Source organism: Physcomitrium patens, chromosome 13 (assembly GCF_059467195.1).
Source record: "Physcomitrium patens ecotype Gransden chromosome 13, ASM5946719v1, whole genome shotgun sequence".
Taxonomy (NCBI): domain Eukaryota; kingdom Viridiplantae; phylum Streptophyta; class Bryopsida; order Funariales; family Funariaceae; genus Physcomitrium; species Physcomitrium patens.
The window spans coordinates 4,265,138-4,337,226 of record NC_143422.1 but is presented as its reverse complement, the minus strand read 5'-3'; the positions used below and the strand labels follow the sequence as shown (position 1 = coordinate 4,337,226).

At 36.0% G+C, this 72,089-nt stretch overlaps 5 protein-coding genes across 9 annotated transcripts; 1 reads left to right on the top strand and 4 right to left on the bottom strand.

Annotated features, from left to right (window-relative positions):
* Positions 1–5,325: 5,325 nt before the first annotated feature.
* Positions 5,326–10,527, bottom strand: LOC112290734 (uncharacterized). Of its 3 annotated transcripts, XM_024537357.3 has the most exons (9): positions 10,217–10,515; positions 9,864–9,912; positions 9,163–9,298; positions 8,684–8,965; positions 8,214–8,420; positions 7,846–7,950; positions 7,020–7,710; positions 6,342–6,622; positions 5,326–6,065 (listed from the first exon to the last, which is right to left on the bottom strand). In XM_024537357.3, the coding sequence occupies exons 3-9, from the start codon at positions 9,253–9,255 to the stop codon at positions 5,928–5,930; spliced, it is 1,797 nt and encodes a 598-aa protein (XP_024393125.1). In that variant the 5' UTR covers positions 9,256–9,298; positions 9,864–9,912; positions 10,217–10,515; the 3' UTR covers positions 5,326–5,927. The 3 variants fall into 3 exon arrangements, with proteins under 3 accessions (XP_024393125.1, XP_024393124.1, XP_024393126.1); XM_024537356.3 differs by lacking the exon at positions 9,864–9,912 and having other exon boundaries at positions 10,217–10,527; XM_024537358.3 differs by lacking the exon at positions 9,864–9,912 and having other exon boundaries at positions 10,359–10,493.
* An 18,086-nt stretch (positions 10,528–28,613) lies between these two features.
* LOC112290376 (uncharacterized) lies at positions 28,614–31,145 on the bottom strand. The gene is made up of 3 exons (XM_024536557.3): positions 30,717–31,145; positions 29,503–29,856; positions 28,614–29,236 (listed from the first exon to the last, which is right to left on the bottom strand). The coding sequence occupies exons 2-3, from the start codon at positions 29,824–29,826 to the stop codon at positions 28,988–28,990; spliced, it is 573 nt and encodes a 190-aa protein (XP_024392325.1). The 5' UTR covers positions 29,827–29,856; positions 30,717–31,145; the 3' UTR covers positions 28,614–28,987.
* Positions 31,146–43,362: 12,217 nt separating this feature from the next.
* On the bottom strand, positions 43,363–48,731 carry LOC112290204 (uncharacterized). Of its 2 annotated transcripts, none has more exons than XM_024536250.3 (5): positions 48,118–48,731; positions 45,433–47,522; positions 45,048–45,236; positions 44,636–44,828; positions 43,363–44,385 (listed from the first exon to the last, which is right to left on the bottom strand). In XM_024536250.3, the coding sequence occupies exons 1-5, from the start codon at positions 48,422–48,424 to the stop codon at positions 44,060–44,062; spliced, it is 3,105 nt and encodes a 1,034-aa protein (XP_024392018.1). In that variant the 5' UTR covers positions 48,425–48,731; the 3' UTR covers positions 43,363–44,059. The 2 variants fall into 2 exon arrangements, with proteins under 2 accessions (XP_024392018.1, XP_024392019.1); XM_024536251.3 differs by having other exon boundaries at positions 47,954–48,646.
* Positions 48,732–48,880: 149 nt separating this feature from the next.
* LOC112290203 (DExH-box ATP-dependent RNA helicase DExH15 chloroplastic) lies at positions 48,881–56,433 on the top strand. 2 transcript variants are annotated; one of them, XM_024536249.3, is made up of 18 exons: positions 48,881–49,336; positions 49,619–49,794; positions 49,896–50,009; positions 50,177–50,285; positions 50,699–50,785; positions 51,017–51,135; positions 51,304–51,511; positions 51,820–51,930; positions 52,015–52,259; positions 52,474–52,642; positions 53,009–53,296; positions 53,500–53,703; positions 53,894–54,286; positions 54,459–54,686; positions 54,839–55,059; positions 55,200–55,299; positions 55,597–55,743; positions 55,930–56,433. In XM_024536249.3, exons 1-18 carry the CDS (start codon positions 48,881–48,883, stop codon positions 56,026–56,028), a joined length of 3,474 nt encoding a protein of 1,157 aa, XP_024392017.1. In that variant the 3' UTR covers positions 56,029–56,433. The 2 variants fall into 2 exon arrangements, with proteins under 2 accessions (XP_024392017.1, XP_024392015.1); XM_024536247.3 differs by having other exon boundaries at positions 52,474–52,717.
* A 910-nt stretch (positions 56,434–57,343) lies between these two features.
* On the bottom strand, positions 57,344–60,192 carry LOC112290205 (dolichol-phosphate mannosyltransferase subunit 1). Its single transcript, XM_024536252.3, has 8 exons — positions 59,858–60,192; positions 59,367–59,466; positions 59,184–59,217; positions 58,844–58,920; positions 58,578–58,603; positions 58,199–58,363; positions 57,894–58,008; positions 57,344–57,687 (listed from the first exon to the last, which is right to left on the bottom strand). Exons 1-8 carry the CDS (start codon positions 59,974–59,976, stop codon positions 57,583–57,585), a joined length of 741 nt encoding a protein of 246 aa, XP_024392020.1. The 5' UTR covers positions 59,977–60,192; the 3' UTR covers positions 57,344–57,582.
* Between the last annotated feature and the right edge of the window lie 11,897 nt (positions 60,193–72,089).

The following is a 72,089-nucleotide window of genomic DNA, read 5'->3' as shown; positions in this document are numbered from 1 at the left end:
TAATTAAAAAAGATAAAATTCAAAATAAAGTTTCTTAAATCCACTTTCTTTAAATTAATCTATTAACCATTCTAACATACACCAAGACTTATAAATGTATTATATATTTTAACTAATTTTTATATATTATAAGCAATTATAGTACAATACCATATCAAGTATAGTAGAAGAACAATCTATGACTAAAAGCTTATTTTTAGGGATGACCTTTAAGAAGAAACAAATACACCATAAGCAACTAATATATATAGTGGTTCTAAATCTTAACTCAATTGTAGAAAAGATAGCCAAAGGAGTAGAACAAGCAAAGTAATTCTTATGTGAATATCAAGATGTCTTTTTGATTGACTTATCTAGTGGCCCGCCACCTGATGGATGTGCCTTCTTCCAAATAGAATTATTGCATAGAATCAAATCAACAAGTCGGCCAATTTATTGCCTAGTACCAAATAAATTTAAAGAGTTGCAAAAGATATTGGATGAACTCTTAAAGGATATGCCGGCTATAAGATAGTCATTGATGAAAAAAAAATTATCATCAATGATCTACAAGAATTACTATGCCGGCTATAAGATAGTCACTTTTATTGCAAGCAAATAAAGTGTGAACTATGGAAGTTAGATGTTACATTTTTGAGACATGTTGTGCACTCCAAAGGCATGTATATGGAGTATGATAAGGTGAAAGTAATAGAGGATTAGCCAACCTTCAAAGATGCTTTTGAAGTCCGGTCATTCTTAGGTCTTGCTGGATATTATCGCCGTTTTGTTCGCCAATTTGCACACATTACTACTTTAGTGAGAAGCTTATTAAAGAAGGGTGGCTCATTTAAATGGAAATTGGAGTAAAAAATAGCCTTTGATAAGTTGAAAGAGTCACTCATTACTACTCCAATATTGCAATTATAAAATCTCAATCTTCCTTGTATACTTGACATTGATGCTTCTGACTTTATTATTAATACAATCCTTCAATAAGACTTTAGTAGTGGCCTTCAATATGTAGCACGGGCAAAGCAAAATTACTTTGTATGTAATTGAAAACAACTAATAATTGTATATGCCACAAAGTTGTGGCAATGCAATTTATTAGAGAAGCCAATGACTATTTGGAGTAACCATCAATTTGTACTATACAATTTGCATTTAAAAAATATGAAATCACAACATTATTCTTGGAAAGAATAATTGTAGCTCTTTGACATTCAGCTTGAATATAAGTAAGGATGAAAACACATTGTGCTAGATACCTTATTGAATAGACCAAATTTAGAATTCAAATCAAAAGATAAGCCAAAAATTGCTACTATTAATAACATCATTTCAAACATAATCAAAGAAGCGGAATGGAAGGAAGCTATGCATTGGAATATTTATTTTAAGATGATTATCAATGGATTGAAGGTAGATGATGTATAATATCAAGATTATCGTCTTAGTGATGGCTTATTTTATTTTAAGAAATAAATTTATATAATTGATGATGCTATATTCTAGACATACATACTTTAAAAGTGACATGACATTCCAATATCTAGACATTTAAGATGTAAAAAGATTCTAAAAACAATCTCAAAGACATGATTTTAGATAGGTTTAGATTATGATGTTTCAACTTTTGTATATTCTTATAAGTCTTGTCAACCTAACAAAGCATGAAATTAGCATTTCTTAGATTATTGCAGCCAATTATACTATATATAGCACATTTGGAGTATGTCACTATGAATCTCATTATATGTTTGTTGCACATGCCTTACAATCACATTGTAGTTGATGTCTTTGTAGATGGACTCTTGAAGCAACTTCACTTGGCTATAATGCCCTTTGATATTAATGTCCTAATACTTATATAGATCTTCTTTGATACTATCTTTTGTTACCATAGATTACCTCATGTCATTATTTTAGATCAGGATCCATGCTTCACAAGAAGCTTCTAGCAAACTTTCTTCAAGCTATTGGATATACAGCTTGTCATGTCTATAGCCTCCCATCTCTAAACAAATGGACAAACAAAGCTTGCAAATTGGACCTTGGAAAATATGCTATGGGCATTTATAGTAATTCATCATAATGACTAAGATGAATATTTGAAACCTTTGGAATTTATTTACAATGATAGTATTTAAGTAAGTATTAGTCATTCACCATTCTTCTTTAATATTAGTCAATATTTAATTATGCCAGTAATTCTTTATTGCCCTATTAATACCAACAACCTGACAATAGAAGAATTTACACAATGGCTTATAACAACTTAGAAGAAGTACGGCACCACTTCTTTACCACATATAATCGATAGAAGTAATATGTTCATAACCACTGGTAACATAAGACCTTCCAAAAGGATGATGAGGTGTTACTTTCCAATGCCAACTTTCTACTTGCTACATCAATTCAAATTCGTAAGTTGATACCTTGATGGCTTGGACATTTTTGCATTTTTGTAGTAAAATCTAATATTTTATACTACCTTGAGCTTCTATCATATATTTGGATCCATTTGGTCTTCTATGTTTTGCAACTTAAAGAATTTCATACTAAACTAAGGTATTTTTTTGACCAATACCAACCACCACCACTACCACCAATTGTGATTGATGACCAACAAGGATATGAAATAGACAACATTTTGGAGCATTGCTACCTTTGCTATGGCAATGAATGTCCACAATTTTAATACAAAGCCTGTTGGAAAGGTTATCTCATACACAATGCAATATAGAAACCTACACAAAACCTCACCTATTGTCAAGAAACAATTTGGAAATACCATTAGGAGTAAAATGGAGACATTCTATACTAATCAAAGGGGACTAACTATAATGAGATTTAGATAATATATTTGTATTATTGATGCCTAAAGATAGATAATTAGAGCCATATTTGAAAAGTTTCTAAAATAGAGACTAACTTGGTGGTATATGTGGAACTCATTATGGAACATTTTAGAAAGTACATGGTGGCTTTTTAGATGGGATCCATCGTTAAGAACTTTCTAAAAAGTTCTAAGATGGTTGGACAAAGTATAAATAGAACTAGCTAAGACCATTTGGATATGTAGTTAGATATAGCTTTAGTTCCTTTTTCTTAATAAACTTTGGTTTTGTATTTTTTTGTTCAATTTTGTTCTATTCTTTGTTGCTCTATTATACCTTTCATATTCCACTCTGTTTAGATTTGTTCAGTTTTGTTATGGTCTATGGTATCCTACATTGTGATGAGTTTTATATTGCTATGGATTGGAAGGATCTTAGATCTTAGAGACAGTTCAGTTGTGTTTTATATATACTCACTATGAAGCATACTACAAAATCTAAGACCTATGATGAAAAAATTAAGCAAAAAAGATAGCAAGAAATAATTAAGCAAGAAAAAAAATTGATTTGAAAGAACAAGACTTGGAGACTAATTGACTTATTAAAAGAAAAAAGTCCAATCATGCACTATAGAACAAAACATATAAAAAGATCTTAGGATACATCAAGGATATTATGGAATATAGCAATCTTCTATCCCATTGATAATCAAAGAGATCTACTTATATTTATTGATGCAGATTGGACAAAAGTCATCAACTCACAAAAACCCACATTGGAAATTATGTACAAGTTTGAATCTTCTCCAATTTTGTAGTCAAGCAAGCTTCAATTAACCATAATACTTTCTTCCATAGATGCAAAGTACTACATCTTAGAAATTACTTGCAACATCACATATTTTTGAAAATTACTTAATGAGCTAAAAATGGATGACAAAGACCCAACATTGTTGTTGTGTGATAACATGAGCAGCATTCAACTTGTTAGAAACCCAGTCATGCATCAAAGAACAAAACATATAGAGTTGGACCACCATTTATATCTGGAAAAAACAACAGAATGACACTATCAATGTAACTTACATATCCACTTACAATCAACAAGCAGACATGTTCACAAAGCCATTGGGGCTTGTCAATTTTATCTAGTTCATAGTCTAGACCGATTGTATCAAAAAGGCCGCGTCTATGGTTGACGAGCTTTCCGAGCATTCAGGATTGACGAAAACAATGGCACTGCGATGGAGGGGGTGACAGCCGATCGTCGCAAGTTGTCTCAGTACAGGCGGTGGAAGAGCATCAACCATCATGTTGTTCACGAATCGCCTCTTCCCATGAGAAGATCGGTGGTTCAAGCCCAGGTTTGCAAGTGTTGGGGTGTAACGTGGTGGTCTCTCTCTAACGTTCAAGGTTGAATGCTTAATTTAAGTTCTTCTAGATCTAATTCCTTCCAGTAGTCCTCTGGAGGAAGATAGAGGAAGAATGTTTGAGGCATTCAAACTCCCGTTTCTTGTTTCCAATGTGTCGAAAAGTTCCCACATACGTCGTTGCGTAAATAATCAAAAGTTTCGGCATCAAGCGATGAAATATTCCGGGTCGAAGTGACCACTTATCTACGTGACGGTTTCGTCACAAATACAAGACGAGCACATGCTTTACGCTCGCTTGAACTGAATTAAAGACATGTTTTCATCATGCTGAATAGGGCATGGATAGGGCATGCGCAGATGTGCATTCATCGTTCATAGAAACATCCCTGTGGAGTAGGTCTGATAGTTGCAGAACTTGAAGAAGCAGGTCCTCATCTCTCTACCAGAATGACAGTTTGAGACGTTCTCAAAGCTTCCCGAGGAAGTGATTTGACACGCTCTGCATGTTGTCAAGGAAACCCTCCAAGAGAAGTTGAGAAGCACCAATAGCGGCGTGGCTGCCATTGGAATTGGAGAGCCCTGTCCAATCTTTGACCCTAACTTACCCGACGTGTATATCGACGCATCGGTGCGCGAGAGAGATAAGCATCAAACCAAGGTGGAATTGGACGTTGAAACACTTACCGCAGAGATCTGTCAGCATGATAAGAGCTGACGGGCAGGAATTGCAATGGGCTATGAAAGTCCACCTACCATGCAGAGTTGAACGTAACTGGATGGTAGCTTTTCTGTTCAGCTCCAGCCATGCTCGCTTGATTAAATGCTTGTGTCCTGGCAGTATAGGTGAAACTGTCCTAAAATTAGTGTTATGTTCGAGCTTAACATCCAGATATCTCCTCGCGAGGAATAAAAATGACTCGAGTTTGGAATGCAGCGCTAGTTCGTCAAGGTGCTTAGCGCCTCGCAATCAGAAGGAACTACTGATTCAATTGCAAGACAATTACCCATACTTTTCTCTGTAAACTAAAACCTAGAGTAAAAAACTGACAGGACGCAACTACGCGACATAGTTCTGCTTGCAATGGTCCTCTTGAGGTTTAACTCCTATGTATTCTCCCAACAAGTCTCCCGTTGACTAAGGCTTTGTAGTGCATCACTACATACATTATGATAGCCAAAGAAAATTCACACAAAAGGAAAATCTACACCACTCAGTATTCGGCTATTTTCATCGATATCATAGTTCCTTTCAAAATTCAGAGCATCAGGCACACCACTTGGCTCTTGTCACTACTATAAACAAAGATGTAAGAAAACAAAATATAATAAATACTAATTATCTCCTTGGACTACCAATAGCGAGAAGTAAATCTATTGATCATCTACAATAAAAGCCTAGTTATCCAGCGCCGTCAGAGTGCCCACTGCACCTGCATGCACTAGGAGACAACCTCTACAAGTATTTGATACCCCGAGAGTATGATTGTTTCTGTCGTGGGAAAACCACGGTTGATATTGGACCTATTAGCTACCAAATGCTTTTGAACATCTTAACCAAGCATCCTCAGGAATGCATTAGCATGTTCACTTCTGACGGATTCAAATGAACTTGGATTATAACAGTAATTTTTTTAACGATGCTGGACAGTGAAAAAGAAGTATCAGATAGTTGGTCCTCTATTGGTATAGCACCAAAGCTATTGGTGATACAAATCGAGATTCCACGATTTTCGCTACCTCCACTTTGTTGCAGATCTAGGCTCTCCTCCAAAAGACTTTCTTCTCTGAAGTGAGTGAGCACTGGAGTCAACAGGACTAAGAACCTCACCAGATTTTTCTTTGAAGAGTGCTCCCGGAAGACTAGTTCGTACCTGAGGATAGAATTTTAAGCAGAGTGTCAATGTCTGTCCACGTCCTAAGTTTTCATCTCATCTGGAGTACTGCAACACTAATGCCTTAGTAACCATTACAATAGCAACTTGTAACATTAAACATGTTTAAACATGTAACAATAAATTATTGATAGTTTATTCTGACTTGCCTCCTAAGTTACATTGTCTTATTCGTCCGAAGCCATATTACTTCTCACTTCAAACAGCATCTATGATAAAAACATCCACTTCAAAAGCATTAGGACAATATGAAACCTGAGAGATAGACTTAGATCGAGCTGCAGCAGTCAGATTCGGAGCCTTGGGTCTTGCAACTGGGGGGCTACCAAAAGAGAGTCGCTTCTGCAGTTTGGCAGGTGACTCTTCTCCCTCCACCCTAGTCTTGGGACTACTGCGTAATTTGGCTTTCGCAGAAACGGTGGGAGCCATGTACCGGTTCCTAGTTGACTTCTGACTTGTGGGAACACTGTTCTCTCCATTGTCTCCTTTCTCGGTGTTCGGTATATTGGTCAAATCAACGCCCGTCTTCAAACGGTCTGCACAAGGCATCAATTGGAATCCATTAAAATATGGACCCTACACGAAAGTATTTGTAAGGGTGGCTATTATAAAAATGACAAGAGAGATCGTGATACTTGAAACCCAGGTATATTTGTCTGGGCTAGTTTAATGCTTGCTAGTTCACAAACAGAAGCGAAAGATGTAATGATTTTGAATAAGCGGCACCTGCGGCCTTGTGACAGACATATTTACTTTCCTGGTGTGGATAGATAGCAAGGATGAACTAAAATATCAGCACTAATTTGACATCGGATTTCAACTAACTATCTAATGTCCTTGATCATATCCATACCAAAAACTTCCAAGTAAGACTGTTGAAACAGATCCAATAGCAACGTCCAGCAAAGCATTGGGTTCAAAATCGATGAATACCTAAGTTTGGCGAATCCTGAGGGTGGGCTTTCGTTAACGATTCTTCGTCATTTCCATGCTCAGATCCACAAGAACCACTGCAGCTGGGATCATGCTCCAGGGTCTCCTCAATTGACGTCGCGGTAGGACAGTCATTAAAGGATGGATGATCGGAAGTAAGTTGATGATGGAAAGAGGAACCGTCTGTTGGCGAGAGAGGACCAGCGTCGCTCTCATGACCTGCAGTTTCCAGGATCTCTTCGGAAGGCAAAGGGGGCGGACAGGTTGACTTAGGCATAGAAGGAAGTGCTGGCCTTTCAGGTGATAGAGCCTTTCTTTGAACGTCGGGCTTGGATAGCAAGGGCTCAGCAGGGGGAGGTGGAGATGGAAGAGGCAACGGAATATTTCCACTTACTCCATTTGTGCGACGACCTTTCTTAGGCTTGTCTTCTGATTTTTCCACTAGTGAAGTCACTTGGGGTGGAGGCCGAGCAGTCTTCGAACTGACGCCGTCCACTATTATATTCTTTGTCTTGGCCTCCAACAATTTGAGAGAGGGAATGCTTTGATGGCTCTCTTTTGTATGTTCAATATGACGATTTTCCCAAGGGCGGGCGGCCATCCATCGATCCATCCAGCTCCAACCCCAATGTGATTGATCTGGCTCGCTGTCTATAAATAGCATGTTACGCTTCGGAGCACTTCGTTTAAGCTGAAAAAGAGAATTCAAAACTCAGACATGTCAGAAGATGCTACAAGAATTCCAACAGAAAGTGAAAATAAAGCGCTACAATCTTACGTATGAAGGATTTCAGTTCAGAGCTTCGTTCGACCGCTCAGTATGTACCTGCTGTGAGAATGCATATGCCATTGCCCTTTCTCGCTTCTTGGCTGCCTTTTCCCGAATTTGCAATTTTTCTTTCGTATCCTTACCTGTGGTCCAGGTCCCCTCCTAAGCAAAAGAGGGCATAACGGCATTTTAAAACGAAGATTCAGGGTGATGCTGACACTAGGTTGATCAAAAATAATTTATTTTGAAATGCGTTATCAACATTGCTGCAGATAATCTATGGAAGAGTACTAGAAAAGTAAAAGTTTCCTTTTCACGTTTTCGTGAATTTATTTTCAGATGAGAAGGGGGGGGGGATCGATCAATCGGAATTTGACTTATCACAACGTTGGAATTAAATTTCAGCAGGTAGCAGTGCATCATACTGTGAGTTTGGGTCGAGCCAAGCCTTGACGCCGTTGAAGAATTTGTTGCTGTACAGCCTGTCCTTCCTCTGACATCCTCACTCGACGAGCACGAACACGGGCTTGCACACGAACAAGAGCCTCCATCGCCTTTAATGTTGTTGCAGCTTGCCTTCGCACAGTATGTCCTCGCACTAAGGCTTGGAGACGAACTAGTCCTCTCAAAGCCTTCAAAGAACCCAGTGAGCATTGATAGAAAATCAGCTGGTCTACAACTTTTAAAACATGTTTCGATGGCTAGCTACAGTACACAGGTCTGCATAGTCGAGAGACAGCTCCCTTCTGTTGCTCAGAAATGTAAGAAGCGTTTAACAAAATATAAAAAAAGCAAGTAATCCATATTCACATCTGTGTAGGAATGCATTCACTTCAGCAGGGCATCATGAAGGAAACCCCTCTATTATCGTAGTCTCGAACATGCGGAATCTTACCAAGTGGTTACGGAAAGCCCGTTGTATCTGGACAGCTGCCTGCTCCTCACGAAGCACTTCATCCTCTTTACTGGCCTCATTAGATGGTGAGGCCTTCAATTTCGTTTGCTCTGTGTATTCACTGCGCTCTGGTTCAGCAACAACCTCTTCAGTCGACAATCCATTATTGCGTTCTTGCTCAATTTCCTGATGCATTAATCTCGCAACAGATGGTAATGGGAGAGGAGTCGCCTTCGAATAGTCCAATGAAGTTCCTCGAGTGACCTTGAAGGATTTCTTTTGCTATTCAAAACCATTACGTCAGAAAGTATATGTCAGCATCCGCAAATCCACAATTCCACACAAGGAGAAATCAAGATTGCTATCCGCCTTCAGCACTTATCAATGACGTGTCCGACCATTCCTCAAATTTCAAAATTCGATGACAAAAATGAACTAAAAAGTAAGACATTCAGCACAGCTTCTGCCGACAAAGTTACCGTTTCATCTTTGTCAGAGATACTTTCCTTCGATGGAGACCTGAAGGCCTTCTTGACCGCCTTCAACCACTTGCTTGGATTGGCCTTGCCCATGGATCGGATGCTTGCCGCTAAACTCTAGCTCTCGTGGAAGCACCTGCAGACAATGACATTTGGACAAATAATGAGTCTCTATGCTGGTGATGACTCGAGAAGAATAGCATTGCTGCAGCGACCAGCATGACATGAGCTACGAGAAACTTCATCCGACACATGCACCTTCCAGTGAGAGAGTTTAAACGCTTATTTCTGAACTCTCGAAAGCATCGACACGGAGTGCGAAGGGCTTTCCTCCGTTCATAAGGATGATCTAGCTTAGGCATCGCAGTAGAAGGAATATCTACAGAACGATAAAATAAAATAAAAAAAAGGATTGTAGTAGCTGACTCTAATACCCGCTCATTTATCAGGCATTGAAATGCCAGCACGAAATACATCATCAGGTGAAAAAGCCATCTCAAAGTGCCTTAGAGCATACGAGCCTCTAATCAATACTACGTTCAACAAGTCGAAAACAAGTCGTTCTCGCGACTTGAAGCTCCTTGGCTACCACCTCAAAATCCAACCCGCCCACCACACTTTTTCAAGTCCAACTCTAAACCAACGACTAACCCAGCTCCGTCCTCTTCCACTTGCCGTCCACAGCTGTCCACTCAACTCACCATCAACAGCTGGCCCTGAGAATATCTACCGCTTCCACATGCAGTGCGCCTGATGGTCACCGTCCCACACTACCATTAAACCGCCGCACCCCCACGCTAACCAGCAAACAAAACAAAACAAAACAAAACAAAAACACAACACAACACAACACAACACAACATATCATTATCAACAATTCCTGCCTCGCCATAACTCTCCAAACTATACAACCCCCACGCAGAACAAAGAGAATGCTGACACAAGAGCCACCGGTCAACGACCACAGACGATACAGGCATCAGAAAAAAGCGCAAAGGGGTGCAACCACGGCATGGTGGACACGAAAGAGCAGTTTGCCAGAGCATCTGAAGACCTTTCAGTGACCGAAGACGGGCGGCATTGACGGTCGCACAACTCGCAGCACTATCACGCCGAGCTCACAGAGCGTGCAACCACCCCCAAAAAGCCACCAAATTTAGTCGCGGAAGCGGGCGCTGCGAAGCTGAAGGATCAACCTGTCAATGCTCCAACTCCTGCTGCATCGCCGCAAGCGTCTTTTCACCCCGAACCATACTCCACCGGAATCCTGCGAAACGCTGAAAGCGTACTCTTGTCCATGAGCTTTCTCAAAACAAGTCCCCCACCCCCACACCAAGCTCCAGTGACCACGAGAGCATGCAACAACAGGCTTCAGCTACCCACCACTCTGCTACCGACCGCTCTATCTACCCACCTAGCCCCGTACCACGCCAGCCTACTACACACTTGCCGACCGACCCCGGTGGATCCCACGAAGTTTCCTACCTCCATCTTCATTTTTGAAATCCCAATTATTGGATTTACAAGGGGCAGAATAGTGTGCACTGTGGTTCCAAATTGCAGAATCAAATGGGGCAAAACAGCAGTGGCACATTTCCATTGGTACATATTAACGGATATTTATTCTTTTAGGGTGCCGCTAGCCAAGCTATTGGGGGAAAATATATAGCAGTTACAACCATCTATATCTACATTGTGCTTTTTCGTTTTTTTAAATGATTCTCATGGTTCCCTACATCACCCCTTATGACTTGATTTGAAAGTGCAGGAAACTTGGTGACTACAAAAGGAGAGTAGTCCACATCATTGACAACAAATCTGGTGTCCCAAGCCCAAAACTCCAGTGAACACTTAGTAGGCATGGAAACAACAAAAGACAATGGAAATAATGTGCATGGGGCCATGAAGAAGAAGTCGACCCCACCATCACCACCACCACCACCACCATACTCCTCTTGTAGTGGCCACCAATGATTCCTATCCACTCCTCTAAAAATATTAATACTATTAGTGATCACAACACCCACACCCTCTCCTATTCAACATCATTCCAAAGGCTGGGGCATTCAATGATTCAATCCAGTGGGGTTTGACGAGTGGGGACAAAGCATTGGATAAGCTGAACACACATCAAAACTGAATGAATTGTGTGCATAAAAACTATGAAATAATAATAATAATGATAATAATAGGTGTAGTTGTAGGTCCAGGCATAATAAGCCTACTTGTGAAGGGGTCCTTGTGTAGAATTGTGGGTCACCACCAATGAAACCCTTCCCCTCTGCCCCCAAACCCACCAACGGTTCACACCCAATTGGGATTTTTTTTAGCCTTGTGTGGGAATTGTATTCATATGCCTTGCAAAGAGTTTCTCATTGAGTGATTGAAAGAACTACACATGTATGGACATGTTTTGAATAATGGGATTTGAAAAATGGGTTGTACTAAGTTTCTCACAAGCTTGCCTTTGGGGCATGAGCTTGCAAAAAAAATCTTTATTTGTTTGTTTCATATTTTGTGATTACGAAATTGTAATCCTTTGCATGTGGAGAGCCTCCAGATCAACTTTTTGTTGGCTAGAAGTTTCTTCTGAATAATGAAAGAGGTATCATTTATAAATTACTTAACGCTAAACCAAATTTTAATTTTGAAAGAAAATAGAATAAAAAAATGCTTGCAAATCTATCCACTGCATCCTGCAAAAATAAGAGTTGTTGTGGGATAATGGACTTAGGATGGAGAATACTGTGGGAGAGTATGGAGCAACAATCAACAGGTTTTATTCTTTAATTTTTAACAGAAGAGTTGCTTTAATGAGAATACTTTGGAATAATAGTGTTGTTGAATTTTGGAACTCTTGCATTAACTCAAATATTTTTCTTTTTGGTGGTTGCATGGTAGAATGAAGAGTATGTTTGATATATGAAAAGTGAAAAGGGTGAAAAGTTAATAGAAGGAGCTCTTACGAGTGTTGTCTTATTAGTTTATTTATTATTAATTTATTCTGTCTTTCTCGAAATAGTTTGCAAATTAAAACTGAACTAGTCAACTCAAAAACTGCACCCACCTCAATATTCAAATAATACCTGTCATGCAGTTTAAGGCCACAATACATAAGGTGGGGCCTACGTGGCATGTCTGGCTAACTAACATAAATTTGCTATTTATTGTTAACAACTTCAAGTGCTTGTCTCACGATGCAAATACATGGTGACAATTATCATTTTAAAAAATAAGAATGCTTGACTTCTGCATTGATCACGAAAAGAATGAATCATAAAATATTTTAAATAATAAAAATTTCCAAATATACACGTTAATTAACATGTAAACATTTTTATAACAAAATTTAACATTTTAAGATAGAGTTTTTTTCTTTTCTTTTTTTGTGAATGGAAAATTTAAAAAGCTCATGGTTATATCATGTCTCGAATTGAATAAGCATACTGTATTGGTTTGAATTTGATTACAACATGATTTGATTTCATCAAACATTTTGGTAAAACTTTCACTCACCTGGAAAATAATTGAGCTGATAAATGTACCAAATGTTCATTTAAAGTAATTATGTTTACAATAAGAAGATTGAAAAGGAAATTTACCCCTTTTTAATTCAAAGTATTACACATAGTTTGGTTTATACATATATATATACAAATAATTCCTCTCATTGGTTGTTGTTCGAGCACTTTTTTCTGATTTATATAGAATAAGGTTCTATAATTTTGTTTTTGTACCTAAAACATACAAATTCAAAATGCGTAATTTTAATGTTTTAGAATGATGAAAGAGTTTTTTTAAAAAAAAAAAATAGAATTTACTGCCTATAGAATAATAGATTTTGATATTTTTTCAACTTTATATGTTTGTATGGAAAATCATCCATAATACAAGCTCTTTCAAAATGAAACCGCTTTGATTTGTCAAGTGCTTACAATCATACAAGACAATCACAAGATGAATCACTTGATACTACTTTAGGTTTTCTTGGGGTTTTTTTTGTAATACTTTACTTCCAAATGTGACCACTTTGGAGTTACTTTCCTATTTTATCCTTTCCCTCACCAAAATTTGTGAATGAAGTATCAAATCTGAATACATGTATTGTTAATTTTCATCAATGGCACAAACATACTGGATACAAAAAAAATAAAGTACCACTAATACATATATATATATATATATATATATATATACACATATATTTATAATCAAACTTACTTAGTTGTAATGTACATGCTCTGAATCAATTTTTGAAAATAAGTAGATATATGATCATAAAACTTGTTACAGGAGTAATTGTAATATTCTTACACACATTAGTATCTCATGAAACATTTTTTATTATTATTATTTTCAAACCCTTGTAAAACCATTTTACAATCTTCAAATTCTACATTCTAATTGATATTTACAAGTATGCATTTGGTTATTGTAAGCACACTTATGATCATACTAAACCAATACATATTGTCATTGTCATTGTCATCATCATTCTTGTTGAACATATTGTTCACCCATCTCCTCTTCGCTTTTTCTAAGAAGAGAACAAAGTCCACATCATGCCACCAGTGATTCTCATCATGGTGAGAAGCTTGTTGTGTCCAATGAATTTTACAATTGTTTATTTTGTTTTGTTTTGATTTTAATTAATTAATATTACTATTTTGTCAGAGTTAGACTTATCATGAGCAGAGGCACAGTATGTCTTCCACATTTCTGACCAAATGGGTACCAAGACTGTGGCAGTGTCAAGGCTCTGATCACACTCTGCACCCAACTCTGTTACTAAAAACAAAATTTAGTAGGGATTTTGTGTACAAAACTACCATGATTTCAAAACAGTCATCTATTTGTGGGTTTCATTTGCTATATATATATATATATATATACATTTATTTATTTTCCATTTCTTTATTTTTTGATATAGATAATGACTTTTTTATTTTTTTATTTTTTTTACTATTGTTTTAGTTTGATATCATTAAAATTTTGAACTAAAAAAAATTAAAATCAAGGTTTTTTATAACAACTATGTTTGCTCAGATCATGTGTTGTCAAATAATGTAAAATCTTTGTTGCTGTTTCAACATTTTAAATCTTATTTTACTATTGTAAACACCATTCGATTATATATATATATATATATATATTATATAATTTTTAGATTAAATACTAACCAATAGAATTATTTGGTTTACATGTTACCACTTAAGATTTTTAACTCCAAAATTCATTTGTATGATTATTTTTTGTTAAATGTACTATTTATTCTAAATCTTGAGCATTAAATGTGTATCCTTTGACCTCAAATTTTTTTTGCATTCCTACCATTTAATACAATGTTGATTATTGTTTTCTTTGGCTTATTTATTTATTTATTTTTATATTCTTTTAGTTTTAAAAAATAAAAAATAAAAACTTACTTCTGATTTTAAAGGAATTTTTATTTTATTTTATTTTTTAAAAATCAATTATGTCAACAAATTGTCAAACTAGTGGAGACCTTTAATATAGTGTATAAGTGGCTGTCTTTCTTCTTTTGCAAAGGTCATATTCAAAATATTGCAATTATCTATGCTTTGGTTTAATTTTGATAAGTTAGTTTATATATATATATATATATATATATATATATAGATATATAAAACTTTAATTGTCATTTTTCCAATTAAAAAAATAAAAATTAGTTTATAATAAAAGTTAACATAACTTTAAAATAAAATAAAATAATTTTTCGAAACTAGATAATAATAAATAAAGATTAACATATACAAGCAATTCTTGTACAAGGAACGAAGTGGATTACAAGTGCATTGGCAACATTGCCAAGTACATTAAATGTTCTATACCAAACAAACTATTGCTGGTGTGTCATTGAACAGCACATTTTGATACTTATCAATGATGCATATAATTATTTTAAAACCTCATAAAATCTTGGACCAACTTTTTTTTGTCTTTTCACAGTTGATTACTTGTTTTCTATCAAATCACTAAAAAATCACTAACTTTTAATACATCTATATCAATACTCTTATTTAGTTAATTCTTTCTTTCTTTCTTTCTTTTCAACACTCTCTTTGTCATCTGCTGCCTCCTAGTGTTAACACCCTAGAATGGATCACGGTTATAGGATAAGTTCAATACATGAGAACGGTTATAGGACACCGTCCGCATTGGAGCACGGTGCGCGTCACCACCGAGGCCCACGGGTGAGGCCCCTCCAATGAGACCCGGCCCGCGGGGGACTGGACTGCCCGCGATTATGTACACCGCCAGTACCGAGAGCTGGCGTAGAATTTTGAACGTCTAGAGTGCGATCGACGGCAAATCGCTGATTCAGCGCGACTGGCAGGCATCGATGTAATCCCCGCGATCTCGCCTCCGTTTTTCCTCTTCGCCATCCGTGCACAATCAAGCACCTCCGTGGCCGTGCTCGAACCACCGTTGCTTAGGGAATGAGCTGCGCTGTCGCTGCAAAACCTTCGGTACATGCTCGGGACTGTCGCAGCGTAGCAAAAAAGAAAATCTTCTCTCTAGATCATTATCGACCAATTCTCGGATTGATCCGTTAACTGTGGGATGGTTATGTACCTCTTCAACTCCCCCTTTGCACTGCACCCGAGAAGAAGAATGATCGCCATGCACTCTACAACAAGTTATGTAGCAAAACCTAGTAGGTTTCTTACGAACTGTATATGTCAGAGCATTTATATTCTGTTGAATTCCTTGACGATTAGAAGGTGGAACACTCAAGGCACAGCTCGTTTCGATGGTGGTTCCAGAATTGCGGCGACTGACATGTGCGAGAACAGAACCGGCGTGGCTGCAACTGGAGTTGAGTTATTGTGCAGATGTGGAGACGTCTTATTGCGTCATAAAGACTTGCATTCAACGCGCTGGAGTAGAATTCGAATCCTGATGTTTGTAGCACCCCCCGCGCTCACACGTGGAATCGCGACGTCGAGACAACATATCCATGTGCTGCAGACCCTCAAGTGCTTGGACGCAGAATGTGCTAGCGCCTGCAGTAGTGTTGTGCTCGAACTGTGCCGTTAAATTAAGTCCCCTCGTCGAAGGCATTCTCATAAAATACCGTCTCTTATTACAAGCACGATCCTGGCCGTCCACGACTCTATTGAAGAAGTTCGAACTCTGTGCAACTGTCTGCCACTGACCACAATCACATGCGCTCAGAACTCATTTCGCATTTACGTCGACTAGTTCGGAACACTGAACCCGCCAGCAGCATCAAGGGACATTATGAGTCGTTTGGGGCATTGTCCAGCGATAGATTAAAAACAAAAAGTTTACTAGTGCAAGAATAATGACCTTAGGGGATGCAGGAGTTGTCCGGTACTACTTGCAGCGTGCGATGCCGGAGTAACGAACTGGAATCGATCCAGCTGAGCAAGCAATTGGCGGAACGTGGTGCCGAATCACAGGACTTTCGGCTCATTTGTGCGTCGAAGGGTGCGATCGAGGAGGTACAGCGGAAGGCTTAACGGCAGATCGGGAGGTGGAATTCGGTGGTCTCATGTTTGAGAGCAGAAGAGTGCAATCACTCAGTCTGCCATCACCAGCGTTCTCGTCGTGGCGCATTCACTTCAGTAATTTTTCTTTTGGTATCCTTAGCATTTGGATACAATACAAATTACAAAGAGGGCATGAAATTGCTCTTTTACTACAAGTTTATTTATTTCTTTTTTAGGCTTATATCTTCATTCCAACAATCATAAAAGTATAAAATATTAATTTATAATGGTTATTTTTAGATTTTTTAAAAAATAATAAATTCAACTAAAATTATAAGATTTTTTGTTATTTATGCCATGTAAGAAAAAATTGAATACTATCTTATTTTTTACTCTTACTCTATTTAGGTTAATTTTCTAAAAATATTAAGTTAATTAGAGTAAGGTGTCAAAGACATGAATTACAAACAATCCAAAAATTAATACACTCTTGTGTTATTAGAAAATGATAGATAGTCACTCTAAGTTAATATAATATTAAAACTAAAATGATTATTACAAAAGATAAAAAGATTAAAGACTTTGAAAACAAAACTAAAAATAAGAAATGAATCAACAAGAATGAAGAAGGCTTCATTCTTGCATCTATATATACTATTTGATTAAAAGCTATGTGACAACGTTCTATATGACTTCCAACACATGTCCAACTTGTATAACAATTTTCACATATGCTCCACATAGCAAACTTCTATTATAAATGGTCAACATGCACAATATGTGGCTAACTTGTTGGCAAAGTTTTTAATCTATTAATCACCAATAAACATGTATAAAGTCAAATTTGCATCTATAAAACTTTTAAGAATCTTGCTTACAAGATATTATTAAATTTACTTGTATATACTTATTTTTATCTAGTTCTTCTAAATCTAAGTAAAAATTTATGTCCATGACATTACTCCCCTTTTTAAGATAAATTCTACAAAGAATGATGATAGCATGTTGAAGAAGTCGAAGATGCAATGAATTATATTTGTCACATATTCTAGTCTTTGTTCTTTTTAAAGATAGTTGATAAGTTCTTTCAACTATAAAATATTGTCCCCATATCAAAGTGGGAAGATCAAACTAATACTTGATAATTGTTAAGATCTTCAAATAAAACATTTGGAACACTATTAGAGGTGGTTCTTACTTTTAATAATATTACTTGACATTGAAAGTTTCTTCCAAGATTGTGATATCAAATGCATTATATCTTATCATCTATTTATAAAAAAACATGTCATTTTTGAGGATTTTTATTTTTATTACGTTGTCTTGAAGGCTATAATAATTTCAATAGTTTATTTGATAACTCATTAAATGATATTTTTTAAGTTAGATCTATTTTTTTTTGTTAATTATCTATTTCTTTAGCAGCACAAATATGCAAAAATTACAAACAAACATAAGAAATAGAATGTATTCTTTATTGAACTTAGTATACTTTATAGCAAATAAGTGTTTGATTCTTAATCTTGATTTTAATGGATGTTGTTAATGAAAAGCATCAAACTCCTTTATATCATTTGCAAGATTCTTGAATGGCTTCTATGAGAATTTATTCATATCATATCCATGCTAATTTACAAGATATTTTAACCTATTTTGGTATCGCCTCAATGCTAAGACTAGTTTGATATAAAATTCTTGATTATTGTATACTTCTATAGGCAAATGTTGCATTTTTATTCTTCATAATAAATCTATTATTTTTTATGGCTCAAGAAAATATACATATAATATAAGATGAATTTTTATAGATTCTAATAGGTGCAATCAATATGCAACTGAAATGATTTGTTCAAAAATAGGAATTGATCATAGTTTATAATAATCCAACTTGTCTCAATGAAAAATAGTCTTAATATTAGGGCAAAATAACCATACCTTGTTGCCAATGTAGAATTGATGTTATTCCATGTAATAAGCATATGCATTGATTTTTTTGTTATTGTTGAGTTTTTCAAAAATTACATCTTTATTGTTGCATATAGCTCTAATAAAAAAATTGCCAAATCTTTGATTACAAGATTATCATCTTATAAAAAATCAGAAGTATCAAGTTATAGATGATAATCATAATTAACATCACAAGATCTTTGTGGAGTAAAAGATATATTCTATAATTATAAGCAAAATCTACCAATGACAAAAGAATTGTCTAATCATCTTTATGGTAGTTGATAATACATCTCAAATAATTGTCCAAAACTTGATTCATTTTTTTTTGTTTCTTTATCAATTTGAGAATAAAGATCCAAAGGTAATTTTAGATCTATCTTTAATATCTTAAAAAAGATTTTACAAAATCTTCACACAAAATGAATTCTTTTATTCAATACAATATTCTTTGGCAATCTATGATAGCAATGAATATTGTCAAAAATATTTTTGTTGTTTCTTCATATTTGATAGTTTTTATACATTTTACAAAATAAAAAAATCAATTTTTATTAATATAGACTTATAAAAAATTAAAACTAAAATATTTATAATAAAATCTATAGAAATAAAAATCATAATTATTTTGGTATAAGTAATTATTAAAGAAGTTGATAAAATCAATGATAAGGAATTTTTAATTTTTAAGAAATATCACATCATTGTATAAAGTCTTTAACTACCTTCATGTTATTCAAATTTTTGGAATTACCAACAAGCACCAGATAAGATTTTGTGAGATTAGACTCAATACTCACGATTCAAAAAGAAACAAGGCCCACTTTATTACTTAGTCAAAGTTGCATGACTTCTAGCTAAATACTAATCAACTTGTGGTGCTATTATCTACAATATGCTACATACTATATTAATTCTTAATTGTATGTTGTGTATCTCCAACCCTTAAATATTCCTCTACTTGATTATGTCATTTTTAATTTTGATGGCCTTATAATAATAACTTATTTTCTTGTTTATTGATGAAATAAGTTATTATTATAAGGCCATTAAAATTAAATACCATGAGATTTAAAAGAATTATATATAATATTATAAACAAAAGATCTAAAGTCATACTTATTTGAACTTCCTTAAAAAACATTGAATCAATAGTCAATGGTGATTCTAAAGTTCAAAGATGAAATTGAACTTATTTTAAAAAAATTATTTCTTATTTATCAAAAGTTGCATCTTCTTCTTCTAGTATTATATAAGAATGTTTAGAAAGTATATTGGATAAACCTTGTTGTTGTTGTTATTTTTTTATTTTTTATTTTTAATATCAATAAGAGATTTTAAATTTAACATCTCTACAAAGATACGTTTTAACAAGGTTGGTGAATTCAAAATACAAGTTGACATAAAATACTTGAAGTTATATATATATATATATATATATATATATTTACTAGACTAGAAGAGCCTTCCAAACAATAGTACCATTTTTAGAATAAATTCTTAATAACAAGTTTTTTAAAGTAGATCTTGTAATTAGTCTAGATTATTGAAATTTTTTGTGCATTTAAAATGATGTATCTTAAGAAGTAAACTTGAATTCTATGAAATATATAATTTTCCATCTTAGCATAAAATCTTGCATATCTAAGTTTTTGTTATATAAAATTTATGTACTTCCATATTCTTAGAATAGATTGAAATATTTTTTAGATAAAAAACAAAAAAAATTATCTAAACATCTCTAAAAATAATGATTCATTACATATTAAAATAAAATTGATGCATTTAAAAATCTAAAACATATAATAATATATTAAAAATATCAATACCTAAATCAAAATATATATTTTTATTTATCTCTTTTTTTTGATGTATATTAAATTATATGCTCTTTATATATCTAATTTTATATAGATCTTTGTTCACTTCAATTGATCAAGAAGTCTTAATATCAAAAATAGAAGATACTTATTTTTGTTGTAATATTATTGAGTTTTCAATAATGTACATAAATTTACAATGATTTGTCATATTTTTTCACATACAAGATAAGAGTTCATGCTAGAGTTTTTAAATGGCATATGAAGTTCTTGGAAAGATTTTCATCAATGTATTCCTTGAATGCAACCAATTCATTTTGTGATAAGCTATAAATTGGTCTCAATAATAATTGAGTTCTTTCTTGAAGGTCAATTAAGAAATCATAAGGACAATGCTTTAAAAGAATATCAATATTTTTCTTTTAAAAAACTTCTTTATAATTCTTATATTGGCTTGGAATTCTACTTAAAATCTTTCCACTATAAAAAAAATGGGTGTGACATAAATAACAAAAGATCATCTTTCTTTTGTAGTATGCATGAAAGCTCTTGCTCCTATCAATAAAGATTTTAGTTGTATTAGACTTATGAATTTCTACTTAGATAACAAAATTTTGTATTACTCTATGAAAAATATTAAGATTACAAGAAATCTAGTCTATTTAAGGAATATACTTCTCTAACTACAATAAACCTAAAATAATTAGATTTGAAGGAGATTTAATAATATTAAATATTATTAAGCTATTATAATTATTAGTTTTTATATCTAAAGGAATAGATTTATATGTAATATTTCTAAGAAAAAAAAATAACCATCTATGACTTCTATATGTACAAAGTTAGTTTTCTTTGTTAACAATATTTTTTGATTTTAAACAAAGTTTTTGTCTATAAAAGAAGTTGATGCTCTTGAATATAATAAGGAAAAGACTTTGTAATTTTTTGGTCCTAAAAAAAAACTATTGTAAATTAAAAGATAGATCTAAGCAAAGAATATTTTTTTATTAGATGTTATATAAGATTCCAACTACATATTTTTTTTTATTATAGCTAGAAAAACTTATTTTCTAATACAACATCAATTTTAGATACCATGCTTCTCATTTTGTAATTGTGATGTTTTTTTACATAATATAGAGTAGTATACTTAGATTCTTTAAAATATATATACATTTCTTTTTAACAAAATTAAATCTTTTTTTTACTCAATAAGAGATTTAAAATATTTTGAATTAATTTGCATAGAATCCAACCTTGATGAATAAGTTTCTAAGAATTTAGGAAATATTGTCATCAATTGATTCGTTTTTTTTCATCCATATCTTTGTTCTTGGATTCTTTCAAAAAATCAATTCTTGTCTACAATAATTTGAATGAATTATTTTAATAAACATATTTTTGACATTATTATTCATAAATATTTTTTATTATTTTTTAATCTATATCAAAATTGATTGACAAGGCTTTGTTATTCTTATCCATGATGCAATTAAGATTTTGAAATTTAAGAATATATGTAGTAGTTGATTGAAATCCTTGTTGTAAAGATATGAGTTTTTTTCTTTATTACCTTCTTTCAATTACTTTCTCCAAAATGTCCATGAACAATTCCAATAATGAATTTAGATCATATAGGAATTATAACTCTTTTTTAATTAAAAATAAAAACAAACAAAGATCACTTATATATCCAACTTGAGTAAATCCATCAAGACATTGGGAAGGATATAACCTTAGATAGAACTTAATTTTTCATAAAAAAACTTAAGAAATTTTGATCTGTTTTTTATTAAACTTCTTTGTTATATCAATTTTTTTTGTTTTTTGTTTGTTTTGTTTTGTTTTTTGTTTTTTGTTTTTGTGGTAGCACGACTTTTTGAATTCAATTGTGAGGTTAATATACTTACTTCTCTCAAGTGCACAACTTCTTTGCATAGACCTTAAACCTTTTTATTGATTTCGTCCATAGGTGTTGGAATAGTATGTTTATGATTGACATTAATAATATGAGAAATTTCACCTTAAGAATATACACAAAGCTTGTAATGATTTGCAATAGTTACAAATCTAATCTTACTTTTGTTGAGTGTAGCATTTATAATTTTTTTTCTTCTATTTCTATAATAGATTATTTTAACAAATCCGTAAGTTAAATTAAAGAAAGGTATCCCACAACCTCTAATATCAAATAAAAATTTCAATAAAAGAAAGATAGTCTATTCTCTTTAAAGATTGAATCAACATTAAAGATAATAAAAATATCAATTTAAAGGTAGATAGTCCATAATCTTCAAAATATAACAAAAAAAGTAGAATAATCCCTATACTTCTAAAATAAAAATAAAAGAATAGTAAATATTAGTGGCAAACATGTGTGACATGTGATCAATTTATTGGCCAAGTTGTCAATCTATCAATTCCCTATAGACATGTCTAAAGTCAAATCGGTATTTATAAAGCTATTGAGAAGCTTTTCTAAAAGATAGCCTCAAATTTATTTATATCTACTTACTTCTATGTGACTTATCTAAATCTGGATAAGTAAGTATGTCAATGACATAAGACTTCTTAATTTCTATCAATCAAAGGATTTAAATGTTATGTCTTATTACCTTGTGTCTTGAGTATAAAAATAACCGTAATGTTATTTTACATTCTTTTAGTGCATTCCATTATTACTAATAATTTTAATTTACCTCAAATTTATTATAAAAAATATATAATATTTTTATTATAATATTTAATTAATTTTTTAAAAATAATTATATATATATATATATATATATATAATAAAACCAAAATAAAAATAAAATATATATACATGAATATGTTGATAGAAAAAAAAATATAGCTTCATAATAAAATCAAAGAAATTTCGGATATTAATTTTTTAATAATAAACTAAATTAAAATTTTAAATAATATATATCTTTTAAAAATGGCCTTGTTATAAAAAATATATCTATTCAATAAGTTATAAATAAATATTGAGACATAAAAGAAATTAATAAGAATTATGGTTATAAAATAATATATTTTAAAAAAAACTACTTTTATAAGAACTTGAATATTAAGAAATATTCTTTAATAACTTTAAAAGCAAATTTTACCAATGCATAAGAAAAATTATTAAAATAAAATTAATAATTTTTTTAATAATAAATTAAAAAATAATATATAAAAAATCGTAGCTAAAAAAAATAATTTTAATATAAATAAGTAGATGGTGAATAAATCTAATTTATGTTGATGTTCATTCTACAAGTGCTCTCAAATGTAACTTAAGGATGTTAATTGTACATAGTTATTTATCAAAAACTAAAAAATGATTTTATATAAGTATTAGTAGGATTCCTTATCATTAAACATAGAAAGCTATAAAAGCTTCTAGAAACAATCTATTCTAGAATACTAGGCTTTTCAAAGCTTCCATTTAAAAATTCTGGTACTCTTGCATTTCTATGTTTTCTAGTTTCTTTGCATTTTCTTCTTCACAATTAATAAGTAGGCCACTTTGTTTCTTTGTCTTATATCCAAGCTATTTTATATAATAAATAATTAAAAAAATTAGCTAATATCAAATATATTACAACATGGAAGAAAATCAAATAGTTTTATTATTAATCAAAAGATAAAATTAATTAAAAACTCAAAGTATTTTTTAAAAAGGATTTATATGATAATTAAATTTAATAATTATAATTTATAATTTTAATTTTAATCAATAAAAACTAATAAAATACTAAATTTTAATTTTTTTTATTTAAATATAATGCGTGTATATAAATTTATGTTGAAAAAAACCCTTTCTTTCTTCACAACTTTTTGTGAAAAATAAATCATTTGAATTTTTAAATAAACCTAAAGTTTTATACTACATCCAATTTTTTCATTTATTTATTCATTAAGATATAAATAAATTGATTTTATTATGTAATTTAATCATAAAAAATAATTAATTAAAAAATTATCAATCTCATAAAAAAATCCACATATTTTAAAGAAATATGTTCAAAAAAGATATAAAAATATCACAATGTGTTTTTAAGTAATAAATAATTGATTATATTTTTTTATGAGTTTTTATTTTATTTTGTCACTTTTTTGTCAATTATTTAAAAAATTAGGAAAGAGTCTTTTAAAAGTAATAGATAATTGAATCACTCTACCTTCATCTTAAATCAACCTATTACATGATTTTGTGGTTTAAAATTGCTTCGAAGCACCTCTTGGCCAACTTTATTTCCTTTATAGCAAAGAGTTTTTCAACTTAAGTAATATTTTGATTGTCAATTCAAGCAGAACATTTTGGACATACTCTTGTTGGGAGAGCGCCAATATCCAAATACTTGAAATTGTAACTTAATCAAAACACCACAATTTTACAACAATAATAACTAGCTTTGGTATGTCATAGCATTCAAATATTTTTGGTGGATCAATTTAAAATTTAGGTGGGTTGATTTAATAGTCTCCTAAAACTATAATACAAATCTAATAAAAATCATAATTTAATTAAAATATTATAATACGTATAAATGGTTGTGTCAAAATAATTACATCAACATCTATATATATATATATATATATATATATATATTTTAAATCAAAAATTCTTAACCTTGTATTTATTTAAAATATCAATATTATATAATTGTTAAAACTATTAAATTTTAATATATTTTTTCATATATTTTTTTTAAAGTAATTATATTTTAATAATTAAACTCAATAACTAATTTAAAAAAATTTATTAGAAAAAAATCATTTAAAAAAACTATAATTATTTTTTAGAAAAGCCACAAATATAAATTACATAATATTTATTTTTTAAAATTTCGTCAAAACTAAGCTTTAAGATGGATGTATGCTATAACAAAAAGATTCAAAACTTTCAAATGATTTGATGTATTAAAATAATTAGCTTACACTTTCATATCCTAAATGCCAAAAATAAGATCTTTTAGATATATAAACTAAAAATTATAGATTAAAATAATAAAAATTAGACATAAATAATAAAAAGATAAAACATAATAAATCTTTTAGAATATGTATATAATGCTTATTTATTTCAAAGAATATATAATAAAACAGTCCATTATTACTTTAAAGATCAACTTATTTTTTAAAAAATATCTCATTCTCAAAAATGATTAATCTTAAGAATAGTTTCTCTTAAAAAATATTTTGAACCATTTAGAAAGATAATAGATTTTCTATTTTTTTAGTATACATATTTTTTTAACACCAATTTATAACTTTTAAAAATTTTAAGAATAAAAAATGTTGAAAATATTAAATCATATCTTTCTCTTGAGAATCAACATGTGTATATATATATATATATATATATATATATATATTTCTATTTATATAAAAGATAAAAATACATTATCTTCAACCTATTTTCATTCATAATAAATATTTAAATTTAACTATAACAAAGTTTCTTATATGTTCTACAATTATCAAGTTTAAAATGTTTTTATGTGTGTATGTGTATATATATACAATACTTGTATATATTGAGCCTTCTAGAACTTGATATGATCACCAGAAAAAGATTGTCTGGAGTATTGGATTATGATACAATAGTAATGTAGTGTATAATATTCTTTGCCTAGACCACTAGCACCACTATTACTACTAATTCTTGTCTACATGATAGTAGATGGTTGGCTGTAATTAACATTTTTAGCTCAATGAATCATTAAAACTGTTTCACTTACCAAGTAATAGAGATATTGAGTTACAACCATATAACAAATTTGGTGGGAAAAAAAATATCAAGCAATAGAGGTTATTGAATATTGTACAAAAGGCTAAGTTATTAATGGATTATTGTATATGGAATCTTATATGTTTACATTTTAGTGAATGAAGGTTGTAGATTTTCTTATAGATTTTTACTAAATTAAAATACAAATAGTTGCAAAAAGTTGTGCCCAAATAATTTTATATAATTTTTGCAAATTCTACTTGACTTCTTGCTTTAGAGAGACCTTCAATTCCAAACACACGTTTTGCAAATCCCAATCAAGGTCTTATTTCAGCAATCTTTGTATCTTATCAGCTCCAATTCATGTCTTGCTCTGAATTTCTTTTCAATCATCTCCCACAACCTCCGGTTAATTCATATGCCCAGCATGTGAAACCTATGGTGAGTGTTTCTCGGATAGAATCGTAGCCACTTCGAAAAGAGGGTTCCCTTCTTAAACACCGGCAGTTTCGGTGCAGTTTGGTGTAATTTGGTGCTGCTTTGCAACTACTTTACGTCCTGCCTAGTGAATCCCCTGTGTGTCGTGGTTCAAATATAGGAGGTTTGATTAAAATTCTTGAAAACTTTAAACTATGAGAATTTTCAGACTCAGAACACTTCATTCTAGAAAAGAGAGTGCCTGAATTGGTTCTTACCTTCCACCTGAGAGACCTGTCGAAAAGGCTATCTGCAAATAAAGCCAGCTCAAAATGACTATTGTTACAGGAGCTCAAAGATGCGTTTACTTCTACGCTTCAAAAATTGTTCTTCAAATTTCTTGTATTAAAGTGAAAAACTAAGAGCACAACCTGAGGTAGCATGGAGCACAACCAGGAGGTGAGCGTACCTTGTTCAACTTCTCTTTACTCGTGAAACCTTCCATGTTCTTGGACGACAAATGTGAAGGTAATCGGAATCCCCACCAGACGTTTTCAATGTCAACAGCAACGGATGTGAATATGAAAAGATTTGATTGTGAAAACCATGGCTTATTAGCCCGCCTGCTCTTGCACGGACGTTATGGTGACATCCTTGTCGTTGAAATCTTATTCTAGCAAACAATAGAGTCGATCTCAACTAAACATCTGCTTTAGCGCATTATATCGACTGCAACGAAGCGAAGAGATAGGAATATGTGAAGGTTATGATTCAATTAGGGATCGTCACGCTTCCTTAAGGTCGCAAAGCGCAGCTCTCACCAAATGCATTTCTTGTCGCAAATCCTTCAAATTAGAACTTACGTTAAGAAGCAAAAAAGCTAACGCTTGGCCCTGTCATAGCTACCTCCTCCATGGTGCAAGCAGCACTGGAAGACAGAACCTGCTCTTCCAAAGGTGCTACTAGTTTGCGATTCAGCTATCTAAAAAACAAAACTGGCGCCTCCTACGTATTATCAGGATCTCTGTTCAGCCCTTCTGGAAAATTTCTGTTTAGACGTGACCTGAATCGGAAAGATTTAGCCAGATTGTGGGTACACAAGCATTCAGCGTCAATCATGAATAATTTGCATATAGTAATTTTGCATTAATGTGAGATGGCATCCATATTGACCTGAAACAATGGATTCTCGGTGCGTTGAAGTGTCGCATAACATCGTCAGGATGCGTCAGCTTATGATGTGCGACGGAGGCCAACAGCATTGGCATGGCGATCTTGGTCCCACTTTTAGACGTCACGTCTGTGTTGCTCACGTCCACAAGAATCCGAGGTACCAGCCTATACACCTCCAGGAAATCGATTAGATCCAGACGGCACTGTGATTTCCATGCCTGATTACAGTGCATGCTCTCCCAGAGAAACTTCATCCTCACTGCCGAATTCAATATAGTAAACAAATGCCCTAGTCGGCAGCCTGCGCTTGAACAGCAATTTATACTCGTCTACATTCACTAATTCCGACAATATCGCTGATTCCGTATTCGATCCGAACCTTGAAATCTTTCCGTCTGTCAAATCAACCTCCAGATGATTGCATTAGTGTCTCTTGAATCCGATTCTAAGCAAAGTGATTTCTATGACGAGATCTTCTGTTGCGCATATTTGAGCTTGAACTTCCTACACCCCTGGATCACTGGATTTCTTCTTCGTGTTACGAGGATGAATAAGAACTCGAAATCATGCATAACAGAAACTCATTCGACATGAATAAAGACTTTGCATCCAGAATCACTCGGTAAGACAGTCGATGTCTCGCACTCACCATGATTTGCCAGACGAAATAAAGTATCTCTCCGCACTTGACAACATCATGCAGCTATCATCAACGTGATGCATGCTGCATTAAACCAAATTTGACCATTCTAACTCCAGAATTATGCTAGACCCAACTCACTAAAGATTTTAAAAAATAGATCAATCAAAGAGCAACATCAGCCAATTCAGTATCAATTGACTTGAACATCTAGTATACTTTGAGATATCTTAGAAATGAACGCATGCACATTCGAATCAACTTCGTCTCGGACACAAATGGCATTCAAAATCTCTTGTAGCAAACATACTTGGTTACCATTCTTGTACGATGATGTCTGAAATCCTGGAGTTCTGTTTACGAAGGAAATCTAATATTGTCAAAATCCTCAACAGCTACTACTGGGTTCCGAGACTCAACCTTGGAAGCTTTCAAAGGCCCAGCTCACTCTAAGCAGAGGGTCTTGTGCCCTACCCTTCCAAATTCTCAGAACTCCCCGCTTTATCTACTTGTTGTTTTCATTTTCTTAGATACTATCAAAAATAGGACTGAAGCTTGAACTACAATCGCGTCGCATTAGCAAGCGTGTCACATATGCTAGTTTTTCGACAGTGATCAATGCAAGTCACTGAGTGGAAGAAGGGCTCCAAGGAGTAGCTTGCTGCCTCTGCTTCTTCTTAAGTCGCACTTGACCTATGCAATTCACAACCGGAGAGGTGGGCTCCTTGAGTAGATGACTATTGTTAGATTGGTGCTGATGATCACTAGCCTCGTCCATGAAAGTAACTGTACAATGTGCAGCACCGCTTGTGCATAGCGTTGCCGCATGCCCAATTCTTGGCAGTACTGTACTAGGTACTAATTCCGGCAGTGTCTGCTCCAATTGCATACAAGATGATCGACAATCAATTCAGCTACATTACACTCTCGCCACATCATATCTATTATTGCAGCACTCAGAAATAAAAAAGAGGGTTAGGACAGTGCACCGCTTTGAACGAAATGACTGAAAAACTATGACTCTCATCATCACTCAGATTTGCCCTACCTCTGAGCACTGAATTAAGCAATGCTTTGAACAAATATTTCGAGTGCTAGTATTTTACGGAAGGATTTCGCAGCATGTGGAGAATGGCATACCAGGTTAAGACTTCTGTGCCGAAAGCACCAGAAGATACCGCGACCTGCACGATGTGGCTTGCATGGCCTTTGCTGCATTAATTTTGACTTATGTGGGCTTTCAAATCCTGCGTAAGGCGACAAGGGGATCGTTGCTTGCCTCGTTGTTGAGGAGCTACCTGATCCCCACCCGTCACTCAGCTCGGTCTCCCTTAGCCAGAATCGGAGGCTTGTTGAGGACTCTTCTCTGCCCATTAGTTGTGCCAAGCTGAAGAACTTGGATATCGTCCTAGCTTCTGTTTCCACCAGTGTTATCTCGCTAGATTCTAGCTTTTCTAGCTCCATTGTCGCAAATCATTCAACATACATCGACTCCTGCGAACCAGAGAAAATGGGCACACTCATGTGATTCTTTGGAATCTGCTTATTGGAGTTCCTCAAGATCTCTCTCATTTTCACGTAAGTAAAGCCCTTACGGACTCTCAGAATTGAGCATTGACATCATTCCTCTTAGATGAAGTAATTTCTGATTTGAATCGTAGAAAGAACGTCTGTACATAAGCTACCGTGAGCAGATGCAGCTTAAAACCTAAACGTAGACTTGCCATTATGCGACATAATTGTAACGAAACAAAGTGTGACAACATTGTTCACAAAATGCCTCCGATGAAGACACACTGCCATAGCTAGCCAAATAGACGTGTCATAGCAACCCCTACTCGCTCTTTCTATTGACAAAATTCCCAGTCACGGTCAGAGATGAAATTGGCCTTCTGCAACTCGTTCTTTCTAATATTTTTAGCATATATCTTTGGTTTTGTCAAGGAACAGATCACCCATGCCGCATGAGATGGATCGCTGGAGGACACAGGGTTGTAACTAAAAATTATAAAAATAAAACTAATAAAATAAAACAGGAGACACCATTCCTCAGAAATGTGCACATCCATTCCAAAGACCAGCAATGCAAGAGGTCCTACAAAGGATCCATAAAGGGTCGTCCGACAGAGCTAGACAAAATCTGTATCGATTGGTTGGCAGTTCAAGCTCCTCTTCAAATGGTATTATCCATGACTCTGAATACGTTCAACTCTGATTTAGTTCACGAAGCAATTCATCTCATGACAAACACCAATTCCTAAGCATCTCAAGCACCATTGTACCATGAGCGGCTCTGCCATCCCAACTTTCTTCACGACGAGAGAAACAACACTAAATTAAGGGTAGTGTCCCACCTCTTCACAATCATCGCTTCATGAATCCACTCAGTCTATGCTCTTAAATCTAAATGCCAAAGCTAGCAAAAAGTTCTCTACGAGCGCCAGATTGCGGAGTGGAAATCCATGTGTCTGGCCGTTATCTGACCCCAGTAACACATCCCGTGGGACAGATACACTGCGGATCCAGCAATCGCCGCATCGTCACCACGACGCCTCCGCAGACCCCTGTTCTGTCGAGATCGACACATGTATTCCGCGACGCCGTGACGCTGATCAAGCTTAACGCCGACGCCATGAACTTAAATCCTTCCGAAACTCGACGAGTCCTATCTCGCTGGGGGTGAATGCAGGGCACAGATATCTAGATCATCACTCCACGACAGCAGCAGTCATGCGCTTGTTGCGCACTCTGGTAGGCCGATGGAATCCCTGTTGTAAAACACAGCGGTCACGGATTTCCACGTGCAATCCTTGACGTTGTTGGGTAGCATCGATCGGGTCTTTGTTTCCGTTGAAGTGACGCTTTTCCAGCTTTGACTGGAAATCTGATGCCATGTGACGGGATGTGACGCTGGCTGCTGCCGCTGGTTGACCACGGTAGACTCACGGTTGGACATGCCGCCGCTCCGTCTCAATCGGGGTTCATTTGCACCGACGTCCTTCGTCTTGTGCCTCTTCGGTATTTCTTCTTGTTCAACTTTAGAACTTTCTTCAGTGGTTCTGCTATAGGGGACGAGAGGGGGAACTAGGGGGGGGGGGGCTTAAAGTTTTAGAATAATAGTTGTTACAGCCTCGTTGTTCTTCAACACTATTATTTATTCATTAATTTATTTTTCTAGTACAAGATTGTGAATTACTCAAAAAAAAGAATTAATATTATTTACTTGTTTGTTTTATGGGTGTAAAAAAGGAAAAGATAAAACTCATGAACTAAGATTTCGTATATTATTAAACTTAGACAAAGGCAAAGAGTTAGAAGTCTATTTAACAAAAAAATAAAATAAAAATCTATATTGACTATGATAACCAACCAAATAGATATTTTTTTCTTTTTTGAAATTAATAGAAAATTAAGATTTGTTTTCTTGTTGCAATTTTTTTAAAAAAATTAAAAATATGTACAACAAAGAAATAATTTAAGACAAACTTGCAAAATATAACCAACGATTAGACACTTTGTGTTGTGTCTTAGCAATTTATGGACATTCAAAAACATTGAATCTTAATTTGTAGATGAAAAAGATACTAAGATCAATTATGAGAGTTTTACTATAGTATAAAACAAAAGAGAAATAGTCAAAAAGAAATTAAAAGACTTAGTTTTAGAATTCAACTTATTAGATATATTGTGTATTTTAAACCTCATCCAACTTCATCTTATGCTATAGACATTCATCAAATTCATAACAAATCTATATGATTCTATGTCTTTAGATAAAGTAGGCAACTTATGGTTTAAACTTATTGTTGGCTTCAAATGACAAAAAGTATCAATAGATTATTAGACCATAAGACCTTTACAATAAAAAGATGTTGTCACCTTTGAATTAACAAAACTTAAATAGTTTTTAAAAAAGTGCAACATTAGGCACCAATGTAAGGATACAAAATTATCATAGATGTATCTTTTATATGACACAAGGTTTGCTTCTTCCTAAACTTATTGTTTATATAATTCATTTTATTTTCTTCTTATATACATGGATTGAATAATCAATGTAATATTCTTAACTTACAACTTTTAAAATATTATTTAAATATAATGTATTATTCTAAAATATGATATTTTATTGATTTAATAATAAAATTTATAAAATTAAAGATTTTAAGAATTTAATAATATATTATAATCTAATTTTAATTTTTATCAACTCATAGAAACCCATGGCTATATAAATAATTTACATAGAATAGAATCTAGAAAACTTTATATTCTAATTTTTTTAGTATGTTAAGCACTTAATATTTAAATAGATTTTTCTTGTAAATAATAGAAATTTATATGTGGTTTTAAGGGAATTTAAGTAATTCTATTAGTCCAACCAAAAATTATGCTTCCAAAAAATTCCATAAATAAAAGAATTTTTGGTTGGATTTTTTAAAAATACTACCAAAAATCCTATAAAAGAAAAGATATTTTATTTGATGATCTTGGAAGTGCTTTATCTAATATGTTTGGTTTGATTCATTTGATATACTTCTAAGTGGTATATAACAAAGAGTAGATAAAAATAAAAAAATAAAAAAATAAAATGAAAAGAAAGAAACAAGAAGAAGAAAGAGGAGAGAAATTAAAATTAAAATTTTTATTATTCTTCTTTTTTTAAAAAATTCCTAACTTAAAATAAACAAAAAATATGAAATATCTTTAAATTTTAATTTCTTCTAAAAATAATTTGTAATTATAAAAACTAGCTTAAATATTCTTAGAATAATAGGAAAGATGGACTGAAAATTTTGGCAAGACTACATAGATTCTACATTAAAAAAACTACTCTATTAAAAATAAATAAATAAATAAAAATAATATAATATAATTTAATGTGATATCAGCTTTATCAAATCATTTTCTAATTAATTTTGGTATGAAGTTACAAAACTTTGTGGATTGGTGTTGCAATATATATATATATATATATATATATATATTCTAAATAATTTATAAGTTCATAAAGAAGTAAAAGAAATATAATAAAAATTAAGTTGATAAGATATGAAATAGAATTTTAACAACTAACCGAAGAAGCTCATAAAAAAATTTGATATTTAAGCAAATTTTTATATTTAAATAAGAATCAAATAATTTTAGAATTAGAAGCTCAAATATTATACGACTTAGTTATACATTAGACAAAGAATCTTTAGAATTAAAATTAAAAGAGAATCCAATAACTTTAGTAAAGAATGATACTATTGACTATAAACTATAGAACTTCTAAACCAATAAAGAATCAAGATAAATAATCCTATAGATTTAAACGAGATGTATTACAAACTATATATATATATATATATATATATATATATATATATATAAAACCATTGATTAGAAAGATATTGGAAGCCTTAATAACTATATTTAATAATATATTATTTTTTAATTAACATGAGCTATGAGGTCATCTCCTTCTTCCATCTTTACTGTCAAGAATTTCTTCCTTATCCAAAGGATAATGGTAAGGTTTCTACTCTTATAGATATTACAAAGAGTTTTCCATGCTTCCGCTAGTCTATTGCAAGCTATAACATGTGAAAAATTGGCATCATCCCAAAAGCCTTCCTTTCACGACGTTTGTACTCCTTCACTTTGATATCAACATTGTCAGTTGGAGGGTCTTCACTTTCATTAACAATGACCCAAAGGTCCAATTAAACCAACAAAAGCTCCATTTTCTTCTTCCAATGGTAAAATTTGTCACCCCTAAACTTCTCAATCAATCTCAAGCTCTCACCCTCACTTGAAGCCATGTCTAAGAAAGGGATGTGTGAAAGAAAATCAAAAAAAGAAGATATAGAACTCTCAAAATCAACAAGAAGGAGTTGCTGCCTTAGAAACCCAAAATGCCCTCTTTGTAAGTAAACAAGTGATTTCACTCTTGTATCACTCTCAACTTCACATATAAGACTTCTCACAAGTCTTTGTCAAGGACAAGAACTCGATGAAAAAAGCAATTCAGACAAGTGAGTCTTCACTCAAAGAAAGATAACAAAATATAAATAAACAAGTATGTATATTGAAAGAGAAACTGGAATGGCTATTGCCAAAAGACAAGAAAACTAGAGATCCTTGAAACTAGACTGGAAGCAAGAAAGGAGTTGACAAGAGTGAAGAAGGCTTCACTCTTGTCTCTATATATACTATCTAACTAGGAGCTACGTGGCGACGTTCTATAGGACCTCCAATAAGTGTTGACTTTGTAGAACACATGCCTTGACTTACAAGGCAAGTTTTTCTATGTGTGGGCCACATAATTAACTTTATCATCAAGCTAACAACATGTGTGGCTGTCACGGCCATAATCATGTAAGCTAATAATTACATATAGAAATAGGTAGAAGTAAGTAAAAGTAGATAAAAGTAAGTTATTTCTATATAGAAGCTTCCTAGAAACTTCCTAGATGCTGCTTTGACTTCATAGGTGTCTTTAATTGACTTTTTGGATTAGAAACGTGGTCAACAAGTTGGCCATGTGCCACACATATTGTTAGCTTGAAGATCAAGCTAACTATGTGGCCCACACGTAGAAAAACTTGCCTTGTAAGTCAAGGCATGTGTCCTACAAAGTCAACACATATTAGAGGTCCTATAGAACGTTGCCACGTAGCCCCTAGTTAGATAGTATATATAGAGACAAGAGTGAAGGCTTCTTCACTCTTGTCAACTCCTTTCTTGCTTCTAGTCCAGGTTCAAGAGTCTTTAGTTTCTTGTCTTGTGGCAATAGCCATTCCAATTTCCTTTTAATATACCTACTTGTTTATATTTTGACTTATTATATCAAGATAGCCTTTTTGTGTATATTTTCCCTCATCGAGTCTTTGACCTTGACAGATTGACAAGAGTACACTTACAATATCAAAGCTTTGTTTTTCTTGAGTGAGAGTGGATTACCCCTTTCTCTTGACAAGACATAAGCGTATTAGAAGTTTGCGTATTACCCAATTCTAAACTGATATTGTTCTTAGTATCTTCTTTATCAAGTCTTTTCTTTTTCTTTTGTCTTGAGCAATATCAGACAAATTTTTCTTCTTAGTATCATTATGGCAGAGCTTGTTGAAATGAAGAGTGCAATGGCACAAATGCAAGAGCAAATGAGGGAGTTAATGCTTGCGATGCATCAACTCAATTCACCAACACATGAAAGAACAAGAATAGCAGAAAGTGGGGATATAGAGATGATCGGAGCTGCTTCAACATCTACAACAAATCACGTTCCTTCTCCAATTGTACAACACCTTGTAAGCATTAGAGAACCAAGAATTGCCTTACCCGAGAAATTTGATGGTACGAGATCTAAATTTTGAGGGTTCATCAATCAAGTACAATTGGCAATTGAACTTCAACCGCAAAGCTATCCAACTCCAGGATCACAAGTCAGGTTTATTGGCACTCTACTTTCTGGTTCTGCATTATCATGGTTTTCGTCTTTTTTTGAACAACGAAATCCAATATTGGACAATTTGGAAGCTTTTTTGGCGGAGTTTCGATCTATGTATGGTGAACACGATGTAACTCGTGTTGCAACAAATAAGATCCGAATTCTGCGACAAGAAAACCGCTCAGTAACAATGTATGCTTCACAATTTTGACAACTTGCAATTGACATCAAGTGGAATGATGCTGCACTCATCAGTCAATTTCTTTATGGATTGCAATACGAAGTAAAGAAATTGATGCTCAACTTACCTGATCCTCAAACTTTGAGTCAAGCAATCGATTTTGCGGTAAAATGTGATAATCGACTTTTTGAATTTCAATTCGAGAGTCTTACATGGGAACCTCAACGTTATTACTCAATGGCAACATCAACATCTTCGCCAAACGTACATTCGGAAGTAGAAGACATGCAAATTGACGTGGTACGTTTTAAACCCCTAACTGAGCAAGAAAAGATTTGTCGTCGTTAAGAAGGATTATGTTTATACTGCGGAGAACCTAAGCACACTGCTCAACATTGTCTAAAGAAGCGACGCAACTATAAAATGAGGGGTACGGCGGTCAAAGAAAACAACATGTCAGAAAACGGATTCGTCCAGCTACAATAGGGACCATGCAGCTGGAATCTTGTACAATTCCTAATGAAGGTCCTATCCTCTCCTCAGAATCCTCTCCTTGTTTTATAATAGACTTATATTTAGGACCTAAGAATTATAAAGCCTTTGCTTTATTAGATTCGAGAGCCTCAGCATGTTTTTTAGATGAACAATTTGTTAAAAGTCGTAAAATACCTTTTGTACAGAAACCTAAACCAGTACATGTAGAAGTCATAGATGGTCGTCCCTTGTCTTCTGGAGATGTCACTCATGAAACTCATCCTATAAAAGTAACAATAGACGGTCATGATAGCTACATAGCTTTTAACATAATTAAATCCCCGTCCAATCCAGTTATTTTAGGTTTATCCTGGCTAGAAAAATATAACCCTCGAATAGATTGGAATTCGCGTAAACTTGACTTTTCCAAAAGCGTTATTAATAGTTCTACGAACCAAGTAAAAATTATAAATCTAGTACAGTAAAACCCGTACTGATAGGTGCAAAAGCATTTATACACGCAGCAAAAGAAGGATCAACTTTTGCTATTTATGCTGCACCTATTTCTGAAAACGTAAAGACTTCAAGTGGCATTCCAAGTCAATATCAGGATTATCAAGACGTTTTTGAGAAAAAGAATGCAGATATTCTTCCTAAGCATCGTCCATATGATTGTTCAATCGACCTCAAGGAAGGAACTCAGCCATCATTTGGACCAATTTACAGTTTATCGCAAGATGAGTTGGCTGAACTCAAGACATATATTGACGAGAATTTAGCGAAGAATTTCATACGCCATTCAAAATTTCCAGCAGGAGCTCCAATTCTATTCATAAAGAAAAAAGATGGAACTTTGCGAATGTGTGTTGACTATCGAGGACTCAACAAGATCACAATCAAGAACAAGTATCCATTACCTTTGATATCAGGACTCCTTGACCAATTGAATCAAGCTAAGATTTATACAAAAATAGATCTAAGAGGAGCATATGATCTAGTATAAATCAAGGAAGGAGATGAATGGAAGACTGCATTTCGAACTAAGTACGGACATTTTGAATATAATGTCATGCCTTTTGGACTCATGAATGCACCAGCTGCTTTTCAACATCTCATGAATGATGTATTTTGTGAATTCTTAGACAATTTTGTCATCTGCTACCTAGACGATATCCTGATCTATTCTAACAATGTCGAAGAGTATGAAATACATGTTCGTCAAGTATTACAAAAACTTAGAGATGCAGGATTGTACTCCAAGATGGAAAAGTGTGTATTTCACACTACTCAAGTTGACTTTTTAGGATACATCATTTCAAATGATGGTCTCATGATGGATTCTAAGAAAGTCCAGACAATCATGGATTGGAAGATTCCAAGGACAGTAAGAGATGTCCAATGTTTCTTGGGATTTGCCAATTACTATCGGATCTTCATCAAAGACTTTTCACGAGTTGCAGCTCCACTTACAAGCTTGACTAGTAAAGACAAATTCCAATGGAATCAAGAAACAGAAGCAGCATTTGAAGCCTTGAAGACATCGTTTGTATCTGCACCAGTCTTATATCGTGTTGACTTTTCCAAGGCATTTTTTATGAAAACAGACGCATCGGATTTTGCCTTGGCTGCAGTTTTGTCACAAATGGGAACAGATGACAAACTTCATCCGATAGCTTTTCATTCAAGAAAATTCTCAGCAGCCGAGATCAATTATGAGATCCACGATAAAGAACTACTTGCAATCGTGGATTCCTTTCAAGAATGGCGTCATTATCTAGAAGGCGCTTCTAGTCCAGTCACTGTGTATACAGATCACAAGAACCTTGAGTATTTCATATCAGCACGCGTGTTGAATCGTCGTCAAGCTTGTTGGAGTATGTCTTTGTCAAGATTCGAGTTCATTATCACTTATCGGCCAGAAAAACAACAAGGTTTGTCCGATGCATTGTCTAGACGTTCTTATTTTGCACCAAAAGAAGGAGATGCAGCTTTTGAGCAACAAAGAACGGTCCTCTTGAAACTGGAGTAATTTCATCTCCGAGCAATGAAATCAACATTGACTGTTGATTCAACTTTTCTCAAGCAAATCCAGTCCATTTTGTCCTCAAACCCTCTTGTTCATGATATTGAAAATAATTCTTCCAAGTCTCATGATTCTTCTAAGTTCGAGTTCAAGAATAATCTATTATATTTTGAAGGACGCCTATATGTTCCTGAAGGAGAAGCACATTTACGTGTTCTTCAAGCACGTCATGATTTTCTAGCAGCAGGACACTTTGGATATAATAAGACTTTGGAACTCATATCAAGAGATTTTTGGTGGCCACAAATGTGGAAGTCAGTCAAAGACTTTGTACAATCATGTAATATTTGTTCAAGATCAAAAATTCCTCATCATCGACCTTACGGACTTCTTCAGCCATTACCTATACCAGAACAACCATGGTCTTCTGTTTTTATGGATTTCATCACAGATCTTCTAAGCTCAAGATCTTATGATTCTATATTTGTGATAGTAGATCGTTTCACCAAGATGGCACATTTTGTGCCATATACAAAATCTTTCACAGGTGAAGAAACAGCTAAGCTTTTCATTGATAATATCTATCGCTATCATGGATTACCTAAAGATATCATATCGGATAGGGGAACTCAATTTGTGTCGAGATTCTAGAGGACCCTTTTCAAGATTTTAAAAGTGGACATAAAGCTATCTTCGGCTTTCCATCCTCAAACTGATGGACAAACAGAGCGCGTAAACTAAGTCTTGGAGCAGTATTTAAGGTGTACCATCAACTACCAACAAGATGATTGGATAACCCTTCTGCCATTGGCAGAGTTTGCTTATAATAATACGGTACATTCCTCCACGCAACAAACACCTTTCTTTGCCAATTATGGCTATCATCCACGACTTGATGCTCTTGATTTTTCAAAAGTTGATAATCCTACAACAGAAGATATGGCAAATCGGTTGTCAGAGTTACATGCAATAATGAAGGCGCAATTGAAGGAAGCTCAAGAACGACAAAAGATAAATGCAGATGTATATCGTAAGGAGCAACCACAACTCAACGTGGGTGATAAGGTATGGCTACTTCGTCGTAATATCAAGACCACTCGTCCTTGCGATAAGTTGGACTATCGAAGGCTGGGACCATTTTCTATTTCTGCACAAATCAATCCAGTTGCATATCGTTTACATCTACCGAAGACAATGAAAATCCATCTAGTATTCCACGTGTGTCTTCTTGAACCATACAAGACAATGGACATACCAAGAAGACGACAAGCTCCACCTCCTCCTATAGAAGTGGACAATAATTAAGAGTTTGAAGTAGAAGAAGTCTTAGATTCAAGGCGGCGTCGAAATAAAATAGAATATCTTGTCCATTGGCGTGGATATGATATTAATAAACGCACATGGGAGCCAATGAAGAATCTTACAAATGCAGCAAAGGTGGTGGAGGCTTTTCATCGACGACATCCATCAAAATCAAGATGAAAACGTTCTTTATAAAAGAAACAACATCTAGGCAAGATAACATTCTACTTTCAATTCTTGTTCGTAGCTTTGTTGTAGTAGTGGCGCTCAGGAGATGGAGAACCAACAACCAATGGATTTAACTCAAGAGCCTTCATTTGCTGACCTGCCGGATGAGACATTACGATTGTCACAACCTTGAAGACGACGCAATCGAGATGAAGATCTTCAAGAACGACATGTTCTTCCTCGAATAGATGGTGAGATACAACGCATTTGGTATCACGATTTGGGAAGGGACTCCCGATGTTTGATGATTTTGCTAGAGGTAGGAACAACTCCTGATGGTGTTCCAAATATTCTATTCGAAGGAAGTTACGAAGGCCTCAACAATGATCAAATAACTGGGTGGTCTTCCCGCCCTGATATGGGACACTACCGATGGTTGAGAGGCCCTATCAATCATCTTCGAAGAGAACAGAGATCAGAGTATGTGGCGAATACAGTTCGTCACATCATAGATTTCCTCAACATATGATGACCGCTCCTCGTGGAACTCGTCCCTAGAAGGGGGGGTAATGTCACGGCCATAATCATGTAAGCTAATAATTACATATAGAAATAGGTAAAAATAAGTAAAAGTAGGTAAAAGTAAGTTAATTCTATAATATTTAATATAAAAGCTTCTTAGAAATTTCCTAGACGCTGCTTTGACTTCATAGGTGTCTTTAATTGACTTTTTGGATTAGAAACGTGGTCAACAAGTTGGCCATGTGCCACACATGTTGTTAGCTTGAAGATTAAGCTAACTATGTGGTCCACACGTAGAAAAACTTGCCTTGTAAGTCAAGGCATGTGCCCTACAAAGTCAACACATATTGGAGGTCCTATAGAACGTCGCCACGTAGCCCCTAGTTAGAGAGTATATATAGAGACAAGAGTGAAGGCTTCTTCACTCTTGTCAACTCCTTTCTTGCTTCTAGTCTGTTTCAAGGATCTCTAGTTTTCTTGTCTTTTGGCAATAGCCATTCCAGTTTCTCTTTCAATATATATACTGTTTATATATTTTTTGTTACCTCTCTTTGAGTGAATGCTCACTTGTTTGAATTGTTTTTTCATCGAGTTCTTGTCCTTGACAAGTTGCTGCCCTAAAAGACAACTTCCACTCTTTGACTTTTACAGACATGGCCCTAAGATCCTTTTGGCATCTCACGAGTCCCAAGAGTATCCTATGTCGAATACTAATTACTCTTACGTCTTACACACATGTTCTTAGGATCCTTTGGCATCTCACAAACTTCGAGGGTATCCTATGACACTTACTAATGACTCATACTTAGTCTTTGGATATTCCCTTGTTAATACTTTATCCTTTTGACTTTGACTCTTGGTCCATGACTTCGTCTTATATCCATTGGATGCCCTTACCATATACCAAGAGTCAAACCTTTGACTATTAGCAACTTACTTAAGGTAATATCCTATACAAGGTAATATTTTCTACTTTTACTTTAAAATTAATAAATAATTTTTTTTGAATATAATATAAGAATTTATTTTATCTTTTTTGGATTTTATATATATATATATATATATATATATAATTATTTGTATGATTTCATGACTAGTTAAATTTTTACATCAATTATAATGTTAAATCTAATAAAATATATTTAACTTGTATACCATGCCAGTACACAACGTCAACAATCTTATAGATATAGATAAAAGATATTTCAAGTAGAGGGTTCCAAGATCCACTCAACCAAACAACCATAATGTGAAGTGACCGTAAGAGAAAGAAACAAAGAATTAAATCAAACATGTACTAAATCCACTAATATATTACATTTGTACATCAATGCCAATTGACCATTGCAAATATATAAAATTTGCAATGTTTATTTAATTCAAAAATTTACTAACTACATCAAAAAAATGCACTGACAAACATCAAATCATGTAGAAAACCCTCACATCCATGGCAGAGCAATTAAGACATCATGAATTAATACCGATTGATGTTCCCATTCAGATTAAAATAATAATAATAAAAAATTATAACAACGGATTAATTTATTAATTATAACAGTTTTCCACAGTCTCAGAAACCATAAACTTCTAAAACCCAAGGTTAGACTTTCACAACACAAAGTGCATGTCACCCATCAAATATCACAATCAAGTTGTACAACATGGCAGCAAATAAAATTAACTTTCAGGGTTGAAGTTAAAACAATGGCTCATGCTTGAGTAATACCCCCGGGATGTCATTAATTTTATTTTATTTTTGAATTCTGAATTTATGAATATTTGTTTTTAAGGAGGGATGGGACCCCTGGACAATGATAACAACTCCAGGGAGACCCTCTCTCCTGCTTTTCTTTCTGCTTCTGGAAGCTCTGGTTCAAGTCCCAAAGCCTGAAAGCCTCAAGTCCCAAAGCCTGAAAGCCTCAAGTCCCAAAGCCTAAAAGCCTCAAGTCCCAAAGCCTGAAAGTCTCACATCCCAAAGCCTAAAAGCCTAGAGTCCTTCCACGGCTCTTGGGATGAGGAGCCCCCATCACTTCCCCCATGATCCCAATGCCGACTCTCTGGCTTGTCATCTACGCACTGTGTTGTGGATCACACATCCCATGTGCTTTTGCTTACACCTTTCTAAAAGGGGATAATAGCCATTTGGGGTTTAGCTTCTATTGTGGTGATTTGAGGTACCCATCTCAGAGATTATGCATCTATTGATGTGTATGTAAATACATGTATGGATTATTTTTTTTGTACAATGCACACGGCATCAAAATGTTGTGTGCATGAGAGAATAGAAGTCTAAAAAAACGAAATAAAAAATGTTTGTATTTGTGAAGTCTTTGTGGATAATATCTGGTTTCTGATATGTAAGTTTGAATTCGGGATTGGTGTGCCTGGAATGGTAATGAATGTATCATGTGTGACAATCCTGAGATTTGTACGTTGTTTGATTATTCTTCATACTTTAGTGCGAAATAAAGTGTTTGTAGCATCAAACACAAGAAGTATGAGTCCACAAAACAATGCTCTCACTCTGTAGGCGCTTAATCCTCAGTGTACATGAAAATGCATCAAACTAGCATTGACTTGGAGAGGAGCAAATATCAATTATCATCACATTTATCTCTATTACTGATTTTAGAAACTATGGGTTTGTGCTTGAAGCTGCAGTTGAAGAATGTGCGGAAAAGGTCTCAATCCAGAGATACGTAACTTTTTCTGACACTCTAAAGGTTATTACTCACTTGACTTCACAGACACTTGTAGATAGTTTAACTTCGTCTTATATGACAGAGCGAGGCTTTGTATATATACAAATGAAACTTTGTCTGTCGGATTCAAGAAAGTGCAATAGTGAAGCTACCGGTCGAGTATCCCAAAACCGACAAGGTACATTTCCAATTGTTTAGATGTCTGAACTGCAAAATTGCTTGGATTTGAGATCGAGCGAGGAGATCGATAAAGATCATGATATCGGCTTACCAGCTGACAGAGCATCATAGAATCGTCTACTGTTGATACTCGTCTGGAGCCGTATCATATGAACTAAGAGGAAGAAGAGATTGTTCCTGCTGCAAAAGAGCCTATAACGATCCAAGTAAAAGATTGAACAGTACTAGTCAGATATACTACACAAATCATCAATTGGGACACACCGGTCCCTTGCGACAGTCTCGGTTCTTTCACCTCTCAAATTAGAGCCTCTACAATATTGCTACATCGAATTCACATCATGCAAACAGCCAGTGATGCATGATTTCAGTCTACTGTCATACATTATCTTCGATGATCTGCACTTCTTTGTAACAACCACATCTAAGCATGAGATCTGGTACCTCCTCTTGATGCAGCTAGTGCACCTTATAGTAACAACAACAACAAATTAACTTACACACGGCAACTTTCTAGGCAAAAGAAGCATCCGAGACGGTCCTACTTCGCACAATATTCACAACCCTGCTTCAATCTTAGGTAAGGGAGGAAACTCTGTAAATCTTCCTTGTGTAGATGCTCGGGTGTGAGTATGCGCAGAGTGTTACACTAATAGTGCATGCCCTGCATACTGGGGAGAAATACTGGAGAGGACATGTTTTCTTAACTAGAGTTCTATATTTGGGGCCACCTCCTTCAGCATTTTAACGACCTCACGCATTGATGGACGCTGCATGGGAAGCTTGCTTGTACACAAAATACCCACTCCCAGAAAGGAATCCATGTTGTAGGGAGCAGGGGATCCAACACGAGGATCAAGGATACTGTTGATGCCTTCTTTACTTTGTAGGCCTATGTTCACCCATTTCACAAGGTCCACTCCTTCACTGAAAGAAGGGTCCGTTGGTTGCTTACCAGTAATAAGCTCAAGAAGAACGATGCCAAAGCTGTAAACATCACCTTTTTGACCAACTTTCAACGTGTAGGCATACTCTGGAAGTCGGCAAAATCATTGACAATCCAGAAACAGAGCAAATCATTATTATAAAGTTGTAAAACTAACGATATATAGACAAAATGATCAATTCTTACAGATAATTGACAAATTTTTTTTTGTGCTAACATCAATAGCGTATTCGTGAATCGTGCAGACAATCTACGTAATATCTTGAATATCAGGGCATTAAGGGCGAAAGATGGTGAGAAATTAAAAGAAGATGAGTTACAAAGTTATGAGGATTACCTGGCGCAATGTATCCATGCGAACCAGCAATATGTGACATGGATTCAAGATCCCCAGTTGCATATTCAAGCACTTTAGCTAGGCCAAAATCAGCAACATGAGCCTGGTAATCACAGTCAAGTAGAATGTTGTTGGATTTGATATCTCTGTGCGTAATCGGAGGATCACAGTCATGGTGTAAATATTCCAATCCCTGCAAATCCAAAATCACATGAGGTTACTTGCATCCAACGGTCTGCTGAATTGGATTTCTCATTTAAGTACCCAGTCCATGTCTCTAGCTGTTGTTGAAAATAAAATAAACGATACAACAACAGAATTAATGGGAGAGATCAGCCAAATCTTCCACTATTCTTGAGGCCGATTCATCCATTTGACACTACTGTCAATCATTCGGCTTAAATTTCAATACCTGGGCGGTGCCAAGGGCGATTCTCAAACGCAAGCTCCAGTCTAGAGTACCTCCTTTCGTACTATGCAAAATGTCACCTACACTGCCATTTGTCATGAATTCGTAGACTAGCAGGTTTGAATTGCTGTTAGAACAGCAACACAGAAGCTTGACAATATTTCGGTGGCGTATGTTACCCAGTGTCTCCACCTACACAGTATTTGAATAAAAAAAATCAGAAAATCGTCCTTAACTTCTAGTCAAATACAAGGTGACACTTCAAGTACATGAGCGTTCTAACTGCGGCTTAAATCCAAGTTTCACGAGTGAAGAATTACAACCTGACAATCTTAGCTCAGTCTTTGAGCCAAGAAAAAAAACCGCGATGCTTATACATAGAGCTCACCTCAGCTTTAAATCCGCTATCCAATTGATATCCTTCCTTGCGTAAACTTATAAGTTTCTTTACAGCAACAGTTTGTCCATTCCCCAAAAGAATTTTGTATACCTTGCCAGATCCACCCATTCCAATCACATCGTCTTCATTCAAGTCTGAAAATTCATCTTCTTGAATCAACATCCTGTGGAATGACGTTATGTGCCATGAATCAGAGCCAAGTTGCTTCTGCCTCCATGGCCGTGAAAATAGCTTGTACTTCCTGCAAATGCAACATGATCCCAAGACAAAAATGATCACCGCCGCAGTGAAGGTTCCCACCACAGCCCAAATCATTCTGCTATTGTCAATCAGACGTCGATCAGCTGGAGTACTGGCCACTGGGCACTTATCCTTTGAGATACATAAATTTGCATTACCGGCGATGCTTGCCACTTGTTGCAGATCTGTCGGCACAATACCGGAAAGGTTGTTGTAAGATACGTTTAAGTTTGTGAAGCGAAGGCTGGAGAGCTCTGAGGGCAGGTTCCCCGACAAGTGGTTGTGCGACACATCTAGCACATTAAGATCGACAAGAAGACCCAGCTCCGCGGGAATGACGCCCTCAAGCTCATTCCTTGAAAGGTTTAGCTGAATCAAGTTACTACATTTTCCCAGCTCAGATGGTATTGATCCATTGAACGAGTTTCCAGCGAGATTGAGCGTATCCAGGTTATTCAAACGGCTCAATTCTGGAGGAATAACACCGTGGAAATTGTTCCCTGATGCGTCGATTCTATGAATCGATGTAATGTTCCCTAGGTCAGGAGGAAGACGACCACTGAGCTTGTTGTTCTGGATTTTGAGTTCGCCCAGATTAAGTGCAGCTCCGATACTGCTGGACATAATGCCTTCCAAGTTGTTTTCTTGTATTGAAATTATCTCCACCAAGGGAAGGCCCCATAAACCCTCTGGAACTGTTCCTGACAGCTTGTTGCCTTCGAATCGCACCCTTTCCAAGCTTTGACAGTTCCCATAAGCAGCAGGTACTGGACCTGTGAAGTTGTTGTTGAAAAAGATCAATTCTCTCAAGGCTTGTCCGCTGCAAAGGTTGGGGGGTACATTCCCGGAGAGACTGTTAGTTGAGACATCAAACCGCTCAAGGATGCAATTTGTGCCGAGTTCTTGAGGAACCTCGCCCGTGAATTGATTTGCGAAGACCACAAATTCTGTGAGGCCTGTAATGACAGCGATCCCAGGGGGGATCTGTCCCTCGAAATTATTATCATAGAGATGTAGCCTGATGAGATTGGTTAAATTTGAAACAGACGCAGGTATCGCACCGCTCAAGTTATTCATAGCGACGTCAATTTGGGCTAGACGCTTCAGGTTACCCAAATCTGCAGGTAGCTCTCCTGAAAGAGTGTTTGAATAAAGCTGTATGGTATTCAAATTAGTTGCTGACGTCAGAGACTTGGGAATACTTCCTATGAGATTATTCTCCGACAGATCGAGTGATGAAAGGCGAGTCAGGTTCTCGAAGATCTCTGGAATAGTGCCGCCCAGGGTATTGTGTTTCAAAAAGAGCGTCTCGAGGTTTCCGAGGAGACCCAAGAAGGACGGGATGCTTTCTACCAAGTTACAATACGAGAGGTCCACTATTCGCAACTTGGGCATCTTCTCTAACCAAGATGGTAGTGGGCTAGCCGTGAAGTTCATACTGTTCAGCTTAAGCACCTCCAGTTCTGTGAAGTTTCCAAACCACTCGGGAATTGGAGCAGGGGTGAAGTTTGCAACGCCCAAGAAAATCTCCTTTAAAGTTAGTAGGTTACCAAGGCTTGAGGGTAGTGATCCAGAGAAATTAGCTAAAGCCAGGTTCAAGATTTCGAGGGATATTAACTCGCCCAACGATGCTGGCAAGGGGCCACTGAAACTGGAGTAGGAGAAGTCCAGGGTTCGAAGTAGCTTCAAGTTTGAGATTCCTTCCGGAAGAGGGCCTTCCATGTACGTGTTGCTTAGGTTGAGGTAGACAAGGTTGGTGCAGTTGAGAAGATCGGTTGGAACTGGACCTTGAAGCGACGTATTTCCGAAATCTAAGCTTGTTAAATTCTTTAATCCTCCTGAACAAGTTTTCGAACAACAGTTTCGATGTGAGTAGCTATGTTCAGCATGTTCAAGCTTGTGCGCAGTAGCGTGGCACACCTTCCTCGACATTAAGTACAGTACAAATCCTGAAGGACCGCGTTGGTTAAATCTTGGCAACTACGTATAAGGCTGGTCTCAGAGTATGTTGAGCACGAAATATGAACATGCAGTTGCATATCAAAAAGCTACTCAATGTCTAAGCTCCAAGAGGTTGATTAAGTGCAGGAGTGTGCATGAATCCATGATTACTCTGCCCGTAGCCATAAAGCTGCGACCGACTACTTCAAATTTCACGTATAGGTCACTTGAGAAGCTTTGCTGTAGGTTATGAACAGGAAATGGAATGTGTCTCGGCTATATGCATTACAAATAAAACGTTTCTGTTCTCAAGTTTCAGGCCGTGTACCTCAAAAGCATGCAGTTTCTAATGCACACAGACGAGGCAAACTCCGTCCCCTACCATCTCTCCGACAGTGCGCCTCTCGTACTTTTTGGGAGACGATGTTCGACGGTGTAACGTCCGCTGTGTCAAAGAAGAGGAAGTGAAGCAAAGGAAGTTTAGCTCCTTACCCAAGCCAATCGGCACGGTCCCTGAGACATTCATATCCTTCAAGTTGAGTTCCGTCACCACACCCGACGAGCATCGCACTCCAGTCCAATTGCACGGTGTCGGGTCGGCCGGCGACCAGTTGGCAAGCTCGCCGCTTCCGTCGCTGACAGCAGACTTGAAATCGAGCAAAATTTGCGCTTCCAACGCAGAAGCAATTTCTGCCCACCCTAAGCACAAACCCAGTATCACTGCGATCATCACCAATTCTTTACTTTTCGTCCGCGTCTTCAGCTGCCTGCACCTCTCCATTGTCACATCCCACATCATCTTCTCCACCTTTGGAAACCCCAACTGTCTCAACCCGGTCTAAACTCCCCAACTCCTCATACCGTATTTAGTCCTTGGTGCAATAGAAATGCCATCCTCACCAGCACCCCTCACCAACATAACCTGTTCGGCACTTGGTCCATCACAAGAACCCGGAGAATTATTGCCCGGCCTCGTCACATAAATGCCCACCCACACTCATGTAAACAGGAGAATGCCGCAATGGTACAAATGCTGCACGCCCCGCCCGCCAATGCCTGTCATGGCCCTCCACTTTCGCAATGAACAGCGAGGTTCATGGCGACATTCTGAAAGGTTAATCTCAAACGAAAGTAATTCTAGATTCTAGGATATTGTAGATTCTCCTTGCAGATGGGCGAGTAGGTCTTGTGGCAGAGTCGCTGACTCTGCTAGGAACTAGGTAGTCGCTGTTGCCAGAAGTCACCTACTCTGGCTATGGCGATGTCCATGATCACACGCCAGGCTGCGTTGCTGGTATCGCCATTTGACGTTCAAACGCGCGGAGTTACATTCAGGAGAAGCTCTACAACCGTCGCGAGAAGGCAGCATTCAGCTCCAATTTCCGTAGGCGGGCCAGCTCATGGGGTTGGTGCTGTTCGTTTGCATGTGAAGATAATCTTCAAGTTACTGTTAGTGGACGCTGGGTGGAGTGGGATACAGACAAGCATCGATTCGAGTGAAAGTGTGATTAAGGACTGGAAATTGAAGTCGTATGCTAGTGAGAATCAGGGTGTTTTAGTGTTTGGTGACTCTGCGCGCGGAGATGGCGACGTTGGCAAGGGAGAGACAGGGCGGGACAGGATGCAGGAGTTTCGGGAACGAGTACGCGACCGAGAATTGTCGTTGGAGGACGTTGCGTCTCTGTATGACTTTCCCTTGGACAATTTCCAGGTGCGATAATGTTTAGAATTCTCTGTATTTTCGGCATTCTCTCAAATACGTTTCTGGTTTGACGCAAAAGTAAGACGAATAATCTTGGGCAATATGTACTACAGAGCAATTCCCCTAATCCCAAAAGATTCGGATTGTATTCCACGTTCCTTCGTCTAAACCTCTATGCCTTATTCACTGCCCTTCACGTGATATGTTTTCGCTACGTGGAGTAATGCATTTGCTGAGGCTGTCGCTAATGTGTTTCTAACAGAGTGGGTAAACTTATGCACTCTGTTGCAGGAAAGAGGTGTCACAAGCTTTCTGGAGGGTTCATCTTTGGTTGTATGTGCTCCAACAAGCAGCGGTAAAACTCTCATTGCTGAGGCTGCTGCAGCAGCAATCCTAGCAAGAGGAAAGCGGCTTCTGTATACCACTCCCTTGAAGGCTCTGTCGAATCAAAAGTTTCGTGAGTTTCAGTAAGTGTGAATTGGATCACTCGGATTTCTACTCCTCACTTCGACATAGTTTCATGTTTTAAAATTCCGTGATTGAATCTCATATTTATTTGTTCTTGCAGAGGGACTTTCGGAGAAAACAATGTGGGACTGCTCACAGGAGATGCAGTGGTGAATAGAAAGGCGCCTATCATGGTTATGACCACTGAGATTCTACGCAATATGCTCTATGAAAGGTGCAACCTTCTAATACCTCCAATTCTTTGTTCTTTTGATGGTACCCACCCGAGAGCAGAAATCTTCTTGTAGGATTAACCAAGTAGGGCTGTATTATTTGTGATTGATAAGGACCATCTCATTAAATTGAATAAAAACTAAGTATCGGTAATGATGCTGTGAGCAGTGTAGGCAGCTCCGCAGGGAAGGGCTGGTTGACGGACGTGGATGCTATTGTTTTGGATGAAGTGCACTACCTCAGCGATATTTCTCGGGGAACTGTTTGGGAGGAAACAGTGAGCTCTTTCGATTAGTCACCGCTCTTAAAATATTTATTTTTAATGATTCGTACATGTGCAGTGTAGACGTGGATGTTCTTAGTTATTGTTTGGCTTTTCCGTGATCATACTCGTTTATCAAAGATTTACTTGAATTACTTGGACATATCTTCAAGATCTGGTTTCAGATAAAGTTATTGTTCAATGGTTGTTTCATCTTGTGTAGCACACTCGTTCTTCCAGATTATCTATAACTAGAAATGTTCTTGATGTGGAATTTTTAAGCAAGGAGTCTTGTGGTACGTCAGGTGGCACTGAAGTCCGAAGTGATGCTCAGTACTTCAGAAGCATGTGATCAGTCTTGTTAAAATATCATGTAGTCTTGTGGCTACACGATATGGATTTTCACCAACAAATGATTAACTTTGCAGATAATATACTGTCCGAAAGACGTGCAATTGATCTGCCTGTCAGCTACAGTAGCAAATCCGGACGAACTGGCTGGCTGGATTACCAAGGTGCGTTCAATTTTGTCTTCATTTTGGTCGACCTAATACTAAGTCTCTCGGAAGCCCACCTTTTATTTGAAGGCTGCCCGAAATGTAACAGATTTGACAGACATTTGCATCAGTTGTCATAATTAGTCCTCATATCGATTCTCTTACCCTCATGGGTTCAATTCTTGTCGTAGAATGACAAGCTCTAGATGAGATAGTTAGCTAATAGTGAGTGCTGATCTTCGCTTAAAGGTACACGGCCCTACACAGTTAATTACCGCCTCGAAGAGGCCCGTGCCACTTCAATGGCACTTCTCAACTCGTCAGGCCCTGCTTCCGTTACTGAACGAGGAATCAACCGCTATGAATCCGTGAGCTAAATGATTCTTGTCAGCTTGACTGGAGTATTTTCCACTGTCTAATATTGAGAACATGTGGATCAAATCGTTTCGGCTGACCTCTGATTTATTCTCTACTGTAGTTTTTCGATCTGTTAAAATTTTTAATGTGTATTTTTATGTATTTTCTAATTATTGTAGGAAGCTAAAGTTTAAACATGATAAAGAGAGTAAACGCATGTTTATGGATTACTTTGGAGAAGAGCTTTACAAGAATGATCAGCCTTCGCCTCTCCGCACTAAAACGGGCTTCGGAGGAAAGGACCGTGGAGAAAGCCGAACGCAGAAAGGGAAGGACATTGAAAAGAAGCTTAGTGAAGAACAACTTATGTTTCTTCGTCGTAAACAGGTTGATGCGATTAACCAAACGCTTTCTCTGCAATTCCGAAAACAGATGTTCCTTTACATGAAACTTAACACAAAAATTCTGACTCCTCTACACTTACCGTTGGAAATCAGAGTTGTATTATATTTTAGAACTACATTTTACAATGTTTCGGAGTTCTTTCGTTTCTTTCTTTATTTTAAAAACAAGTTTTGGTAAGTTGTTTTGGTTGACAATAGAGTCCACAGTTTTAATATACGTGCGCAAGTTGCTGACCATCAAGTCACCAACTTCTGATGACTAAATTGGTGCTGTAAGTATATTGGTTGTAGGTCCCAAAAATAATGGACACTCTGATGCAATTGAAAGAGCGAGATATGTTGCCAGCAATGTGGTTCATTTTCAGCCGCAAGGGCTGCGATGCAGCAGTGAGTTACGTTCAGGTACGGTTAAATCATTCGATTCCATTGCCAGAAAGTTGTGAAATCCTATTATGAAATTACTGAAGGGCAATTTTCTTGCACCAGGAATGCAACCTGCTGTCCGATGATGAGGTAAAGCAAGTACAAGAAGCTCTCAGAGAATACCAGCACCAGCATCCAGATGCCATTAGACACAGAAGTGTGAAAGCTCTTCTGCAAGGAGCAGCCGCACATCATGCGGGCTGCCTACCAACCTGGAAGGCTTTTATCGAAGAGCTATTCCAGAAAGGCCTTGTCAAAGTAGTGTTCACAACTGAGACCCTAGCAGCTGGCGTAAATATGCCCACAAGGTATGTAGAGCAATTGCCTTCTTACGCAGAAGAATCAAAGAATTAGTTCGGATTTATCAAAGATCCACTCGTTGCCTTGGAACTCTTGATACTTTTCTTTTTCTTGTTTTGACGAAGAATTCTTTTCACAAAGTGCAATGACACAAACGAGATGTCGGCATTTAAGTGTATACAGCCTTGACATTAACACAGCTTGATTGTGTTTGGATTACAGGACGTCTGTAATTTCTTCCATGAGTAAACGTAGCAATGATGGGCTAGCGCTTTTAAGCTCGAATGCAATGCTGCAAATGGCTGGACGAGCAGGGAGACGCGGAATCGATGACCAAGGCCATGTGGTGGTAGTGCAAACACCATTCGAGGGTGCAGAGGACTTCTGTGAGGTGCTATTTGCAGGACCTGAACCTTTAGTTTCGCAATTTACAACCACCTACGGAATGGTCCTTAACCTCCTTGCGGTAAGGTTTCTAAGTCTGGGAGGTGGAGTTCCCTATATTTTGACATCTAGTGTGTATTCTTGTATGCTATTTCTGATGATGATCTCCATGACGGCTGTATATCTTTTTCCGAACAATACTAAACATTGCACCACTAGGCCACAAAAGGATCGTCTTTGGGTGATATATACAAGGGCAGATGTTACAGAAACCCGTCCCATCTGCGTTATGTTTTTCTAATTTTTTTTTTGTGGTGTTCTATCGTTTTGTGGTAACGACCCTTTATTGTTGTTGTTGTTGTTGTTGTTGCAGGGACCGAGAGTGGCAATTCTAGAAGAGAAATCTCACAATGATGAGCGTGTTCGCATGACACGTAGACCACGGAGTCTAGAAGAGGTGAATGCTCTCGTTGATCAATCCTTCGGAAATTTTGTGGGAAGTGACGTCCTGGTCTCAGCCCAGCAGCATCTGACAAGCTTGCGTCAGGAAATAGAGCGTCTGCAAGCCGAAATTACTTCAGAAGGTTTCTTTTCCTGTCTGGCAAAAGAACTTAACAAGAAGCAGTTGCAAGAGTATACTGCACTGTCAAAGAGGGTTGCGGTAAGGTTTCTTTTAGATTTCTTGCAGCAAAATGTTTTATCATAACTGCTTTGTCGGTGGGAAGTTTGTGGCATGTCCATACTTGCCTCGTTTTAGTATCATTACAAGTGGAAGGAACACGCTAATCTAGATTGCTTGAATGCGTATCAATTTTAAATCTATGAAGCAGTCGCATTGAATGTGTATCACGGATGGATTTGCAGGAGGCCAAGGGTCTCGTCCAGAAATCCCAACAGCAGCTGCAACACATACGTGAGAAAATGGTAGAACGGTTTATAGGAAGTGACGACAATCCACTACCCTTTTTGTGCGTTGAATTTAAGGACCAAATGACTGGCGAGGAGCGTGTTGTGCCTGTTGTCTGTATCGGGAGCTCTCCATCTCTAACTGTTGAGACGGACACGCAGGTGACGCACTTGTGATCTGAAATATTATGGACTTGAAATATTCAAATGCAAGAGACATACTTAAGCTTATGATAGTATTTACGTGGAATGTGCTTTAGTTTATGTATCATTAACTACATCCAAGTTTTGGACTTATACACAAACTTTTGGAGTGCTTTCTCAATTCAAACCTTGATTTAGTGCTCCACAGGAACCAGAACTTCTAGGAGATGAAATCTTGGTTGATGACGAAGACAATGAGGGTCTCATGTCAACCGCATCAAATATAGAGGGAGGCTATGCCATTGGCTCGGCAATTTCGCATTATGTGGGTTTAGGGTCTGATAATTACTGGTACATGTTCACTGGAGGATCAGTAAAATCTGTTCACAATAACTTGCTCATTTCCAGCACGAATTCAGCAGGAGAATGTGTTGGTACATTTTTGAGGGAGAGGTTGCGGATTGGCCTTCTAGTGTGGGCGAAGGTTGGAGAGTCAGGAACCTCCTCATGTCACGCAGTTTGGAATGGTGAAAGCGGAGCGGATACCTTCGCATGGGCATGCCAAGTACCCTCGGCTCACGAGCTTGCAAAGGAATGGCAGGTAATTTTTATGTACTGAAATAGACATTATTTTAATCTGATAGTATTGTTGAATGTCATTTGCATCACGTAGCCCTCTACCAACTCACCTACCAACAATTGCACTTGGCCTTTCCAAGCAACCAGAATTCTTATTGAATACTAATGCAAGTAGTTGTATTTCAACCTTGCAGGGGTCATCTGATCTGGTGAATGCAGAGAAGACGTTAGCTAACCACAAAGAGGATGTAGTAAAGTTGACGAAGAAGCTTAAACAAACTCAGGGTTACCGGAAGTACAAGCTCCTTTTAGACCTTCAACAGAAACGGAGAAAGAAGATTACAAACCTTAAGTCCACGGCATCTGATATTGCCAATCGGATGAAGGACTTGCGGCCATCTGAGTGGCAGGACTTTTTGCATGTAAGCTTTGGCCTCTGCTTTAGATTCATGTATGTTTTTTTGTACATTATTATGGTATTTGCATTCGAATGTTAATACTTCGCTAAGTCTCTTAACAAAACTTGGCTGATCGATAATATGTAATAATGTCAATACATCTACGTGAGCTACAGGTCATGAGCGTCCTACAAGAAGCTGGTGCACTGAGCGCAGACTCAAATTCTCTACTCCCTCTAGGAGAAACCGCAGCAGTTGTACGAGGAACAAACGAACTTTGGCTCACCCTTGCAGTCACGAGAGATGCCACTTATTCTTTGGAGCCGGCTCAGCTTGCAGCCGCTTGTGGCGCTCTTGTTTCAGAAGGAATGAAAACGCGTAACAAGTCAAATACCAGGTATGGTTCATCTAGTCCACGGGATTAGTACTTCGAAAAACACCAGAGTTTATACAACAAAGTGGCGTACGAATCAATGTAATAGTGCTCTTAGAATTCTGTTGAGATTAATTCTTTTCCACGTTATTTGGTTACTGCAGTATGAAGTATAGTGAATCTCGAGGAGTGAGAGACTGGGTCATAAAAATGGAGGATCTTCGCGAGTGGGTGCTAAGGTTGCAGGCCAGCCATGGCGTAGAGGTCAGCATCCCTGCCTTCTTACGCTACAGACCTTTATTCGTACTAACCAGACTGCTGACTTGCATTCGTACTGACCGTACTTCTAACCTACTCTAAGTCTACTCATTTTATACATGCAGTGACTACTAGGAATGCATTGGATCCATTTTTCCTTCGTGCACAATTCAATTTATACATTTGTATTTTTTTTTTTTTTTTTTTTTTTTTTTTGCCTAGAACTAAAAGCTTATTATGCAGTAGTCTGCAAATGATTTCCAAGATGGGCAATTTATTTCAAACTACTCCTGAATGGTGCAGATTCCAGTGCTATTGGACAAATCGTTTGCTGGCATACTAGAAGCATGGGCATCAGGTGTCTCATGGCAGGAGTTAATTGAACACTGTGACATGGACGAGGGTGATGCAGCCCGCCTTCTGCGCAAAACTCTGGACCTTGTTTCACAGGTTGAATTTTACCCCATCGACTGTTCTCAAAATTCTCTACTGTTTGTTGGTTTGTGCTACAGTTCATTGGTCGGACATGAAAAGCTTGCGCTGTGAAAGGGTGAACATTTAATAGGACCCAGATTGCTCATGCTAAAAATATTCGCGTAGCATCCAGCGTCTTACCGTATCTTTTTCCCGCTCCAGATTCCATATTTGCCTCATATCGACCCTAAGATTGAAACGAACGCAAGAGCAGCTCAAGCAGCTATGGACAGATCACCTATCAGCGAGCTCTTCATGTAAAGTGTTAGGTCAGTTGCAGCTACTTCAGCATGGCCGACAAGTTGAGTTATAAACTCAGGCAGTGTGCACAGCATCCTCCAGTTCCAAGTAAATTTCTTACCGGGTAGGTAAAATAGTATATCGTAGCAGGTAATACGCTTAAAATTGTATTATTTAGAGATGTTCAGGAAGAGAGTTGAAAAGCGTTCATTCATCGGTCTATAGTTTGCGAGTACCAGTTGCTTACAACATTCAGTTATACAGTCTCTGTTCTTACTCATAACCGAGAATGATTTTCGCCTACAAGATGAACAATCGCGCAGTGCTCTCATCTTGCAGGTCTTCAAAGATGAGTTATGCAAGGCTGCGATGAAGCAACCTTGACGTCTGATTTTACTCACCAATTATTCATATTCCTTCGAAATACTGCACTGTAGTTTGCGTGTTGTCTACTAACAACTGTGCTTGAGAGTAGGAAATTGCAATCAGTTCTTAAGAGAAAAAGGAGTAAAGTTCCATATATTCCATTTGACCAATAAAAAAAGAGCATGAATGCGTCCATTGCTTCTAAACAAGAGCAATGTTGTGTTGTATTGAACTCTCTTGAAGATTTTGAATTACCAAATCACCGCCCAACGCAGCCAACATTTGGACAATGTCGAACCTTGTCTTAAATGTATCCGAATTGCAGTCTGGCCTTCGGACCACGTCAAATCTTGGCTGAGGTTCATTAATGTACAGTTTTTAGAGTTCAAATACGACTCGATGCAAAGTTCCAGGACTAACCCCATCTTCTCACCCCGAAAACAGAATAAACTTTGGACATCAATCGGTATAAAATCGACCCTAACTCCGGTTAAAAGTAGCCGTGTACGTAGAAGTGAAAAGCAGCCTCCAGACATCCTTCACTTCCTGGTGTTGGAAACTCGTACTCTGGAAGAAATCTGGCATGGCGTGGAGAATACATGATAAGTACAACTGCCAAACTGGTCCCCAATTGATCTAAAATTGTTGATAGAAGTTCAGGTGCAACGTGATATCAAGAAAATTGGATCCATGCATGCCCACGCCAAGTGAACACAGGTATATTATCCCAAGAAACTGTGCCCAAATGCAGGAAATAGTGCTTTCACTTCTCAGGGAGCTACTTGTATGTACTTTTAGAGAATCATAGCATAGAGAAAATCATCAAATTATTGCCATAGGTTTCCAACGAATTGTTCGTCCTTGTCGAAATCTACAGTCTCAACTATTGGCTACACAAAATCCTAGATCTGAACGATAACATTACATGAAACACCCATTTCGAGAAACATACAATGAAGAGGTTCGCGTATGCCCATAAACAAAAATGTGGTTGTGTTTCTTGATAGGTGCAACTTACATAGATCCAGATATAGATACAAAATCGAGGGACTACATATCAATATGACGTTCTGCACAGCACTGACTCTTTCCAGTAGTTACTTTCTGGCTTTGCACATTGCTTGTGCATCAACCATATACTGTGTTGCTAGAACATATTGAAACTGTGGGTTAATGATTCTCTACAAGATATGCATCTACTGAGGGTGTCTAGGTTGTTAGGAAAAGCCAAAATAACCCCTTCAAATACTGCACGATTTCGGTTCCTCCAAGCTTCGAGATTCCATAAACCCTGTCAACGAATGTGATAGGAACCTGCGAGAAAATGGAAATCACTCAAAACTCTAGAAGTCATTCCAGGCACAGCAATATTTCATGCCTAAAAAAGACCAACTCACATCAAGAAATTACGCCAAAATGACAGATGCTCAACATTCGGACTATCTGTTTATGAGGTTGAAACTTCCTGGCCTAAAACTGGTAGATCTTATGAGAATGCCAAAGAGCGATGCAAATCAAACCTCCTCAATACGGCATCCCATCCGGGTGGCTCGTACAATGATTTCCATTTGAAATACATAACCCTTGCTCACGCATGTCTGTACGACCTCCTCAAGTACTTTCTTTTTGTAAAGCCTGTCAAAGGACATGCTATGAACTCATGCCAAACCATAACAATAAAACCCGCACTAAACGCATTGAAAGTGCACGCATCCAATCAGTCCTATTCATCTTGGTCCAACAAGCTCTACTTTAGAACCTTAACAAGGGAAGTTGAACAATTGCACGTCCTTTTCATAGGTAAGGCATAGCTACAATCTTTTACCTGAAAGAGCCAGTCAAATCAGATACACGAGGCCACAACAAGGTATGGGCTAAAACGTTAGCTCCTCGGCTCGTTAACTTCCGCCGCAAATCCCAACCATGAACACCACCTCCGTTCACATAACGAGTGCCTGTGACAATATCTGCATCCGTCTCCAGTTGTTTCCTGTCCAATCCCAGCTTAACTTGCTAAATACTACGATTTAAATTTAAGAATGCCATTTTAAGTTCAAAGACAACTAAAAAGCTAACTTCAACGAAACTTGTAATGCATATATGTCTATATATATATATATATATATATACACATATCTGTGTGTGCAAAATAGACACAACTTTCAAGGATAATGCTATTTCTGCAGCTCAGTGTGAGTTTGTACCTGATGAAATTTGGCAAATACTTGGGCTGCAAAACACGTTTCAACACATTCATGGGAAATCAGCACAGATCATGTTTCAAAGACATCCAAGTGTGGCTGGCTATCTGGTGACAACTAATATCAAAATATTTACATACTAACACTGGTTAACTTCGCTAACACAACATGATTTTCAGTGGTATCATATCGACCTTTCTGCCAGTATTCCATGATGATAAACAAGACCAAGTTCCAATGAAAATGACCACAGAATATCCAGACCTTACATGATGGGAAAGATCAGCATCCAAAATAATGACGAAGTCACCGGATACATATTTCAGCCCGTGAACATAAGCAGTCCCTGAAAACAGAAAATAATCTTTATCAGACAGCATTCCACCAGATCTTGCATTGAGGGGACTTTCAAAACCAATCCATTGTGCACAAAATCGAACACAAACTTATTGCATTACCATGGAATAGTCAAAATCAAATTATCCTCAGATGTTCAGATACAAAATGCACTGTGAAGTGGTTCAAACAGAGAAATCAGTTCATCCATCATGCATTTCAATGATTTAGCCTTCATAAATAAGACTAGGATAGACTGAGTGAGAATCTTACCTAATCCCAATTTTGCAGCTCGAGGCCTCAGCAACTGCACAGAGACAGACAAAGTAGTAAATAAATTACAGTCATAACAAACGTGCCATATACAGTAGGAAAAATCCATACGACTAAACGAAAAAATCGACAAAAAATCTCACCCATATCCACATGAATATTCAGATATCAACTTTAACTTACAATCTTGTCTTCGCCATAAATAGTTTGCAACTTCTTCACTGTGTCTTGCGTTCCGTCTGGGCTTGCGTCGTCAACAATAATAATTTCAAAATTGTAATCCCTGTGGACACAAAACAAAAGTAAACTACTTACTTACCACCACATCCTGTAACAAGAATGGATTTATTAGCGAATTTTAATTACTCAAAAAAAAACAATTGAACTCGATATTTCAAATGCAGACGTTACTTATCACTCCGAAAAGCCTCAAAATGTCAACAAGCTGAGACAACAAACAACTAATAACCCTGATCTAAGAAACCCTAACCGCAACATAACACAGTAAGATCTCGATCTTAACAAAACCGATCTTAACAACCCTACGCCGTGGTTTCAAAGCTCTAACAAACGAACGCTGCAACAGCGTGACAGCAGAAAAGCGAAGAAAAAGATGAGGGAGAAAAAAGAAAACCAAACCAAACCAACCCAAACAAGACAAAACAAATACTCACTTCAAGTGTTTGAAAAGGAGGTAGCAGATGAGCGCGATGTTGAGGCACTCATTGTAAGTGGGAATGATAATGCTATACAGGTGGGGCGATTTGCGAGGAGCTGAATCTGCGTCCGCCATAGCTACCACGACCACAATTCTCCTCTCTTCTCCTTCCCCCGCAGATACGTGTGAAAGTTGTCGATCTTGGCGACAACTTGCTGTGCATCGCTAGAGCTCCGACGTCGTCGAAATGGAGCATATGCCTTTTTCGTCAAAATTTGGTTTTGTCTACCACGCGAGGAATTCACAGCTCCGATGCTCCGACAAGGTAGCACCAGCGATGGGGGAGCACATGGGGCCAAGTTTAGAAAACACAAATCTGATCGGCTTTTCTTATTACGGTTTACTTTTTCATATACTTTTAAGTTTCATGAAATATGTTTTTTCAGATGCCCTTCAATGCACTTGTGTATTCCAGATAAAAACCACAGATAATGAAAGACCATAAGACCATAAGACCATGTGAACATAAAGCTTAAGTCAAGAGTTGCCCTTTCTAAGTTTCACGTATTCCTGGTATTTTAATTGTGTGTTGATCTTAATGAAATGGTTAGTGTATATACTTAATGTGACATAATTTGGAACCATCTTACATTTTGATATAAATTCAGTTATGAAATTTATTGTTTATGAAGAATATCCTTCACTTCCTATTGATGTGATTTTTAAATATATTTTGTAATGATGTTGTAAAATTGAATATTAAAAAAATTCTAGAAAGGAATTGTCCAATCATTGAGTTAAATTAAAATATTATGATTTAAATTCCACATATTGGAAATTCACAAAAAGAATTTAGAAAAAAACTTGCAATATGCATGTTTCCTGTTTAAGAGATGGAATAACTCATGAATGGCTAAACATATACTAGATTCTAGAACCAACCAAGTAATTGCATGAAATTTAAGAGTACCTTGGTGTGGTGTGATTATTCACAAAATTGTAAATGAGATCAATTTAACACCTATTTTATGTCCCTTTTAAGCTTAATTTAACCTCTGAGTATAAAAAGTTAAATAGTATGTTGTATTTTTTTCCACTCTATTAATGGATTGAATATTTCCTATTCTTATTTAAAAGAAATGAAATAAAAGAAATAAAATAAAACCTATTATTTTTTAAGAATTAATTTTAAAGCTTGATTTGCATATTTGATTTTAGCATACATTTTGAAGTAGTACATTGTGTCAAATTTCAAATAGGATTTTTATTTTTATATGTAAATATTTATTAATAACAACTTTTATTTTTCATCTTAATTCAATATCATAATTCTTGATAATTCATTATATATTGAGCATTTTTCGAAAAATAAATAAAATAAAAATTTATGATAGTTTTTTTATTAATAAATTTTGCTAAAATAGTCTATAATTTTTAAAAATATATATTATGATTAAACAAGTGAAAATTTATAATAAGACATTTTTAAACAACTATTACCACTACTTTGGTAATTTTTAAATTTACAAAAGTTACTAATAACAAGATTCAACATGAAGCCACTTTAAATTAGGTCTTTTTGCAAAAAAACCTCTAATTTTCCTAGAATAAGGTTTAAAAAATGTCCTAAAATAAGGGCTCAATGGTATTCCTTTGCACAATAGGTAAGGTGCCTCATTACGCAATCTGTAGTCACAACAATCACGTCAAAGTATGCACATCAAATTTACCATGGTGAAAGAGCTATAGACCTCTTAGAAATCCATTGTAGAGGCAAAGTTTGGCCTCTTGCCAAACCTACAAGATGAGAACAGAAATCAAGTAATCTCTATGTGATACTTTTTTTTGTAAGAAGCTCAATTGTGAAGAAATTGATCTCATAGGGCATAAATAGAAGTAGATAGGAAATATGAAATTTTTTATAATTCTTTTCCATATTGACAACATCATGGTGCACATGAAGTTGAAACATGCCAAAGCATAGATAGAATACAACACCCTTTTTGATACCTTAAAGAAATAGTTCTTTGATCACATAAATTTCAAATATACACTCTTTCATAAATATACTTATAATTACTTAAATAATATGAATAGATAGAAGTAAATAAAAATAGATAAAAGTAGGTTAATCTGATAATATCTCTTAAAAAAGCTTTCTAGAAGCTTTATAGACATGGTTTCACCTTTATATATGCTTATAAGTAATTGATAGATTATAAACTTGGTTAATAAGTTAGCCACATGTCACACGTATTGGTAGCTTATAATACAAGCTAATGATGTGGTGCATTTATGTCAAGGACACAAACTCAAAGAAAATGCATGAAGTCATGGAATCTATATCAGAAAAAAATTGATAAAATAGAAGAAAGTATGTATATTCAAGGAACTAGAATGACTATTGCCAAAGACTAGAAAACATAAGACTCTTAAACTAGACTAAAAAGCAAGAAAGGAGTTGATAAGAGTGAAGAAGGCCTCACTCTTGCCTCTACATATACTACTTAACTAACGAATATGTGGCGACATGCTATAGGACCTCTAATATGCATCCAACTTACAAGACACCTGTCTAATTTGCAAGGCAAGTTTCCTAGGTGTGCGCCATATTTCCAACTTGTACTATAAGTGGACAACATGTCGACACATGGCCTCTTTATTGGCCAAGTTTTCAACCTATCAATCACCTTGTTGAGGATAAGAACTCGATGAAAAAATAATTCAGTCAAGTGAGCCTTCATTCAAAGAAAGGTAACAAAATATAAATAAACAAGTATGTATATTTAAAGAGAAATTGGAATGGCTATTGTCAAAAGACAAGAAAACTAGAGACCCTTGAAACTAGACTAGAAGCAAGAAAGGAGTTGACAAGAGTGAAGAAGGCTTCACTCTTGTCTCTATATATACTATCTAACTAGGGGCTACGTGGCGACGTTCTATAGAACCTCCAATAAGTATTGACTTTGTAGGACACATGCCTTGACTTACAAGGCAAGTTTTTCTATGTGTGGGCAACATAGTTAGTTTGGTCTTCAAGCTAACAACATGTGTGGCACATGGCCAACTTGTTGACCACATTTCTAATCCAAAAAGTCAATTAAAGACACCTATAAAGTCAAAGTAATTTCTATAAAGCTTCTAAAAAGCTTCCATATCAAATACTATAGAATTAACTTACTTTTATCTATTTTTACTTACTTCTACCTATTTATATATGTAATTACTAGTTTATATGAGTATGTCCATGACACACCTATAAACATGTATTAAAGAAAACTAGCATCTATGAAGTTTTTAGAAAGCTTTCAACAAGATATTATTATATTTATTTACCTTGACTTACTTCTATCTATTCTTATTATCTAGATAATTATCATGATAAATATGTATGTCCATGATAATTTATAAGAAATTTGTCTTACAAGTTAAACATGAGTCTTGTAAATTAGATATGTGTTATAGGTCCTATAGAATGTTGTCACGTAGCTTTTAGATAGATAGTATATATAGAGGCAAGAGTGAGTATTTTATTCTTTCTTGTCAAAGTTTTTTTGTTTTTAGTCTAATTTTAAGAGTCTCTAGTTTTCTAGCCTTTGTGAAATAAGACCAATCTATTTTAAGTATCCAAGATCCTTCTAATCCACATCAACATAAAATCTCATCACAAAGTAGGACAAAATAGATCAAAATAAAACTGAACAAAATTAAACAAAATTGAACACTAAAAACAAAATTGAGCAGCAAGAATTAGAAAAAAACAAAATAAAACAAAAAGATATAAAATCCAATTGTATTAAGAGAAAAGGTCCAAAGCCATATGTAACTATATACTCCAAAAGGCCCTAGCCATTCTTATTTATACTTTGTTTTACCACCTTGGACTTTCTAGAATGTTCTTAGGTAGTAGATCCCATTTAGGTAACCACCTTAGATTCTTTTTAGAAGGTTCTATGATAGACCCTATCTAAATAACCACCCTAAATTCTTTTTAGAATATTCTATGATAGATCCTACATGGTCTACTAATTCTAAAAACTTCTATAGTGCTAACTATCTATCCCTACACAAATATCTTATCTATACCTTGTTACACTTAATTCCCTTCCACTAATACAAAACGTCCTCATTTTGCTCCCGTTGGTATCTACAATTTGTTTCTTGGCAATGAGTGAGGTTTTGTATAGGTTTTCACATTGCACTGTGAATGGAATAATCTTTCAAAAGTACTTTGTAGTAAAGTTGTAGACATCCACTGCCACTGCCATGATAAAGGTATCAATGCTTCAAAATGCTATCTACTTTATATTCTTATTGATCATCAACTACAATTGGTGGTGGTAGTCATTGGTGTCAATCCAAAAAGTCCTTTGGCTTAATATGAATATCTTTTAGTTGCTAAATATGAAAGATTAGATGGATCCAAACATGTGACAAAAGTTCTATTTGATTCTATTTGATTCTAGGCAATAATTCTATTTAAAAGGGGGCACCTTTATTAAGAAGCACGCCAATAGATAGGTCGGTTGGAAAGACATCATAATATTCTAATATAAATTATTCTACTTCTTCTGCTCCTTTGGCTCTCTTGTCTACTATTGATGCAAGATTTGGAACCACCATATATATTGATTACTTATATTATATTTATTTCTTTATAAAGATTGTCTTTATAAATAAGTCTTTGGTTGTAGATTGTCTTTCATCTTCACTTAATACAAAGGTACAAAGAGTCACCTTACATCCACTATCTTTAAAAGAGGTTGTCCTTGCTATCCAATCATCTTACTTATTTCCTATCTCTAGCTATGGTATACCAAGGATAACATCATATCTTAATTTTGTCACTTTGAATCTCTCTCTTAAGACTTAGATGTCAGTCAACTTTAAGATTTCTTCTTCATATGTTTCACTCAATACATTTTTTCATTCATCTGAAAGGTATATACTTCTTTCTTTGATTGCCTTAGTTTTAATTCCAAGTTGGTCAATAATTTTGGTTGAGATATAATTTTTTATAGAACCACAATCTAAAAGCACTGGACATGGTTGTCCTCTTAATAGTCTATTAGATGCACCAATTGATTCTTTTATTAGCTATCAAAGGTCATACAATTTGTCACATAGAGAAAATAGCTATCCCTAGTACTAACCTCTGGCGCCTTTACTAGGGAGTTCAATTTTCATCCTATGTCTCATTATGGACTTAGTGAGTTTTGAGACTATGAACCTACCTTGTGTTGCTGGTGCTTGAATTTTGACTTTTTGAACAACCTCTGTTGTGATGGCCTAATTCTCGATAATAAAAATATAATTCCTTTTGGACCAATATTTTTTATCTTTGTAGTATCAATGATCCTTGTAGGACATCAATCCCCATTGGCGTTGGTTGTTGTGCCATAGTATTAGATGGCAGCATAAGACTTTGTGCTATAAGTCATGTTCTATGATTTTTGAAATCTATTGCATCGACCTTCTTTGCAATTTAAATTACATCTTTGAATGTTGGTGGATTCCTTAGCTCTACTTTTCATTGGACACCATGTTTCAAATCTCATAGGAATCGATCTATCATCTCTGTCTTGAAAACATTACCAATTTAGAGACATAGGAACTTGAATTGGGAGACATAATCTTGCACCAACTTAGATTATGTAAGATTTTCCATCTGATTGTGTGCTATCTTTTTTGCATTGATGGGCCAAAATTGATTCTTAAACTTGGTCTCAAATTCCTTCTAAATATAAAATTTACCTTGAGCTCTATAGCTTTGAATTCAATGTCACCACCAAATGGCTGCCGCATCTTTCAAATAATTTGCTGCATATATAATTCCTTCAGTGGTATTTGCTCTAGATAGTTAGAGGTGTTATTGCACGTTGAAGAGCCATTGACATACATCTTCTTGTCTTGAAGTCTCAGAGTATGTACTAAGCTTATTCAATTTCAGCCTAACAAATGTTGACTCTCTTGTCTTCAAGGCTTCTATTTGCCCTTGCAAAGTAGCTATTAGGCCTAAGATGTGTTGTATTTGAATTTCCATCTGGGATTGCTCCGCCATATCTTTCATATTGTAATTTTTTTACTAGATTCTACTATTATAATGCCTTTTCATCTCCTAATTAATTTTTTAAGAGTAGCTCTTGGTAGCTTCAATACAGTACCCAATATGACTACAATAATTGATCCTCGAGTAAATGATGACTATTATCACTCTACCAAAAGTAAACAATCTAACACTCGCTCTGATACCAATGAAATAAGACCACTCTATCTTACATGTCAAAGACCCTTGAAATTCGTAGCAACATAAAACCTCATCAGAAGATAGGACAAACTAGACCAAAATAAAACTAAACAAAATTATACAAAATGAGACATGGAAGACAAATCTAAGCAATGAAAATTAAGATAGAACAGAACAAAATAGAAAGATATAAAATCCAATTATATTAAGAAAAACAATCCAAAGCCATACCTAACTAGATGTCCTAAAATGCCATGGCCAGTCCTATTTATATTTTATTTTATTACCTTGGATTTTCTAGAATATTCTTAGATAGTAGATTTTATTTAGATAACTGCCTTAAATTCCTTCTAGAAGGTTCTATGGTAGGTCCTACCTAGATAACCACCCTAAGTCTTTTCTAGAAGATTATATGGTGGATCCCACTTAAATAACTGTCCTAAATTTATTCTAAAATATTCCACAATAGGTCCTACCTGATCTACTAATCTAATTCCAATTCTAAAAACTTCCATTGTTCTAACTATCTATCCCTATACAAATATCTATACTATATTATACTTTGATAATAGTCATTTCAATTTTTTATTGAATATATTTATTTTCTTATTTTTAGTTTTTTATCTCTATTTGATTCATTTCTCACTTGCTTATATATCTTCTTTGAGTTCTTGTCCTTGACACCCTCACAACTTATTTCAACATCAAGAAAATACTCATATTTATAATCAGTTGATGTATTATAGATGTAGTTATTGATGACACATTATTTAATGTCAATGATATGAAATCTACATTGATACATGAATGGACATTATCAATTTTAAAATTGTTTGAAGATGCAAACAACGATCAAGTTGAGCTCTATAGAAAGCAAGATTTGAATCACAAAGTATACAAGGTAGAAATCAAATATTTGTGATTAGTTTTGTATCCTAATTAGCTTTGTCTTGTGTAGAGCTTCATTTTGAATGACAACACGTCTTATAGATATCACCAAGACCATGTTGTACATAGAGTGCTTCAATGGATGCAATGAAGATCATGCAACATTGTTTGTAAGGGTGGTTTGTGTTGTGAGTTCATATAAACTTATAGAGCTCTTCAGCATCTAGTGGGCATTATTGCTCACTCTTAATATCAATTCAAAATAAGGCACCTTATATCTTAAATTTTGAGTTTGATTTGAGTATCAATTGAAGTTGCACAACCTCCATCTTTTTGCCATTTTTTTTTCAATTACAAGACAACTAAAGGAATCTTTGTAGTACATTCAAAACTATTGGATGTTGTTACTCCAAAATAGACGACACAACTTATTAGAATTAACACAAATAGAAAGTGAATGACTTTTTAATGTTTCAACAAGGATGGTCAAGATAGCTATTGATAGAATTGTGGAGGTGTGGTGTGTTTTGCATGAATTTGACCTTGAGGTCTAAGTTGAGTACATCAAGTTAATTGATGACCAATTTGTCAACATCTTGATAAGCCTCGTCACTTATCTTTGCTAGCAGTTCAATCTCATTGAGAGGATGGATTGTATATGCCTAAAATTCATGAATACATAGTCATCATCCATTAAAAAAATTATTCAATTTTTTGTAACAAAGACACTTAGTAATCTACGAATATCTTGTATAAAAGCAACTTATATGTGTTCTTCTTTCTTCTTGGTATGTGGTATTGCTTGCTCTTGATGACATTGTAAAAGTAATCTCTACCATTGTAACATGGTTGCGAGGACTCAACACCTTCCTAATTTAATGAAAAACCTAGCTTAATTCAATTGTTGGTCTCATTGTATAAAGTGCAAGGTCCGTACAATGCAAAGACTTTGGCAATGGTTTATAGTGCCCTGAATTTGGTTATTTACGAATCTTAGTGTCTAGCTCTTACGAGTACAAATGCCTTCATTCAAGATCAAAACACCTTTGCAATGAGCACCTTGATTTTGCTACTCACAACTAAGGCTAAGGTCGTGGTTTATTTGACGGTGACCTTATTTGCTAGTGTTAGGGACATAGTCCTTAGAACCTTCTAGAGACAAGTTTCTAGAACCTTCTAGAAGCAAGTCTTTGGAATCTTCTAGAAGCTTCTTAGTTGATAGAAGATGTTAGAGACATAGTCCTTAGAACCTTTTAGAGATAAGTTTCTAGAACCTTCTAGAAGCAAGTCTCTGGAACCTTCTAGAAGCTTCCTAGTTGGTAGAAGTTGCTTGAGAAGCTTCCTAAATAGGAGTATATATTGGAATCGAGGCTGAAGAGTTCTTCAGTCTCGACAACACATCTCTTGGAGCTCTAGCTCACCTCTCTGGTATTGTTCTTGTATTCATCTGATTAATCTAATTCTTGCCAGTTCTTCTTGAACTTCTTGGTAGATATCAAGTCTGTATTCTGTGTCCGTGACAGTTTGTCGAAACTTCACTCAACTCAGATATCAGAGCTAGTTCTTCTTTGTTAGATTGTGGATTACCCCTCTGCTTGGAAGTGTACTAGCATTTTAGAGGGTGCGGATTACCCTCCTCTAAACTGATACTTCTTTTGTTACAATATTGGAGTCTTATTCTTCTTGGAGAGAGTGGATTACCCCTTTTCTTGAAGCTCTTAAGGCATTTTAGAAGTTGCAGAGTACCCTCCTCTAAACCAATATTGTCTTCTTGTAGAGTCATTTCTGTCCTTCTCTTAGAATGGCCGGGAGTCAAGACATTAGTATGACGGAAAGTTCAGAGTCCAAGTTAGATGCTATCATGAATGCCCTCGCTACGTTATCGCAAAGAACTGTAGAGATTGAAGGAGTCGTGGCAAGGCTTCATAATGATGGAACATCTGGGATAACACAATCTAAACTACACCAGCCTCAAATTTTGGTACTTGGAGAAACAACTTTACCTCAGGTTCGACAAGAACCACTAGTTCTACAACATAAGGAGCCCCGAGTTAGCCTTCCAGACAAGTTCGATGGTACGCGTTCCAAGTTTCGAGGATTCGTCAACCAAATCAAGTTGATAACAGTTTTATAACCCGAACGCTTTTCAACGAAGGAGTCACGTGTTGGGCTTGTTGGAACCTTAGTTACAGGACAAGCTCTATCATGGTTTGCTCTTTTGTTTGAGAAACGATCGTCCATACTAAACAACTTTGAAACCTTTTTGGAGGCGTTTGCGGAAACATTTGGTGAACACGACAAGGTTCGATGGGCTACAACAAAGATCCGATCACTACAACAAGGGATGCGTTCTACATCAATCTATGCATTGGACTTCAGGCAATTAGCATGCGACATCAATTGGAACGAAGAAGCATTGATGAGTCAATTCTATTGGGATTTAAGGGACGATGTGAAGGATTTGCTGTTAACTCTTCTTAATCTGCAAACGCTCAACGAAGCTATTAGCCAAGCTGTGAAGTGCGATAATCGCCTATTCCAACCTCGCAAAGACCAACGTTCAAGACAACATACGGTTCGCCACATCCCAACTATGTCGGCAAGCAGCATGAATTCACATTCAGAGGTAGAAGACATGCAAATTGATGCGGTACGTGTCAAATCTCTTACTCTAGACGAAAAAAAACGGCGTATGGAAGAAGGTCTATGCTTGTATTGCGGTGAAGAAGGCCACAAAGTTGGAAACTACCCCAAGAAGCAAAATCGACGTATTATCAAGACTAGGGGCACATTTATTCAGGAAAACGAGGATGCCCAGCCACAATAGGAACCGTGCAGCTGGACAGTGAAATATCGCAACAACAACCAAGTTCCTTTCTTTCCGCTCAACCTGCCCTTTGTTTTACAATCCTTTTGCTTATTGGCCCTCAGAAACTGAGAACCTTAGCATTATTAGATTCAGGAGCATCTGCTTGTTTCTTAGACGAAGAATTTGCAAAGCATCATAAGATCCCTTTAGTACAAAAATCCAAACCTGTTCACGTTGAGGTCATAGATGGACGACCTTTATTGTCTAGTAGTGTCACCCATGAATCAGAACCTATAAAAGTGACGTTTAAGGGCCATAGTAGTCATATTATTTTTAATGTTATTAGAACCCCATCAAATCCTGTTATTCTTGGTGTTTTCTAGTTGAAAAAGCATAACCCATTCATAGATTGGAAGTTGCGGAAGATGACCTTTCCCACAAAACCACCCAAGAGCAAGCCTAGTAAAAAACCCTGAATAGAGAAATCCTTATTTATTAGAGCAAGAGCGTTTATAAGATCGTCCAAAGAAGGCACACCGTTTGTCATTTATGCGACTCCAACTACCGGAGAGAAGATCTCGACAACAAGTATACTGGAGCAATATAAGGATTTTAAAGACGTGTTTCAAAAGAAAAATGCCGACATGCTACCAAAACACAGACCATATGATTGCGCCATAGACTTACAGGAAGGAGCACAACCGCCTTTTGGCCCAATCTACAATCTATCGCAGACGGAGTTGGCAGAATTACGGAAGTACATCGACGAGAATCTAGCCAAGAACTTCATTCGTCATTCAAAATCGTCAGCTGGAGCATCCATCTTATTTGTGAAGAAGAAAGATGGCTCATTGCGGATGTGCGTGGACTATCGAGGCCTCAACAAGGTAACAAAGAAGAATCGTTATCTGTTACCCTTGATTTCTGGTCTCTTAGAAAAACTTGGACGTGCAAGGATCTTTACAAAAATTGATCTAAGGAGAGCTTACAACCTCGTACGAATCAAGGAAGGAGATGAGTGGAAGACAGCATTCCGTACAAGGTATGGCTATTTTGAGTATAATGTCATGCCCTTTGGTCTTACCAATGCTCCAGCGGTCTTTCAACATATGATGAATGACATTTTTCGAGAGCACCTTGACGATTTTATTGTCATCTATTTGGATGATATTTTGATATTCTCCAAAAATGAGGAAGAGCATGAAAAACACGTTCGTTTGGTCTTGGAGAAACTACGCGAACGAGGATTATATGCCAAGTTGGAGAAGTTTTTATTTCACTAACTAGAAATGGAGTTTTTGGGGTTTGTTGCGACTACGGAATGCTTGAAGATGGACCCCAAGAAGGTGGAAGCAATCGTGTCCTGAGAGGTTCCAAAGACGGTTAGAGACGTACAATACTTTCTTGGTTTTGCTAACTTCTATCAGATCTTTATCAAGAATTACTCTCAAGTTTCTGCTCCTCTCACTCGATTAACATGCAAGGATAAGCTAGAATGGAGACCTCTAGCAGAGAAGGCGTTTCAAGACTTGAAGACTGCATTTACTACGGTGTCGTGTTATAACACGAGTATACCGTGAAAATATAAAGAAAGGGGACTTTTATTAATGTTCAGTTACCTCGAATATTGGAAGCAACGACCAACTCCAGTGCAAATACTGAGTGGCCAGGTTCAGTCACCCCGTTACAGTCAGCCGGGGCATATTGAAATGCTCTGTTCGATTCCAATAACGGGAGTCAGCAGGAAGAGAAAGGACCAATTCACACGACGGGTGAGCCTGGTTCGAAGAGCCAATTGGATCTAATTTTGAGAATCCAATCCGGATCCTCTTACCCAATATGAGACCTGCATTGGTCGGGCAACCCAATGCAGTCTAATTATGGAAAAATCCAGGTCTTACTACGGGCCTCAGCCAGATTGACGCGAAGGACCAATTTGATCTAATTACGGGAAAATCCAGGTCTTACTACGGGCATCTTACCCAATATGAGACCTGAATTGGTCGGGCAACCTAATGCAGTCTAATTACAGGAAAATCCAGGTCTTACTACGGGCATCTTATCCAATATGAGACCTGAATTGGTCGAGCGACTCAATGTGGTCCCGATTACGGGGTTTCGATTCTGTTTCAGGCTGTCCTGTTCTTTGTGTCGTTTCAGAGAACGTTGTTTTCGGTAAATGGATCTCTTAAAGGTAAAAACAGAGGAAAAAGCTCTGACGGCGGGAGCCAATTTCGAATCTAAGCTCTGATGGTGGGAGCCAATTCTGGATCCAAGACGGAAGATTGAAGAAATTCAGAGGAT

Coding starts and splice junctions, on each gene's coding strand:
- LOC112290734 (XM_024537356.3), bottom strand. CDS start 9,255: ATGGGCAAGGCCAATCCAAGCAAGTGGTTGAAGGCGGTCAAGAAGGCC. Junction 6,623..7,019: donor TCAGGATTCGCCAAACTTAG/GTATTCATCGAT, acceptor TGCCTTGTGCAG/ACCGTTTGAAGACGGGCGTT. Junction 6,066..6,341: donor GATCTAAGTCTATCTCTCAG/GTTTCATATTGT, acceptor TTCTATCCTCAG/GTACGAACTAGTCTTCCGGG.
- LOC112290203 (XM_024536247.3), top strand. CDS start 48,881: ATGGCGATGTCCATGATCACACGCCAGGCTGCGTTGCTGGTATCGCCA. Junction 50,286..50,698: donor GAACTGTTTGGGAGGAAACA/GTGAGCTCTTTC, acceptor TTAACTTTGCAG/ATAATATACTGTCCGAAAGA. Junction 54,687..54,838: donor AGTGGCAGGACTTTTTGCAT/GTAAGCTTTGGC, acceptor CGTGAGCTACAG/GTCATGAGCGTCCTACAAGA.
- LOC112290376 (XM_024536557.3), bottom strand. CDS start 29,826: ATGGAGCTAGAAAAGCTAGAATCTAGCGAGATAACACTGGTGGAAACA. Junction 29,237..29,502: donor GGCACAGAAGTCTTAACCTG/GTATGCCATTCT, acceptor CAATTGGAGCAG/ACACTGCCGGAATTAGTACC.
- LOC112290205 (XM_024536252.3), bottom strand. CDS start 59,976: ATGGCGGACGCAGATTCAGCTCCTCGCAAATCGCCCCACCTGTATAGC. Junction 59,218..59,366: donor TTTATGGCGAAGACAAGATT/GTAAGTTAAAGT, acceptor GTCTCTGTGCAG/TTGCTGAGGCCTCGAGCTGC. Junction 58,009..58,198: donor GATTTGACTGGCTCTTTCAG/GTAAAAGATTGT, acceptor GTCCTTTGACAG/GCTTTACAAAAAGAAAGTAC.
- LOC112290204 (XM_024536250.3), bottom strand. CDS start 48,424: ATGATGTGGGATGTGACAATGGAGAGGTGCAGGCAGCTGAAGACGCGG. Junction 45,237..45,432: donor ATAGCGGATTTAAAGCTGAG/GTGAGCTCTATG, acceptor AATACTGTGTAG/GTGGAGACACTGGGTAACAT. Junction 44,386..44,635: donor GCATGGATACATTGCGCCAG/GTAATCCTCATA, acceptor GCCGACTTCCAG/AGTATGCCTACACGTTGAAA.